This window comes from Pinus tabuliformis, chromosome 9 (genome assembly GCF_031772625.1).
Source record: "Pinus tabuliformis cultivar Carrire ecotype Pingquan chromosome 9, CPIR1, whole genome shotgun sequence".
Classification (NCBI taxonomy): Eukaryota; Viridiplantae; Streptophyta; class Pinopsida; order Pinales; family Pinaceae; genus Pinus; species Pinus tabuliformis.
The window spans coordinates 1,291,850,822-1,291,922,910 of NC_142307.1; positions in this window are offsets into that span (position 1 = coordinate 1,291,850,822).

Genomic DNA, 72,089 nt, shown 5'->3' on the forward strand with positions numbered 1-72,089 from the left:
TGTGCTTTCCTCTTCTTGTACTTGACCATCTTCTGCAATCGTGCCCAAGAGATCAATGTCTAAATGTCTACAATTTTCTTCAGCCAGCAACTTGGAAAGCCCCTGACCTCTTACTAGCTTGGTGGGCCTCAAGTCTATGTTAAACTCAATCATTTTTGCAATCCACTTAGCCCTTCTTCCATCAGCATCAGGTTGCGTTAGGACATCTTTAATTGCAGCCGAAGGCACATATGCAATTATCTTTGAATGCAAGATATAAACTCTGAAAGCTTTTAAGGATTTAATAAGAGCATATGCTTGTTTCTCTATAATTTCATACCTTAGTTCAACATCCCTCAAATTCTTGCTGAAAAATGCCACTAGATGCTATGAACCTTCTTCATCTTGCTGCAACAGAACGGTTACAATGGTATCCTCAGAGGCAAATGAAAACAGGTGAAACTCCTTACTATGGTCAGGACTTATTAATGTGGTAGCTTCCATAATAGCCTTCTTGATGGACTCAAAAGATTTTCTTGTTGTTTCAGTCCATTTTACCTCTGCTCCTTTTCTCAACATGGAGGTAACATGCTTTACTAGCTCAGCAAAATTAGGAATGAACCTCCTTACAAAGTTAATTTTTCCCAGAAAAGATTGAATATCTTTCTTTGATCTCGGTACAGTCAAATCTTGAATTGCCTTGACTCTTTCTGGGTCAATTTGAACACCTGCAGTGGACACAATATGTCCTAACAGCTTGCCTTCATGCAAGGAAAATTGTGATTTCTTCGGATTGACTGAAATCCTAAACTCCCTGCACTTCAAGAACACCTTTTGTAAATGCTGCAAATGACTTTGATGGCTGCTGGAATAAACAGTTATATCATCAAGGTAGATGAGGACAAATTTGTCCTTCTCTCCCACAAACGCTATATCCATAGCCCTCTGAAAAGTGGCTCCAGCATTCATCAATCTGAATGGCATTTTGGCATACATAAAAGTACCTCAAGGAGTGGTAAATGCAGTCTTTTCTTGATCATCTAGGTGCACAGTAATCTGATTAAAGCCTGAAAATCTATCTATGAAATACATGACATAAGCTCCTGAGACCTTTTGCAGCAAATGCTCCATCTTTGGCAAAGGATAATTGTCTTTTTTTGAGCATTTGTTCAAATTTCTAAAATCAACGCACAGTCTGATTTCTCCATTCTTCCTCCTTACCACCACCAAATTAGCTACCCATTTAGAATACCTGAGAGGCACTATGATCTTGGCAACCAGCAATTTTTTAATTTCTTTTTCAATTAATGGAAGAAGCATTGGGTTTATTGGCCTCAGCTTCTATTTAAAAGGAACTGAATCTTTCTCAAGAGGGATTTTGTGCTGGATTGTGTTCTCGTCATATGTTTTCAGATCACTATATTCCCAAGCAAACACATCAGCAAATTGCCTCATTAATTTGCAGTATTTAGAACTCTGGTCAGCTGAAAAAAGAGTGGAGAAATTCACATATTTAGGCTGACCTGGACTTCCTATATCATTTTTACAGACTGCTGATTGGTCTTCTTTTTGGGCAGCCCTGTAAGGCACATCATTCTGGTCAAACAGTCTTTCAAGAGGAACTAGACCCTTAGGAATATAGTTACTAGGGAGCTGGACTATGCTATCTTTTCCAATCTTATTTCTAAGCTGGGACTTGGGGTTTTCTATCAAGCCATCATTATCTTGGTCAATTTGCATTTCAGCAAACTCATCAATGACTTGGAGAAACCTATTCAACTCATCATCATCTTAGAACACTTTCCAATGGTTGACGTATCAGGCAAGGAAGGTCTGTACTTCATTTGCACCTCATAAACTAGTTTGGGAGGCAATGGAGGGATGAACAGACTAGCAGAAACAGCAAGGGAGTCAGCAAGCTGATTTTGGCTTCTAGGAATATATGAAATGCAGAAATAATCAAAGAGATCTTTGACTCTCCATACCTCATCTCTATATGCTTTCAGCCTTGGGTGCTTTGCTTGGAATGTTTTATTTACTTGCTGAATTATCAGATCAGCATCTCCAAATACCTTCAGTTTTTTTATTCCTCTGTCTTTTGCTGCATTAAGGCCCAATAGCAGTGCTTCATATTCTGCTATGTTATTTGTTACTTGAAAAACCAGCTTAAAAGACAATTGAATACTTTCTTGCTGAGGAGATACTACTACTACCCCTGCTCCTGTAGTCTCCTTGGTACATGCTCCATCAAAGAACATCTCCCAAATCTGACTTCCTTGCTCTTTCTCAGCCTGAACTGTTGGTTTTCTGATCTGCATTTCGGCTTTCTCAGATTCTTCTATTTGGAGAATACATGCTCCAAAATCAGTGTCCACTGCATATATGGGATGATTTGTAGGATTCTTTTCATCACTGATAATATATGCTAGCTGTGCTTCTCTATATAACCTCCTGCTTTCTCCTCCAAACAATGGGACAGTAGCATAGGATAGATCATTCTGTAATGTCCCACCTAGTCTCTTAATCCACCCTCTAGACAACAGCATGCCAAATTTAGGAGGGACATTAGCCACCACAATATCCATCATCATACTCTTCATGGGCAGCTGAGTTAAGGTAATGGCTAGATCCTTAATCAATCCAAGTCACTTCACCTTCCTTGAATCAAAAGAAAACAAATCATGATAGGGTCTAGTTATATCAAGGCCTAACTCTTCCATGACAACTTTAGGCATTAGATTGTGGCTGGCCCCTGTGTCTAGCAGACAATTGTGGAGGATTTTATCATGGATAGTTAATGAAACATAGAAAGATGGAGAATTATTATCAGCAGGTTGAATCATGGGGCTAAGCACAACAGCAGGCTTGTCATCTTGCAAATTGACTGAGTCAAGGGAGGTTTGTTTGGTCTCTAGCTCAAGGGCTTCAAGGACAATCTTTCTAAATAATTTACTCTTCACCAACTCAACCAAAGGCACAGATATCTTCAATTTTTGGACCTCTGACTCAAAGCTGAAAGAAGAAAATGATTTATCAGCAATTTTTACCTCTTGAACTGGAGCTTTGAGGGTGACAGGATCAGCTGTTGGTCTTCTTTGCTTGATCTTCTGCGGTTCTGCTTGGACGGCAGCACTTTGTGCAGGATCCTCCTTGGCATTTTTTACATTAGATCTCAGGTTATATCTCTGTTGTTGTTCACCAGATTGCAGAACAGCATCCCTGTCCCACATCTGACTGTTTTTTTCTTGCAGCAATGACTCTTCATATTCAGCCAATGTCAAAAATGCAGCGCTGCCTTTATCTTCCATGCAGTGAATTTCATCTTCATCCTCTTCAAATTGTTCCTCCTCCATGACTACATTCTGGAAAGGAGCCTTAACTTTCTGATCTTCTTTTGACTCTTCACCCCTTTGCATTATTTGTAACTGATCATTTACTCTTCTGAATGGATTTGGATTTCTTGGAGCAAATGTGTTTTGTTGCCTTGTTTTTCCAGAATTCTGCTCAACCTTTAGCTTAGAAATTTTAGTGCCTAATGACTCTATCATCTTAGTCATTTTATCTAATTTAGGCTCTGAAGGGGATGCAGTAGAAGTAGAAGCCTGATTTCTTTGCCTTCTCCTGTCAGCTAGACTCTTTAACTTCTCTGCAGCCATGATATTAGATTCTACTTCTAATGTTGCATCTTGCATGTCTGCCAAGGTAGCACATCTTCTTTCTCTCAATAACAGGCAGAAGTTAGGATCAAAAGCATTGGCATAAGTGAGTTTTGCAGTAGTGGGGTTAGGTTTTACCTCAGCTGGTATCCTACTATACAAACGATTGAATCTTTTATTAAAATCAGGTATTGGCTCCCCATTTTCCCTCTTCAGATTCCCAAACTCAGTATGATAATACAACAAGTATTTTTTATCTCCCCATTGCTTCAAAAATGCATCATCTAATACTTCAATATCTGTTATTGATCTCTAGGGTAATTCTCTAAACCATTTCCTAGCCTCTCCATCAAGGCTTTGGACAAAAACTCTCATCCACACATCATTTTCACTTATATCCAAACTATCAGCATAACTGTAAAAAGCTTATAAGTGTTCTTCTGCTGTTACTCCCTCTATTCCAGTAAATTTAGGCATATATTTCTGATATTCTCCCGCTGGCATAGGATTTAAAGGGACAGGAAAGACTATAGGTCCATATCTAGCAGCTACAATTCTTTCAATCCTTGCAGGTGCTTGCTGTCCTGCCATGATTGAGATATTTGGAAGAATACTAACAGATTGAATGGTAGGGAGTAATGAGATGAATGGTAGAGACAATGGGATGTTATGAATAGAATGGGAAGCTTTCTTTGGACTGAGATTCAAAGGGGAACTAACTGTGCAAGGGGCTGAACTAATCTCTGAAGGAACTTGCTTATTAACAGTGCTGATTTTTAAATCTTGAAATTGTAAATCTTCAGCAACAACTTTATCTTTCAGAGAAGAATTAGACTTCTTAGGCTTACCTGATCCTGATGCCCCTTTTTGTGATGATTTCTTCGATTTAACAGTCCTCTCAGGATCAGGCAATGGTTCAGCTGGAGACTTATGAGGGTTTCTTCGGGTATGTCTCACAAACTGAGCCAAAAATTCAGTGTGGAGTCGCCAAAGGATGGTTTTCCACCAATGGAGTCGCCAGACAGATGATTACAACCAAAATCTATGTTCAAACCTTGTCTGTCATCAAAGCTTGAAGCTATGTCGTTCTCCCAGCGACACTGAGCTTTGATTCTCCTCTCCCCGGCAACGATGCCAATTAATGTTATCACCCCAAGAAACTCACCTAGGTTGTATATCAGTGATACTCGCGAACATTACAAACTCAACAATTTTTTGTTGGATAAAATGATGGATGAATGAAAGAAATGCTGCACATTCAAGCCAGATAACCACTCCTACTATGATTTATCCCTGACATGGGTGGACACCCCCAAATTACAAGGCTTTTAACCACGAATTACTCATAGCTTAAGGATAAGGTGATAATGGAGAAGACTGACCACACCAACAGATGCACAGGACCCTGCGATGGCAGGTTGCAACCAGCTAGGAGGTCTGTAAATCTATTATCTAATACACAGACAGGATGACAGATCTCTGGTATTAAAACAACAGACACCTGCAAGCAATTTCGATGATACAACTAAATTCTAACACAGAGGTGGGATGACAGCCCCTCTGATGTTAAACATTCACAGACCATGAAATACATGCAAAGCAGGCACAACCTAGAACATAAAAGAAGTGAAAAGTGAGCAAGTAACAGCAAAAGAAGCTTGTATTGGTTGGAAATGAAGACCAGATGCTGCAGGTCACATAGCAGTTACAGTCTCTAGAAGTTGAAACTCACAGCAAACTCGCACTCAGCTAACACTCATCAAACTGATTACATTGTTTTTCTTAGTATATATAGTGTTTGTTTACAAAAAATATCTGCTAGGGTATGCGTGGAGGTGTCTTAATGGTTCACCAACCACATTTACAAAATGTTATGGGCCTTTGCTGAATTTCTCAGATTTTTAATGGACAAATCGGCCTTTTTGATCATCTGATGTCCTTCTCTGGCAACTGGAGTAAATTAAGGATGACATTCCATGCCCGATAAATGTTCCTCACTGCTCGAGGTCATCATGCTTCCTTCTCGGCCATGCTGTTGATTAAACGCAGTTGGTGAAGCTTTAACTGTGCAAGTACAGGCAACTTGTCTTCTTCCTTCTCCGGCAGCAGAGATCAGCCAGGAGTAAATATAGGATGGCGGAGGCGTGTATAGGACGAGAACACATAATGCCGTCGGATCCACAGCTAAATGAATGAGCTTACAACGGAAGAAGCTATCTGGAGGAAAAACAAATGTCAGAACGATGGCCATCAGATCCAATTAACGAACGGCGGAGATTTGTTTGAGAGAGAGGTGATATGCGATAGCAATCACATCGCATCGCAATATTGCAGCAGCAGGGGACAAGGAGTGAAAGGAGCAGCAAGGTTATCCTGTGATATGCGATATGCAATATGATCGCATCAAAGGGAAAAACATAGGTATAGGGGTTAAGGTAGTGTAAGGAGGATGGGGGAAAGGGGGAAGAAGGAAGAAGGAGAGGCTTGCTGCAAGCACCTCTTTCAGCACAAACCAACCATTAGACCTGAATTTGACCTTCCAACGCTGAATCTTGTAGCAAAGCTAACACATCTAAGCAAGAAAAATGGAACAAGCTTACCTGCTGGTTATGTGGTAAAACTAGATATACTTCCACCAAATGTCCAGAAGGAGAAGAATCAAAGAAAAACAAAGGCAAAAAGTACCAAGCCCTATTCCAAAGGGGTAAAACTATCAAAACAGAGGGACAAATCCAATGCATGAAGTGTGTTTCCCACACTCATAGATCAGAACGCTGCCCTAATGTGGTGATTAAAGGCCAAATTCAGCAGCAGCAACTAGAAGAGTCATCTCTTGACTCTTATAGTACTTCTTCTGAAGAAGAATTGCAAGCCTACATGTAGCCTTGTTCATGTTCAGAATCAGAAAATTGTGATTGTCATTCTGACTCTGAAAATTGTGCCTGTCATATGTATACTAATTCTGATACAGAATCTTATAGTAATTCTAGTATTGAAGAGCACTATCCTCCTCCACCTAAAGAAAAAGTGTTGATGGCTGCAATAGAAGAAGAAGAGATCAAATTCTCTCCCAAATCCGTGCAATGGAAGAAGGAGAAATGAAGAACAGGCTTATAGAAGCATTCATGGAACAACTTCGTTCCATCTCGTCCAAAGATTTAGCTAATAATCCATTATTTTTTGATGCATCATTTGAACGAAACACCAGATCTTTTCAACGATTGTAATTATTGTTGAGTGTGTATCTCTCTCTCTCTCTCTCTCTCTCTCTCTCTATATATATATATATATATATATACACACACACACTCAACAGTAATTACAATCGCTAAAAAGCTCTGGTGTTTCGTTCAAATGATGCATCAACAAATAATGGCTTATTAGCTGAATTTTTGGAAGAGATGGAATGAAGTTGTTCCATGAATGCTTCTGTAAGCCTGTTCTTCATTTCTCCTTCTTCCATTGCACGGATTTGGGAGAGAATTTTGATCTCTTCTTCTTCTATTGCAGCCATCAACACTTTTTCTTTAGGTGGAGGAGGATAGTGCTCTTCAACATTGGAATCACTATAAGATTCTGAATCAAAATCAGTGTACATATGATAGGCACAATTTTCAGAGTCGGAATGATAATCACAATTTGCTGATTATGAACATGAACAAGGCTGCATGTAGGCTTGCAATTCTTCTTTAGAAGAAGTACTATAAGAGTCAAGAGATGAATCTTCTAGTTGATGCTGCTAAATTTGGTATTTAATCACCACATTAGGGCAGCGTTCTGATCTATGAGTGCGGGAACCACACTTCATACATTGGATTTTTCCCTCTGTTTTGATAGTTTTACCCCTTTGGAATAGGGCCTGGTACCTTTTGCCTTTGTTTTGCTTTGATTCTTCTCCTTCTGGACATTTGGTGGAAGTATGTCTAGTTTTACCACATAACTAGCAGGTAAGCTTCTTCCATTTTTCTTGCTTAGATGTATGAAGATGAATATCAAAGGGCTTGTAGTAGTGTGTCCGCAGGAGATACCTGTAATACCCTTTTCTTGCTTTAGGAAGGCCTCCAGGCTTGTGAGAGGGCTTTCTTGGATGCTTATGGAATTTGGCAGTTTGTTTATACTCCTTTTTGGCCCTTTTCTTAGCTTTCCTTTCCTTGACCAAAGGATCATCAATAGTGAGTCCATATTTGCTGCAAATGGAATTTCTATCTGGAAGCTTAGAAAGTTTTTCCAAAGATTTGTTTACTTTGGAACTTGTACATAGACTGACTAAAGTCTTGGTTATGTGAGAATAAATTTCTCCCCAAGTGTATGACTCAAAAGGCAACTGAAAGATCTCTTGCAAACTAATGTAGTCAACAAATCTAGATGGAAGAGCAGCAAGATATACCTGTTTCCATAATAGATTTTTAGAACCTTTCACTTCATAAATTCTTTGCATCCAATCACGGTGAAAGTCTTAAAACTGTGACATTTTGTGACATTTGAGATTCATTAGAAGAACCTCATGTTTATCTGCAATCTCTGTTTCACAGCCACACCAGTGCTCTAATATCATGGAAGTTAGAGCTCCAATCATATTGCTTGTTGTTGTGCCATCTGAATTATGAATCACATCTCCTACTTCATCTTTGAGAACTTCAGCTTCCATTTTTGCCAATAATGTCGGGGATGATTTTGTTTCCCACCACCTGAGTAGTGTTCTTGTAAAACACTAAATAATGGTTTTGCATGCTTCTATTTCACTTTTACCTCTAAGACACATGAGTTTATATTCAGTAAATATCATATCAAGCAATTTTCTAGTCTGACCAACACTCGGATTATCAATATTCCATTCACGATGTGACTTAGGGAAAAAGTTACGAGATTTTGGAAGCTTGCCTTTTCCTTCTATATCAGGTGCAGGATATTTACTGAATCGACTTTCCAGTGGTTCATAAATTGGAAAGATCTGGGATTCAGATTCTTTTTCTTCTTCTTCCTTAAATAAGGAAGCAATTTTAATCTTCTCTGTAGCCTCTGAAAATGGGGCTACTTCTTCTGGAAATAATGTCAGAAATCTGTCAACTGGTTTGACAGGATCTTGAATCTTAATATTTCTTTAATAAAGAAATGAAGTAGGAACTGGTTTATCAACTTTAGATAAGCTTATTTTTTCAAGTTGTTCAGTTAAACCAGTTATTAAGCTTTTAGGAGTACCAATATGGTCTACTATCTTTTATTCTACTTCTTCTATCTTATTCAAAGATTCTTCTGCATATGATCTGACAACTGATGAGGAGTATTGTACATCATTGAGGCTTCTGTTAACCTCATTTATGGAAACTTGAACAATATCAAACTATTCTTTTATTTCAGCAGTCTTTGCTGTGTTTGTTTCTAGGCCTTTGATTGCAGTATTAGTCCAGTTGATTTGTTCGTTGGCTTTCTAAATTCTACCATCTATTCCCAAGGCATTATCATCTTTTTGAACTAGAGGAATGGCCTTCGCTGCATTATGATTTTCTCCTATGATAATCCCTCTGATGGGGGAAAAGTAGATGGTGTCTCCACTTTCCTGCCATCTAAAGTAGTCCAGGAATGTTTGGTGGATGAGGAGGAAGATGCTCTAGTCATTAATTCAGTTTGAGGATTCACCTCACGTTTCCATTCATAAAAGGAAATCCAGGAATTTGTTACTTCCATGTAATGTTTCCAATCCTGGGATAATTTAATTTTCTCCTCAATAGTATGATTGAGACCAAACCGTTCTGCATCTGGATGAGTAAATAAATCCCAATTTAACATGGCTTTCATCCATTTAGAACTTATTTAGGATTTTAAGCAACCATTCATTAAAATGAAGAACTTATGCATTTCCATTACTGTCGGCTTTTTGCAATCTTCTAGAATGGGGCCAAATCTGGATGGAGGGATTACACCTTTTTCTTGTTCTAAATACCCTAATCCATATTTTGGCTTGGCTGGCCTCATTGTGCTGAATATTTCTGTTAATCTTGGATCTTCATTTTCCAAGGTGATGATGTCATGCATCATCAAAATATGATCAGACTCAGGTTCATGTGGAAAAGGAATGTCTGAACATTTTGGATTTGGATAGGGATTAACTGATGTGGAAGGAGGGGCTTCTCCAGTTCTCGAATGATGATTCTCATGGATAATTCATTTAGCAAGAGTACACAGATTTACAACAGACTGACATTCAGGACACTTTACTTCTAAAGAAGAAAAAATAACAAGTTGGGCAAATTCAAACAATGAAATATGGCGACAAGAAACAGAACTTGAGCAGGCAGTATCTATAGTGGATGGATCGCGATAATATCTTGAACTTTTGTAGGCTTGTTCAATCCTTCTATGATCTATTGTAGATCTTCTTGGGAAAGACAAAACGACAGAGGATTGGTTTTCTTGGATATCTGCAGAAGTTATCTTTTTGAGAGTTGGAGGCTTGGGATTTGAGACTACCCAGTGCTCAGGAAATGTGAGATCTTCCCAATGGATGGTCTGGTGTTCTATTTTCTGATTTTTGGAATTTGTTAAAACAATGACACTTGCTTTTGAATCTCGATTGGGTGTATGGAGGGCAGCAGGATATAAAGTATTAGTATGCCTAAAGCATCCTCTTGTCTGGATAGCTATATTATGTCTTTTCTTATGCATATCAAATCCTATAGTTTGGATCTGCAACTGTAAGATTTGATCTATAATTTCATCAAAGACATAAACTAAAAATTTTGGGTAGCAGTCAAAGTACACTGGGCCATTTGACAGAGGGGCGACAATACCTCCTATTAACCAATCGGTATACTTGTTATGAGTAAGGTCTCTAACTGTGGCTAGGACAAAGGTATTTAAGCCCTAGTGAGTTAGAGGATTTGTTCCGATTCTTATACATCCCAAATGTAAATACTTTGCATTTAGCCTCTTAGCTTTAGCTTGTAAATGCTTTGGATTCAGAAGAGGGATGGACTGAACACTGTCAGAATTTTCTTGGATCTGGCTAATAGATTCTTTTATGCTAATTCTAGTAGCATCTTTCAGATGAAAAATAGACAGATCAGCAGAGACTTCAGATGCAGTGATGCTAGGAATTTGCCATCGAGCAAAAGGTTGAGATTCTTTGTATTCTAGTTCAGCCTGGTTTAGAACACGACTAGAACTTGATGCAAACATATCTCTGAGAGGATTTTCATAGCAGTAGACTCTCTTTCTTCTAATTCTCAGAATGAGACAAATTTTCTGAATGAATCCATTTTTCTTAAAATGAGTGATGATTTCTTGAATACCAACCTCTTGCTAAAGCACCAAATGGTTTGGGAGTTAACCACTAGCGTTAACCCTCTCCCATGTGACCAGCCCGAAACATTAACCGCCAACATTTTATGCTAACAACGCGCTTAGTTCTAACTACGGGTTTAGCATTAATTAATCTAAGGTTATCACTAATTAAGCGAGATTAGTTTGTCGGTGGTTTAGTGGGTTCACTAAATTCGGAAGTTAATCCAAATTTGGCAGAGTTAACTGGAGTTGTTCCAGATTTAGTGGAGATTTCCTAGGAAATACTGAAGAAGCCATAACTTTGGCAGTTTTTGACCAATTTGGCTCAGAAAGAGTCATTCCTAGATGATTTGGATGATTTGAACACAAAGGAATAGGTTTCAGAGGTAGAAAGAAACTTTTGTGTGTGATTTTTCTACGTTGAATTTTAAGGAAGCGTAGGGCCACCAGGAGAGGAGGTCAAGCCTAGATCAGCTGAAGTCCAATTGTAGAGCTTGTAAAGTCATTTTTGGGGTTTTTGGTTCTTTTGAATCTAATGGATCTGGTTGAAAAGCCATTGAAGCACTGCAGGTGCATGTAATCAAAGTTTTTTTATGGGGTCCCCAAGGGTAGAATTAAATTGAACTTAGTCATTTTTGTAAAGAATTTTGTAAAATATGTAAACATTGATATACAACCTGTATTGGTTTAGTTGCTAGTGAATGAACATAGGATACTAGCTCTCTCCTACTGAACTAACCAATCCTCTTAGTGTCTCTCCCGACCTGATGAACATATGCTACTAGCAATAATAAGTACTTTCACATTTCGTCTTTGCATGGGAAAAGAATATGAATGATTATTGTTTTTTCCACGCGTGGTCTACATTGTCCCCACTGCTGGTAGTATAATCTCTCAAGTAACTATTTTCATGAATAGGTCTATTTTTGTGGTGGATCCTGCTAAGCTATGTAACTCGTCGTGGGTGGATCCGTCTTATTAGCAATGTAAGGAATAAGATCTTCATGGTTGATTCATCTCTGGGTTCAAATTCATATCCTCTGGTAGCTAGGTAAGTAGTAGTTCCTGTTACAAGGGGAGTAGTTTCCTATTTCTAAGGATTCTTCTCTTCCAAGTTGTGACTAACTGTACTGTACCAACCAAGATGACTGTAGCAAGCAAGGGATGATAATAAAGATGTAGTTCCTGCTACTTTGCTTTAATGACCAAGGAACAATGAAAACATAAAGGTGGACCAAGGAATGGAAATATGAAGTCTATCTAGGTTGTTGATGTCTTGGTGTTGTTTGCTTCTCTATTCCTATAGTTGTGTTGCCTTGTCGCCACGCAAACATATCATGATTCAAAGTACCATGACACCAAGTCATAAATGTAGGGTAAGCTCAAAAAGGTAGATCATAAATGTACTTTACCTTAAGCCATGCCTAGCAGTAAGGGGCATATTGCAATTAGTATTTGGCGTAGTGGTTGTGACTCTATCTAAATGTAAGCTCCCAATGTAGTAAGCTCAGAAGAGGGTTGTGAGTGAAAATGTGAGCAGTAGTGGGAAGGTTAGCTGGGTTGGGTCTGTTGAAGTAAGTGTTCGAGTGAAAAGAGAAAATTGGGGAACAAAGACGAGCTAACCCCTACTATTTCCTCTAACTAGGGGTTATAAGTACTTCAGTATTCCCAGCTTTAGTGGTGGAAATAAAGCTAGTTATCGTGCCTAATTATTAGAGGTCTTATGACTAAGTATTCCCCAAGGGATATCAACAATATTGTACTAGAAATAGGATCGTTCATGGGGGATATGGCATATTTAGTGACCAACAACCTCCCCTATCCTTGGGGCAATAATTCAAATCTGTGTCGCTCCTGAAATGGATGATGATAGGATGAGGACCACAAGATCTATTTCATTTCGTTAGCTCTCTTGACTTGTCATGATATATCACGTTCATATTATCATATTAGTGCCAAATATTGACTCAACCACCTAATTCATGCTCTTGGGCTACTTGGTATCATCTTCAACCCAAGCAACTTTCACATCTACAACAATGTTTCTCCAGGTGAGTTCCTTCCTATTCTCCTCTCTTTCAGATTCAAGAATTCGGTTAGGCTAGTTGGCTTGCTGGAAGGGGTCTTCAATGATAAAAACCTTACTGACAGAAAACCTATCTATTTCGGTAGGCATTGTCAAATGGGGGTGTTTGAAGAGAAGTAGGCCTAGCGCAAGCGGTAGCAACGGATTCCCCAACAACGAGGGAACGCTAATAAGAATGGTTCATAGGGTCTATGCTGCCGAACACTGGGTAGTCTCCACAAAATGTGGACGCAAAGCATGCAAATAAATAGAGTCAAAGGGGTTTTAGCCCCTTATTTTTGGTCAGTTTTGAAGACTCACCCATGACCTTGGGGTCATGGTATTGTATAAGGAAAGATATAAATAGTCAAGTCTTAGCGAGTCTTAGAAGGAAGTTAAGATAGAAAATTGGGTACATTGAAGAGTTTTGTTGTCGTGGGCAAGAGCTAAGGTAGGAAGGCTCTGCTTCTTGCACTTAGGTAGAAAAGGGAAGGCTCATGCAGCTTAGTGTGCAGGAGGCCTGGGTAGAGTCTGCAGATGAGTGCGCGGACCCCTGCAACTGTGTGTGTAGGGTAGGAGAGTCTGTAATCAATGACTTGAAGATCAATAAAGACAATGTTTCTAAGAATTACTGAGTATTTCCATTGTATCATTTGATGTTATATGCTGCCGATTAATGATATGTTTTATGAAATAATAATTGAATGCTACATGAATTTACTGAATCTGTCTTAATAACGTATAAAACGAATGCTTAGCCACTTCTGTGTGGTTACATTCCATTTCTCTTATGTTTTCTAACAAATTAAGTAGATCTACTCGAACTCCAATCTAGGGGTACTTTTTGATGTGTGAAAGTAGGTAAATTGATTGTTTAAGGTCCAAAAAGACTGATTGCGGATCTTCGCGAAGGTCAGAAGGAAGCTTTCACTGAGTTACAATAACAAGCCCTAGAAGTGTAGCAATCTGCATGAAGGAATATTCAAGGCGCTGGAAGACATCAGACTAGTCTCTAGATGTGGAAACTTGGTTCTTTCATCCTCCAATACTGCTTCGGGTGAGGCTGCAGCCTGTGTTACACGGGTTGTTTCTGAAAGGGCCAGCAGTGTAGGGTTTTGTTGGTTGATATAACTAACTCTGAAATTGGGTTAGGAACCCCTAAGCCAACAAATGGTTCTGTTTCCGGGACCGAGATCTACTTAAAGAGATGTGTGATGTCACACCATTGGAATTCGACTAAGAAAGAGATTGAAAAGTGGTTAGATCAGAAGATTCATGAGTTCGCGGCTCAAGAAAACATGAATCTGCGTCTGTCAAAGGAGGATTAGTTGAATAGATATATGTATACATAGGTACACAAAATCTTCTTATGTACTTTCCCAATTGAACTATACGAGTGGTTAGCTAAACTGACAGACAATCAAGGAAGGTGGAAGATTGATAGTCCTATAGTGTGGACTCCAGAATTAGTGAAATGACTAGAAGCCTCTGAAAACAAGATCGCGTGGGCTTTTGATCATTGGCTTGATCGAATTATGGGAGGATTTGTTACAGAATTTGCAATTGACACTCAGTCAGCTATAGCGAAGCAGAGCACAAATTCTTTAAAGGACCACGAGGTAAGTATTTAAGGTCATTGAATACTTGGATTAAAATGCTATTATGTGAAAAGTGGGTAATGCCATTACCTTAATGTTCGGAGCTACACAAAGTGGAAGATTCTTTAGAAATCGTGAAGAATTAGGACCACAGTATAGCCCATTGGTTGTACCTCCTTCAAGTGACGATGAAGGGGCAGTGCAGACTACACTGTGAAGCTTTGTTCAGCTAATAACTCAGGGTATTCCTAGAACACATCCTCCATCCACTCCACCTCCACCTCCACCTCCACCACATACACCTTCACCCACACCAAGGATAATTTTAGGGGCGAATGTTTGCCCTTTGGCGAAATTAAGGGGTTTTAAATTTTTAGTGGGCGAATATTTTGTATCATAGTACATTTTTACAAATCACCTCAAATAGCCCACCTTATTTTAAGGGAGAGGGTAAAAAAGGTAAATTTAGCCCTTGAAATTAGGACTTACAACCTTCCATTGGCCCATTTTCAAGAATAGGTTTTATTTAAGTGAAACCATTCGCCCATTTTCAAGAATAGGTTTTACTTAAGTGAATCCTATGGGCCAAATACCATATTTATAAAAGAGGTATGGTAAATTAATAAAAATATAAATAAATGAGAGGTATGGTAAATAAATAAAAAAAAATTTATATTTACTCCATAAGTCACCTTATATACATGTAAGGGTGTAAACAAATAAAAATATAAGTAAAGTGGAGGTATGGTAAATAAATAAAACGTCTTTTTATACTTACTCAAAAGGTATGGTAAATAAATAAAAATATAAATAAACTAGACGTATCGTAAATAAATAAAACCTCTTTTTATATTTAGTCCATAACCCTCTTTCTATTTATGAAGGCTCAAGAAAGAGGGTTTATTTAAGTGAATCTTATGGGCCAAATACCATATTTGTAAAAGAGGTATGGTAAATTAATAAAAATATAAATAAACGAGAGGTATGGTAAACAAATAAAACATTTTTTTATATTTACTCCATAAGTCACGTTATATTTACGAACACTCAAAAAATGGGTTATATTTAGGTGAAACCTATGGCCAAAATACTATGGGACAAATACCATGGACTAGATTGTTATTAATACCATGCAAAAAACCATTATTAACCCTAATATTAGACTTAATAAAAATAAAAATGGCACATGGTATTGACCCATGGTATTCACGTGGAATGTAGCCTATTTAAATGGGGGAATTAAACCACCATGTAGCCTATGCTAAGATTCACTAGGACTTTACAAAGTTTTATTATTTAGTGAAAGACTCGCCAAGATCTTACAAGATTTTATAATTGAGTAAAATATTCGCCATGCCTGGTGAGAGATTCGCCAAAAAATTATATATACATATTATATTATTGATAAAATCGCCTTCCATTTTTTCTATATACCATGGAGATTCGCCCATTTATTATATTTATAAATTTAGGGGGGGTTCTTAAAATTTTCCCTGACCCACACCTCCACCTCCACCACCACCATTCAACATGGTGAATGCAATGAAGATGCCAATCTTCAAGGGCATAGGAAGTGAAGATCCAGAGTAGTTTTGGTTTGTTAAAAACGTTGTATGGACAATGCAGTAAATCACCGATGATAATATAAAGAAGATGCAGTTGGCTACCACCTTACAGGATCATGTGCTAACCTAGTACATTAAGTATTATGCTGACAATCCTCGTGCATCACTAGCAGAAATTCAGGCAACTTTGACTAAAGAGTTTAGTAAGCCTAAATCTGCGGCGCAGTCGATAATTGAATTTAAAGAGATCATGATGAAGGTTGAGGAGACACCTTGGGACTTTGATCAGAGGTTGAAGTGCTAGATCAGACAAGCTAACATGCAAATCTCAGATAGCTAGCATCGCAACTGGTTTATCGCGTCGCTTTTTCCCCATTTAAGAATTGCTCTGTTAGAGTAGAAGATAGAAACATAGGCATAATCCTTAGAGATCGTGATGAGGCTACATGCATCACCTATTCAGGATACAAACCTAGGGGTACAATATATCCACTCACAGTTAGCAAGCCTACACCTAGAGTTACAAAGTTTGAAGAAAGAAAAGGAGACTAAGCCAGAAGTGCGTGTAGAGGTTTGGTGCTTGAAGTGCAAGGGCCATGGGCATGATGAAGATCATTGTCAAGTGTACATGAAATATCCTATAAGGGGAGGGCCAGCTCCTCTGAAGCTAGAAGCCCCAGCTAGGCCAAGCACAGGAATTGTGCTATGGTGCGCCATTTTTCAAGTCACTAGGCAACATGCGACGGATAACTACCACTTTCTTTAGAAGTTTGTTCAGAGACCTCAATAGTTGTTCTAAAATTTTTGTAAATCTGTGGGCCACGATGAGTGCCACTGTCAAAGCTATGAGACGATGATGGAAAGAACCCCTACTTACTGTATGCAAGCATAAACTTAGCCTCCAGATCAAGGCTCCGTAGGAGCACGTGGGGGTTTTTAGGGCCGAGGATGAGTGGTGAGTGCCAGTATTGTAGCAATAATGCTGCAACTCCTGGTCTACCTACTTTACTCTTATCAACACAGTAGTTCGTAACAAACTTGGAAGCGTCGGTGTTGTATGCACAAGTACTAGTTCTCACTACAGGTTGTCACTTGGTCAGCCAGTACAAGATCACTAGGAGCTCGAGCCAACTTCTATGGATTCTAGAAGAATCTCTATATGTGATGAAAGGAAAGAAAGATAGATGCTATTCTAACTGTAGAAAGGAGAAAGACTGAAATGTAAAGCAAACCTAGTCAACCCTAATTAACCAACTAATTCTACTTTTGCAGAAAGTGCTACGAAACCCATGAAAGGAATGCCATTACCTATTCAAGAAAGTGAAAAATTTCTAACTATGCTACTCCTGGAAGTAAATAAGCAAACAAACATATTTTTGGATTTTTATGTATTTTTATGTGAATTTGACATGCATGTAATTTATTATGTGTGAGTGTGGCAGAAAATAGGTGGAGTTGAAGGGTGGTTTTGGGATTTGAGAGGATGTAGGATGGCGTGGATGGGTCCTAGGAGGTCTTAGGTGGCCTTCTGGAGGCTTTTCCCACACTTGGCCTTCAAAATAAATCCTACAAGAAAATCTATAGGAGGACACAGGAAATCTACAGGAGGAAAACAGGGAATCTACAGGAGGCCTACAGGAGGAGGCCGAGAGAAATTTTCACTATTTTGAGGGTGTGAGAGTGGGTGGAAAAGGTGGATGAAGGTTGTAATAAGGTGTTAGGGCACATAGGGTCTACCATGAATCACCAGGAGAGAGAAATATGTTTAGGTTTTCTCAAGGAGAGAGGAAGAAGTTCTATGGAAAAATGCAGGAAACTAGGGCAAAATTGAGGTGAAATTTGGGAGACCTATATGGGATGGATCATATGGAGGGTATGATTGCTAATAATCTGGCCTACTGCTAGAAGATATATGTTTCATAGAAACTGACAGTCAACCAAGGAAATCAAGCAACAAGTGAAATGAATGCATTTAGGAAAAACATAGTTTTGCATAAAAATGGTCTAAACTATAACCTATGAGAGGAAATGCTGAGAAATATTGTAGGAAAGGAAAGCATGAAAGAAGACTATTGAAAATCAAGAAGTGAGTGTGATGAAGAAGATCCAAATCAAAGCAAAGCTGGGCTATTAACCTACTAAAACGCTGCAAACGCTAGAAGTCCTATGAAGGAGGAATTTTTGGGGTAGCAAGAGGGTCTTTGCCTCAAATCATGGTCCCAAAGGGAGGAAGAGAGGGCAAGGAAATGTTGCTAGCCTTTTGAGTCTTTGCTGATCACTGTTTAACCTGCTATAGAAAGCACAAATGGAAGCAAACTACTGAATCATCAAAAGCAACCTATTGTTAACCATAAAAGAAATACTTCTATCAACAAACTAATCTACAAACTGAAATAAAAAATTAAAATACAAGTAAAGAGGAGCTTGGCTACTTGGATTGGGCCCTAACCTAAGAGCTTCAACCCTCTGAGGTAACTCAGTGCTAGCTCAAAAAGGATTCCATCTTTATTATCAAAACAATAACAATATTACATGTAGCTGTCACAAAAAATAAGTTCGAAGTTTGAGCAGAGTTTACATAAGCAAAAATCCAACAAAAATCCAACCCCAGTGAGGCTTGAGGCCCCTCTACTTATAAAAATGAAGCTACCAACAACTTCCTTAAAATCAGGGAAGCTTGGCTCCCAAAACTCGAGATAATCATAAGTCATCCTCCACTTTCTCGGCTGCCTTCTAGTGCATGATTCGACTGCTTGTACTCTGAGTTGAATGGAGGGGAATTTGAAGTGAGGAGTAATAAATGAGGGAGATTCCCTCCTAGAAGTTCTCTCCTTTGTCAACTTCGAGTTATTGCTACCATTTTTCCACTGGATCCTTGACTTTGACCTCAAAATCCATCAATAATCTGCATTAAATACATGTTAGACCACATGGCACAATGACTAACTCAACTCACTCTATAAGCATAAATATATCAGAAAATCATACAATAAGCTAAGAGAATGGTTGATTTGACTAGGTTAGGAGGTAAAATGAGCCCATATAATTACCCATTTATGAGGCTCATCAACGAGGGTGAGGAGGAGGACCTAGTAGAGGTCATGGTCAAATTATCTGCTACAACTGTGGACAATCGGGGCACTTTGAACGATATTCCTGAATCCTACACATCCTTCATGTTAATACTGTAGACAGTTCTACCATGCCATAAAATAATTTTCATTGTTAATAGCTTAGTTGCAAGATAAGAAAATTCATCCTCAACAACTTACGCAGAATTTACAAATGATGAGGGTTGAACCCCACGAAGAGGATTAGAGCATTAATATTGTACTAAGAAGCGGTATGCCGACTGGCGCAGATAAGGGTAAGCAGGCTGAAGAAGACGGATGGGTTCACAAAGCTCCAAAGAAAGAAGCCAGCTTTGATCTTAATCATGCTAAGGAAACATTCATGGAAGCCAAAAAGAGCTTCGCTGAGGTGTCCACCTTAGGAAGCCAGGACAAGACACAAGAAACCAGTGTGACACAAGAGGTTGATACTTCCGTACTCACTACCTTTTTGGAGACCTGCATAAATTTACTGCATGATTGGAAGGACGTGGAAGGATTGCAGGACCTAATAGACAAGTGCACTAATAAGGAAAAGACACATTTAGAGCAATGCGCGGTTAGAAAAATCGGTAAGCATAAGGTGCGAACAAGATGCAAAATGCAGTTAACAGCTCAAATAGGTGAGTATGAAATGGACCACATCATTTTGGATTTGGGGTCCGATCCAAATGTCCTACCGAAATAGACATGGGAAAGGATGGGGAAACCTGCACTGCAGTGGTCTCCAATTCAACTCAAGATGGTGAATCAATAGAAAATCATCGCCATGGGAAGCTTATATGGAGTAATGGTTGATATTGATGGTGCGATTGTAGTAGAAGACTTTGAAGTTATAGAAATTGTCGATGACAATAATCCCTACCCTACGCTCTTGGGAATTGACTGGGCTATTGACATGAATGGGATCATTAATCTGAAGAAGAGGAAAAAGTCGTTTGAAATAAAATCGCTTAGATTTATAGTGCCAATGGATCTTATAGAAGGGGTGTGCTATACTGAACCAGTCCGTGATTATGAGGAAAGTGATGATGAGCTGGACCAAATCTACAAGATAACAGTGCGAGAATAGAATTGGATCAATCCAACAACATATGGACGGATTGCATGGGACCGGGAGAGTTCTTGCACTTCTAATTCAAACAAGCAATTAGAGCATTAGCAGAATTGCTTACATGAAGTTTCTACATTGTGATGCAATATGATGATGAAGTCATTGTGCTATGTTTCGTTGGAGGTAAGAAAGTTACCGTGCTAAGATGGTTTGACTGACGTAGATATGTTTTTAGATGAATTTGAGCGTGAAGTCCCTGAGGACCATCGCTTCCAAGCCTTGGAGTTGACGCTGCAGGCTATGCCCGCACGATGGTGGGGTACGCATAAGGATATTTTTGTTGGATGACAAGATTACAGGAGAATGATGAAGCTACAATTTGGGCACGCTAATATCAGAATGACTAAGAAGTATAATGGGAAGGATGATCCGCACGATCACCTGGAAAAGTGGGCTAAGGTATGGGGGATAGAACCATAGCCAGAGTGGGTACATATCTTTTGTCATACCTTGGATACAATCCCCATGAACTAGTACCTTAAAACAGAGCTCCGCGACGACACTACGGAATGGGATGTATTGAAGGAAGGTTTCTTATTGAATTTAAACTTTGAAGATGGCTTTGCAAGCATCAATGAATCACTTCAAGAAATTAAAGCGGTTATCTTCAAGACACTGAAGGAATCAATGGAATGGACCCAATCGGACTGGAGCACCCAGCTGCACCACGTCTTGGAATGCTATAATGTGACAAATAAAGAGGAGGAAGAAGACCCGAGAAATATCAACATTCCAGAGACAAAATGGCATCTCTGCACATTTGAAAACAAAGCAGTAAACATTGGCACAGAAGAAGAACAAAAGTTCATGAAGATTGGAGACTATTGGGACGACGCTACAGTAGACAAAGTTGCTGAATTACTTTGCGAATACTAGGATCTCTTCCTCACTAAGTTTTTAGACTTAAAGGGAATTTTTGGTGATTTGGTTGTTATGAATATTACATTGAAAGCCAGGCGCAAAGCCTATTAAACAAAGGCCTTATCGCCTTAATCCTAAGTATAAGGAGAAGGTTCACCAAGAGCCGGATAAAATACTAGAGGCCGACATCATAGAACCTATTGAGGAGTTTGATTGGGTGAGCCCGATGGTGGTCCAAGAGAAGAAACAAAAGGGTGAAATAAGGATTTTTGTAAACATGTGGAAGCTTAATGATGCATGTGTTCACGACCCATTTCTCACATTATTTACAAATGAAGTGTTAGACAATGTCGGAGGGCAGGAGGCCTATTCCTTTACTGATGGGTTTTTTGGGTATCATCAAATTAAGATTGCCCTAGAGGATAGAAGCAAAACCACCTTCATGACAGAGTGGGGTTGCTTTTAGTACACTGTTATGCCGTTTGGATTGAAGAACACACCTGCAATATTTTCCCGTGTAGTCATAGTAGCATTCAAAGAATTCATTCATAAGTTCCTGGAAGTGTACTTTGATGAGTGGATGGTATTTTTCTTGGTGAAGCACGATGTAGCAAGTTTGCACCTTATGTTGGATACATGTCGAAGATACCAAATAGCACTGAATTTGAAAAAATGTATCTTTTGTGTTCCTTTTGGGATCTTGCTGGGTCATGTTGTGTGCAAACAAGGATTGATGGTTGACCCTACAAAGATTGCGGTGATTGTGAAATTGGAGGCCCCTAGGAACATCAAGTAGCTGCGAACAATGCTGGGACACATGGATACTATAGAAAATTCATCAAATCTTATTCTCAAATTACTGCGCCCATGGAAAAACTGCTTAAGAAGGATGCGACATTATGTTGGGATGAAGAATGCTAGCACAACTTAGATGTGTTGAAAGAAAATATGGTAACTGCACCAATCTTAGTATTTCCCGATTGGAAAAACGAGTTTCATGTACATGTGGATGCTTCTTGCATTGCGTTGGGTGCAGTGCTAACTCAGGCAGCCGAAGGAGAAATGGACTACCCTATAGCCTTCTCTAGTAGGAAGTTATAAAAGGTTGAACAAAATTATTCAACGATTGAGCGCGAAGGGTTGGCCATGGTCTACGCGCTACAAAAATTTAGGCATTATCTATTGGAAGGGAATTTCAAGATGTATACAGATCATTCTGCCTTAAAATACCTAATCAACAAGCCTGTGTTGGGGGGAAATATTTTCAAATGGTTGTTATTATTTCAGGAGTATGATTTTGAAGTCATTGTGAAGATAGGGAGGTTGAATTTTGGACTTGACCATCTATCGCGAATTGAAACAGGTGAAGAACCCAATAATTTGGGGGAAGGGTTTCCCGATGCAAAGCTCTTTGCAATACGTGTAGATGATAACCATTTTTCTGATATTATTCAGTTCTTAACTATGTGGATGTTTCCTGAAGGATATACAAATTAGTAGAAGAAAGAATTAGTAGTGTGTGTAGCCGATTTTTCGGTCATTGCGGGACATCTGTACAAAATGGGTGTAGATGAAATAATGCAACGATATGTGATAGATTTTGAGTGTGATAGTATCCTCGTTGAGGCTCATGGAGGAGCTACAAAAGACCATTATGCAGGAAAAACAACTGCACAGAAGATTTTGCGCATAGGGTTATGGTGGCCAACATTGCACAAGGATTCCAAAGCCTACTATAAGGCATGTGATGCATGTCAAAGGACTCGCAGATTGTCACGAAGGGATGAGCTACCACTATATCCTTAGGTATCTTTATAGGAATTTGAGAAGTGGGCAATTGATTTTATCGAGCCAATTCAGCTACCTGGAAAGAAAACGGTTATGTGCTACATTATAACTATAATAGAATATTTAACTAGATGGGCGGAAGAACAACCAGTAAAGGCTTGTACAACGGTTATGACAGAAAAATTCTTGTTTGAACATGGTTTAACAAGGTTTGGATGCCCAAAATTTTTGATGAGTGACATGGGTACGCACTTTCTAAATGAAATGATTAGTGCGTTGACAGAAGAATTCTAAGTCTACCATCAGGAGAGTACACATATCACCCGTAGGCAAATGGGACGGTCGAAGCCTTTAATTTCTTTTGGAGAACACGCTGACAAAGATCTGTAACATGCAACAGAATGATTTGGATGTTAGCGTACCTGTGGTGATGTGGGGCTATAGGACAACCTGTAAGAAGTTGGCAAGGAAAACGCAGTTCAGATTAGTCTATGGGGTCGAAGCAGTAATGCGTATGGAATACATTGTGCCTAGTCTGCGCATAGCAGCTTTGATGGATATGGCAGATCTCAAGGCCTTGGAGGAATGGCTCGTGCAACTCATGGAGCTAGAGGAGGATCGATTTTTGGTAGGATTCCACTAACAAGTACAGAAGGAATGGAAAACATCATGGCATGATCATGATATCAAGCTTCGCACATTCAAGGTAAATGATTTTGTGTTGTTATATGACAGTAAGTTCACTAAATTTCCTAGCAAATTCCAGATGCATTGCTTAGGACCATATATTGTCAAGGAAATAACGGATGGTGGTGCAGTTCAGCTCACGAAGCTGAATGGGGAGCCCTTCCTAGGAAAGGTGATTGGGAGCAGGTTGAAGTTGTATACAGGGGATTGTGTGTAATGACTATATGGTAGTAGGAAAGTCTTAGTGCTCCACGCTGTTGCAAGGGAGTGCGGGACTATAAACTACACTGCCCTGTTTGGAGGAGAAGGTAGCGAGCAGGATGCGTGAAGATTGACGAGGATGCACTAGATGAAGCTGTGCTCAGGAAGTTGCACCATGGAGGAGGGTGTCGTGCATCCCAATAGGAAAATGACCATTGGAGTTACTATACATGATTTGAAGGCCAGAAAGCGGTTAAGAGGAGCACGAAGGCGGCAATTAGGGAAAAAATATTTGAAGATTTGTCACCAAAGAAGCATTTATTATCAGAATTTGGGGGGAATGGTTGGATTTGAATTCAAATCCCCTTATAAATTGCGCATACCGGTCGAACAGAGAACACTTTGCATTCTAAGAATTGTTGGAGAATTTTGCTGTCTGACGCATATGAGTAGAGCATTCTGTGAAGAATTTATGACACAACCCTCATTTGCGAATTATTCTCTAGCAACCCGAGAGCTATTTATTGAAAGGATGACTTCCACTAACCTCGTTGAAGCCCTCGGTTAAAAGAAGATGTATCTGATGCACCAGGTCCCGAAGAATCTAGTATGGAGACTACACCTGTTGTGCCCATGGTGCCGAGGTCGCCTAGACCGAAAAAATGGTGACAAAATAAAAGTAGCTCACTATGAAACAGAAGCAAACAGCTACAAAAGAAAAACAAAATAAGTCGGTACTAGTGCGAACGTCACAGAGGAAGCATACAAAGCCACAGCCGAAGCAGAAAAAGGACAAGCAACCAGAAAAAGTAGTGTATTTAGAGGAAGAGGAGTACCAAGGCATCAAAGAAGTTGATGCCGAGGGGAGCGAGCCTATCTCTGTGTTTTCCGAGTACATCCCTCAGCGAAAGGGAAAAACTAAAGTGACCAAGGACCTTGATTCAAGAAAATTCGGGGTATCCACTCCCCTGCTACCGGAGTAGGTCACATTTGAAGGCCCTAAGCTTGTGCGTATCCCGCTGTTGAAATTGGAGGACTAGGACATCGCAGATCAGGATAAATTTACACATATGGAGACCCATAAGTATGTGATGAAGATATACTATGATGACATAGGAGTTACACAGTTAGAACCTATGAAGTGGGTCTGCAACATTGAGCAATCGGGGCTACTGAATATGCTATTAGTACCGAACTATCACTGCTCCCCTATCAATATGGTATGTGTGCGCTAGCTCCTCGTGTTGGTGCATGATGGGATTTTGTGGCTAGGGCAACCTATTCTGATAACAAATATGTTGATCCACAGTGTAACGAATTTGCCCCACAAAGGAGTGGACCCTGCCAAGGAATTTGCAGGAAAAATAGGGGAAAAGGAGCTAGCTGATCAAATGAAAAAGGAGTATGGTCTAGTGAAGAAGTTGCAAGGATACTCAATTCTATCAATACAAGACTAGGCAATCTAGTTTTCCGCCCATATCCTTGTAGGAAAGATCATGCGAAACTGTCGTGCGGATGAAGTTCTAGCACCAGTTATATCACTTGCTGCACATTGCGTGAAGGGCATGCAATATAATTGGTCAAGGTATGTCTGTCAGGAGTTCCTCGCAAACTGCAAAGAAGCCCAAGAAGACAACAAGCCATTTCATTATTCTTGGATTCTATTATCTATTTTATTAGTTGCATGGAGGTTAAAGGAGGATAGGCAATTTTGTCCACACAAGGACGAATTGATTGAGGCCGCAAGGTTTACCTCACTATGGGCCACAAAGGATGTAGCCTGCATCAAGGAAACAAATTTTTTTTGGGTCCTCATGGAGATGGACCTTCGGATGGTAATAAATCAATGACCAAGGTTGTCCCCAACCTTGTTCAAGCAATTAAAAACCTAGGCGGAGTTCAAGGTTGATTTTCACAACGTCTCGATCCATGTGCAGAAGGAACCCAAAGGAACGTGGCATGTACTGTCTTATTTAGTGTCTGAGACATATGTGCAGGAAGTTTTAGGGTATTGGTCATTGGAATGGAACGATCCTACTGTTAGAGCCTAGATTTGCCTCACGCTGAAAAGGCAAGGTTCTAGGTCCACATCAAACCACACTTAGCCTCGTAGCTAGCCCTACGAGGACAGGAGAGGGCTCTCTCCAACTCAATCTTAGCGAAAGATAATCGATGGGGCTTGAGATGACTGATTTAACAACTGATCTTAGGCTAGGTATGAAGTGCAAGGATTTAATTTGAGTTTTTGGGGGTTTTGTTGGAAAAAGGGAAAGGCAAATTTTGGGTCCAAGGATGAGGCCAGATTTTTGCAGAGTTCAGGTAGGGGCAAGATAGGCAGTAGTTTTGATGCTTTGGATTGAATGAATGGATGGATTAGACCAGTGAGGGGCTAAGGAGGGAAAGAAAGTCTCAAGAGTCCTCCTCAAATAGATGAAAACATGTAGAATTAAACAAAATATCAAGGCAGAGCATAGCAGTCTAATGAATTCTACCTTAATTACTCATTTGTTTAATTGCAGAAGACAAGAGAAGGGAAGATGATACACATAAACATCAGTGAACTTACAAATACATAGATAAAAACACCATCAAAACACAGAGCCACATGGATCCCAACAAGAGCTACAAAACCCTGGTCTTTCCTTTGCCAAAATTGCAGAAATGAAATGTACAATAGAGTGCCAAGCAATCCCAAGTATCCAACCCTGAAAATGACTGAGAAATTACATGATATAGACAAGCCTAACTCCTTCCCATGCCTCTAGGGGTCGAGCTCATCATTCTAGGAGCTGTTTGAACCAATTCTAAACAAGGAACTGAAATCTATGTAGTCAAACAAGTTACCCCTATATGCTAGGAAACTGATTCATTCATTTACTTTTCACTGTTTAGTGAATGAATCCTCTAGAACAAGTAAAAATGTGCCAATATTACATCATGGTTATCAAATTACATCATGAAAGGTAAATTGTAACATCAAAAATCAAAACTGGTCAAAACTGGGTGAATTTCTGAGCTGAACAGTGAAAAATAGGCAAAAATCCTCTATGCGTCGCGCCTGATTCTCTATGTGTCGCACCACTTTGGAGCTAATTTTGAGGTACTTCCCGAAGTCCAAATTGAGCCCAAGTGTGCTTGTTGGAAAGGTCTACCTGTCTACTTTCCAACCCCAGTAGAATTTCTGAATTTGGATGTCATGTTCCCCTCCAAAACTTCAATCTCCCAAGACTGCTTCCTGTGTGTCAAAATAGGGGCAGTGAGGTCATTTTTTTGAGTGTTTTTGGCCTCTTGAGTACTCAAAACCTGCCCAAATTTCTTGGCCATGCACAAGAAACCATGATTTTTCATGAAAAATCCCGAAATGCAAAGTTTTTGTAATTTGGAGCTCCCTAGCAAAAGCGCGTGCCACGTGGCATGACGCATAGGGAAGCAAAACATGTTTTTTAGTGCAAAAAATTTCAAAATGCCAAAAATTACTCCAAATTTCTTGAAATTTGGGCTGGACCTTCTCTATCAAGCGTGATGATGGGCTAAAGAGGCTTTGGCCAATATCCAAAGACGATCGTGCTCCTTTTGCCTCTTTTGCTTCCTTATTGCCTTCTTTAATTTTGCCTTTAGATTCCTTATTCGTGCCTTGCAAACCTTATTCCATGCCATGTAGTGGAAAGCCATGTGTCTCAGCAATGCTTTGTCTTTGTCGGCCTTGTCCAGTAGTCCCTCTAAGTGGATGTTGACTCTTTCGAGCCAAGACTCCCGATCATCATTAATCTCTTGCTCCAATGAAGAGAGTTCAATCCTCCTCCTTTGAGCAGCTTGACGATTCTCCCTGATGTTTTGTAATTCCATAATCGCCTGCTGATATTCAAGCTGCTTATTACTTTGCTCCAAGTATTTAATATTCCACTTAGCCCTCTCCAAGTTGAGGGATAAGGCTTTGATCTCTGTCTGCTGCTCCTGGATGATATCTCTAAGTTTGGCACTTTCTGGGCCCATATCTGTATCATCATCATGAATGAGAATGATGCCAATCTCTCGTTCACCTGAAGGCCCCTCATCCTGTATTGGCCTCTTGCCTTTGTCCTGTACCTGTGGTGCTGATGTCGGAAGCAAGGCCCCTTCCACATCGGGTGGAGATAACACTCGCTTTGCTGCTGTAAGCAAATGTCTAGTGCCCCTCTGATATGTGATAAATACCGACACACTAATGGTCTCATGGAACTCATACTGATGAGAAGGTCCACCTGTCTCATGCCCAACCTCTGAAAGCCCCTGTGAAGCTCTGAAGAAATCACGGGAGATGAAATCATCCCAAGTGATGCCCTGTAATCCAAGCTGATGAACCACCAAAATCTTGATGAGAGAAAAATGATAAACACTGTTAAGTTGCTGTTGAGGGGTTTTGTGCTGCACAAGGGTGGTCATCCTCTCTATGTTCCGGCATATGAAATAAGGAATGTTCATCATCCGTACCCGGGTGAAATTCATGAGCAACCTGTTGTGATAATCATATAAACGAGAGAACCGTCCCTCACAGCTGAAATACTTCATGATTAATTTCATTAGTGGAGCATATTCATCTTTAAGATATCTGAATGGAAACACTCTCTTGAGCTGCCTCAAGAAACCAGTTTTAATATATGGCTCATAATGCTATTGGTCAATCTTCTTCCTCTTGTTCCATGGTTCTCCAATGTTTGGTATGCCAGTTTCTAGTGAAATGGTTTCTGGTGTAAGTGTGAAGGTGACACCAGCCAAAGTAACCTGATCTCCATGTAAATGCAGCACAAATAGACGAGCCAACTCATGATGAAATTGAACATTAGCCACCTTCTCACAAAAATCATAACATGACTGATGCTAAAAACAGAATATGGCTAGAGGGCAGGCCTATAATTCAGTGAGGGTGATTGGTTCTTCTCTGATATGTCTGCCGCCTCTATGAGGCCTCTGGGGTGCATGTTCCTCCATGGGTGAATCACTTTGGGTTTCCACTTCATAGTTAGATGAATGCTCAGATGCCATGACTACTATACAAAATGCCATGGAGAAATAGACGTTGGTGTATGAAAACTGTGTTGGTCTGCTCTTTAGTAATGTGCCTACCCTTTGAAACAAAGGTACTTGGCGTTTTGGAGGCCGTTTTGGAACTTTTCGAGCCGCTCAGCTGTATGCGCCGTGTAGCTTTCCCAACGTGCCGCGCCTTCCTGGTGCGCCACAACCATGTTATTTTGCATTGAATGGTCGCACCCAATGCGCCGCACCTCCCCAGTGTGCCGCGCCACCTACTCTATGCGTCGCGCCAGCTTTGAACACAGCTTTGGCTTGGAATTTACAGTTTCACCCTCTCACCACTAAACTTCGACCTTCTTTGATCTCTTGGATGTAAATTGATATTTCAAAACAATGAAAACATCTTATATTGATGGATTTGATTTTTGTTTCTCACAAACCCACTTTGTAATGTTTTGACTTGGCACTTTTTCACAATTAATACAACTTTGTCTTTGTTTCCACTGATTTTTGAGCTGATGATGAATCTTGTCAACTTTTGCAGGCGTGGTGGCATCATATTTCGGCAAAAAATGACCAGAGGCTGCATTTGAACATTTTCAACCGAAAAACCTTGAAAATATACATGGCAATTATTTCAAAAGACGAAAAGACGACTTTTTCTTCAAAACAGGGTTTTGAAGAAAAGTCATGATCAATCAGTATGACAATGAAATTTTCGAAATGAAAACATATTTTGAACCTCCCTCTAGCCTACTAGCATTATTTGACATTTTGAAGACCAAACCCTAGACCTAGAAACTGAAAGACTCTTTTTTGACCAAAACACCATCTATGACTGTAAATGACAGAAATCAACTTTGATGATCTTTGAGAAATTTTGACCAACTCAGTAGGTACAACCATGAGGGAAACAAGTGAAGAGACCATTCTATTATACATTGGAATGACCCTAATGGAATGCAAATGGAAGAGCTGAATGAGACACCTAAAATGGGATACAATAAGAAAAATGATCTCTGACGGAGGGATGACCAGATCGACTCTAACACCTACAATGCAGGAGATGTGAAACAGCAAAGGCATAGAGAGATTTGTTGTGCATAAGCGAAAGGAACTCACTAAGAAAGTTGTGTGCACATTGGCCAAGAAAAAGAAGAAGGAGGCTGCTAAGGCAGCTGCAGAGAAGGCAAAAATAGAGGAAGTGCGTGTTGCTAAAGCATAGGAAGAGAAGGAACAAAATGATGTTGAGGAGAGTGAGAATTCTGCTATGCACTGCACTGACGAACAAGAAATTTCAGAGCAGGGAGGAGGTGATGGTGAGGAGCAAAGCACATCATTGGTTCTGAAGAAACATGGATAGGAATATACGAGTGGCCGATGAAAGAAGCATAAGTCTGTAAAGCAGACATATCCGGATCCCATGGTGCTGACAGAAGGCAATCTCGATGAGATCGACCACAAGATATGGGACACAATGACATAGGCATTGTAACAATTTGAGCAGCAATGCATGCAGATGCTAGGAAGCATCCAGGAGGATCTGCATGAGTTGCAGGTAAAGGCGAATAAGATTTAGGTGGACGTCAGAAAGGCAAGTGGCGCGTAAGTAAGCCTGACACAGGGAAGTAGTTCAGTCACAGAGATTGAACAGAATCTGGATCTCATAGTCTTTCCTTTACCAGAGGGGTTAGTATGCGTGGAATCGGACGAGGATCGCGTGGTGCTCCACACAGTGAAATATATGGGACTGAACCTTGTCGCGCTGCCACTTGAGTCTCTTCATGCACTACATCAGGGGGTCTCAAATGAGCTGAAGATCAAAGAACATTGCACGCTCACTATCTTCAGTGAGTTTAAAGTCAACAACAAGTAGTTATTCACAGAAAAAACTCAGGCATTGAAGGAACAGGAGGAGTTGCGGACACAACACTAGAACCTGGTCACAACAATTGAGCAGGCTTGTAAGTTCGTACCTGAGTTGAATATACCCGACGATGCAAAGGCTTTAGATAAAGTAAGGAAATTGGATGTTGCAGTACACACATCAATGGAAAAGGTTGATAAGGTGACTTCCTATCTTCGGATGGAAATAGTTGAGTTGTACTTGAAGTTGCAGCCGACCACACCGCCGGAAGTTTGGGAACAAAGAGGTGTTGTGGTAAAAGAATCCATGACTCAGCTAGAGGTCGTAGGTCAAGGTTGCGACCAACATTTCATTCAGGCAATGGGCCTATAGGATGCACTACAGGAGGATCCTACGCTACAATAGTTAAACACAGAAATCAGGGAAGCGTAGCAATAGTATGATGAGATCAGTATGACGACGCAGACGTTGGTGCATATCCATCACTTCCCGTGCTTGCAGGATGGTAAGCCAAAATTGATGTAGATCCTGGAGTTACAGAAAAAGCAGTCCTTGCTCAGAGCATGGCTTGAGCCATGGATAGAGGAAGCCTGCCAGTTTTTACAGAACATTCCTGAGAAGTTGAAGGCCATGCAGTAGACACAGAGGACAATGCAACTTGTATTAGAGGGGCCAACGATAGAGAAACTGGTCCAAGAGGTACAATAAGCAGTAGAACAGAGTATCGCAGAGCTTCAGGCATTGACCAAGGCATTCAGTTAACTCTGCCAGAAAGTGGAACAACCAACTCAGTGACTCGAGGGTGAGTCACAATCTTTGTGTTGGGGGCCTGTTGGGATGGGGTCCCGAGGGGTAGAATTGAATTAAACTTAGTCATTTTTGTAAATAAATTTGTAAAAGATGTAAAGTCTCCACAAAATGTGGACGTGGAGCATGCAGATAGATAGAGTCAAAGAGGCTTTAGCCCCTTGTTTTTGGTCAGTTTTGAAGACTCACCCATGAGCCGGGGGCCATGGTATTGTATTAGGAAATATATAAATAGTCGGGTCTTGGCGAGTCTTAGAAGGAAGTTAAGATAGAAAATTGGGTACATTGAAGAGTTTTGTTGTCTTGGGAAAGAGCTAAGGTAGAAGGCTCTACTTCATGCGCTTAGGTAGAGAAGGGAAGGCTCCCACAGCTGAGTGCGTAGGAGGCTTGGGTAGAGTTCACAGCTGAGTGTGCAGATCCCTACAGCTATGTGCACAAGATAGGAGAGTCTGTAATCAGTGACTTGAAGATCAATAAAGACAATCTTTCGAAGAATTACTGAGTATTTCAATTGTATCTGTTTATGTTATATGTTGCGGATTAATGATATTTTTTATGAAATAATAATTGAATGGTACTCAAATTTACTGAATCTATCTTAATAATGTATGAAATGAATTCTTAGCCACTTCCGCAAAGTTACAAGCCATTTCTCTTATGTTTTCTAACTAATTAAGTAGATCTACATGAAATCCAATCTAGGGTTACTTTTTGATGTGCGAAAGTAGGTAAATCCACTGTTTAAGGTCCGCAAATACTGACTGAGGACCTTCGCGAAGGTTAGAGGGAAACTTTCACATAGTTACAATAACAAGCCCTAGAAGTGTAGCGATTTGCACGAAGGTAGATCCAAGGTATTGAAAGACATCACACTAGTCTCTCGATGCAGAAACTTGGTTCTTGCATCCCCCTATATTGCTTTGGGTGAGACTGCAGCCTGTGCTACATGGGTTGTTGTCGAAAGGGACAACAGTGTAGGTTTTTTCTGGTTGGCATAAATAACTTTGAACCTAGGCCAGGACCCCCTAAGACAACACAAAGAATTGGGCATTAATCCAAAGAGGGCCTAGACATTGAAGTAGATCCAAGGAGATGTAGAAGAGGAGGGGTGAACTCCTTTATCAGCTGTGTGTTATGAGTTTGTTGTGTTTTAATTCTCTGCAATTTACTTACTGCATATGTGTTTTTAAACAGCTAATTAAACTCATAAATTGCTCATAAAAGACACATAAACTTGACACATAATTCCTCATTGTTGGTTAATTTGAGACGATCCTAAACACATTTTTAATACTGATGAGGGAGCTTGCATAACATTAACAAGTTTTCCCAACATTTCAGATCAAGTTGGTATCAGAGCACTGTTAGCTCATTTTAACCCTGAGATGGTTTGCCAAGGTTAGCTAGAAAATTAGCTATTGTTTGTGTGTGTGTGCAAGGAGAATTTAACTGTGTGCAAGTTTATGTGATGGATGCTTCAACAAGTGATTTTTCTAATCCATCTTCCTTAGAAAGACTCTTTGATGAAGAGATGTTGCAAGAGTTTATCATCATGAGAGATATGGTACAAGAGATGTATGAAGATAGGAAGGAGATCACTACAATTCAAGAGTAGTTGATGTCCATGAAGGAGGAGAAGAAAGAGCTTCTTGAAAAGATGCATGAGATGGAGATTCAACTCCATGATGCCAAGGAAACCCTAGCCAGGTATGTGCATGAAAATGAGGTATGCAATTCAAGTTTATCTTCAATTTCCCGTCAAAATGAATGTTTTGGTGCTTTTGAAAGACACACTAGAGGAACAGGTGTTGGAAAATACTGAGAGAGCGGGGGGGGGAATCAATTTTCCTTAGAAATTAGCACTTTTAAATATTTTCATAGCATTAGTTAATCTTCAATTATTATTAACGTTTATGTAGTAATAAAAATAAATAAAAGAACACAGGAGGCACAAATATTTTAGGTGGAAAACCCCCTCCGGTTCAAAAACCACCGAACACTTTTCTAATAAATTCTTTAATCTTTAGCCCCAACTGAAATGAAAGCAAAAACTTCCTATAATTCTAGAAAAGCATTCTTCTCTAGCTCCCACTGGATGGACACTCCAACGCCCGAGATTGTTCAGTAGTCAACTGAACAAATGCCCCAACACCCAATGAGATACAACTCACCCTAGCACCACTCTACCACCCTGAAGTTTTCACAGGCTTGAACTTGTTGGTGACTTCATGCACCAACCTAGCACCACCCTACAACCCTATAGAAGAATAAAAGAAGAATGGACTTTCGTACTAGGGAAAATGGTCCACTTTACAATGATATAGAATGATGTAAAAGAAGAAGACACACTAGACCATAACCCCAACTATGACACAACCACCTAATGATGATCATAGACCTCTCAACACTGCCTCTTCAACTCTTGGTAGATAGACACTTGTACAACTTTTACAATGATGATTTTACAATGACTCTGTACAATGATACTTTTACGATGATTGTATGTAGTGCTTCCCACTTGAAGACTTCATGTGGTGAACTTCTTGCTGCTTTTTTGCACCTTGATTGTTGCTCTTGTCATGCTACCCTTTCTCACTCTTCAAAACATTAGATTATGCATTGATTCTTCTCTCGATGAATATATAATACCTACAAAAAGTCTTCAAAGAAATACCCATGACATGATAATAGTAAAACTTACCTCATCCTGTAGAACATATGTCAGTGCTAAACAAAAAAAACAAATTAGAATACAAATAAACTAATGCAATTAAGAGATGAACATGCATATACAGAAGATACTTACCTGTAGCTTACCTCTGCTGCATCGTTTTGCTGTACCTTTCTCTTTGTTGCCCTAGAAAGTCTGGTCCTTTGCAGCCCTTGACAACACTTGACCTAGTTTTTCTTTCCTTCTAGGAGCACGATATTTAATCTGATGTATCTCTGTGCTTTCCAATCCCCTATATGTGATATTCAGTTCTATAGTATCCCTCTAATTCTTCTTTCCAATGCCATAGGTTTAACTCAATTTGGATTCTTCAAGGAAAAGTTATGCCCAATCTCTCACAATTTCCTAATTATGGACTAGTTCAAGAGAGAGAACTTGTACGACGTGTCGTGTGTCACTGTTTCCTCCTTCAACTCTTAAATTGATATACAAAAAACAACAGTTTGTGCACTATCCACTACTTTTTACAGAATTCCAATCCTCCTCTCAGATCCCAAGGTCACTTCTTAGAGATGAAATTCGGTAGCCTCCAAAAACCCTAACTTCCACAGATCATATCTCCGAAAATATAGCGAAACAAGATCTGAAATTTGGTCACGACATTCATCAAGATTTCGAATCAAATGGGTTTTAATTTTAGAATCTAAGACTTCACAGAAATGAAGTTATAGCGAAAATTCCACGATCACTACATTTGGAGGATATATGAGATTTCTTTTTATAGAGTTGAGAGGGGCTTCTATAGAGAATGTCAGAGGGATTTTAAGAGCTTAAAATTTTATTAATTAATGACTACTCAATGACCAAAAACAATTATGAGTGCCATGCCACAACCTCATACGGTTTTAGCCCACTAACTAGGGTTACTAACTTCAAACATGAATATCTCTCAAACCATATATCAAAGGAAACATCTCCACGAGTAGAATCTATATAGAAGATCCTTGACTCAAAATAGAGTAAGTTTTCAAGTCAAAATTCCCTTTCAAGATTAGGGTAGCCCCTGGTGTTGCTTGGGTTGACATCAATGAAAACCTCAAATCATCTTTAGATCAATAATAGGGTCCAAATTATTGGTCAATATGGGCTATGAGGGTAAAGGGTTAGGCAACCATGCACAAGGCATAGTTGAGCTAATTGTTGTTGAGGAAAGGCATAGGTATTTGGGTCTTGGTTACGGACAACATGATGGAGAATTCTCCAAATCCAAGGAGGCATATGAGGTGTTCCAAGAAGGAATTTCATTACATGTTCATTACCTCAAACTTGTGAAGTTTGTGTTCATGCGGAATGCAAAAGTTTTATACCCACTTTGCAAGAAGATGCTCATAAGCATGAAACTAGTGGAAATGGAAAACAAGAGGATGTGGAAAGCTCTAAGGTCACTGAAACCATTGTTGGTATTTTGAAGAGAGCCACTACCTCATCAAATTCACCTACTCAAGAAGGTGACAAAGCTGAATGTGCAAGGTATAATTTGCCTTTAATCAAGTTTATTTTGATTATAATAAACATGGTAAATCTTCACATAAGATTTGAAGAAAATTTACATGTTCCTTTTGTGGCTTGAATAACCATATTGTTTTGAGGTGTTAGAAGAGGATATACATACACAAGAAAATTTCAAAACAAAAGAGACAAATCATCAAAGGTCCATTGGATAATGGAAACCATGTTGCAAATAAGATGCAATTATTTTGCACTCATTTCCATAAGCAGGGTCATCTTGTAGAAAAGTGTTGGACTTTGCATCCAACAAGTCATCCACGACATTTGAAGAAGGTGGAGAGAGATTTTGTCAAGAATGGAAAAGAGGATTCCATAATTGATGTGGGTCAGGATGATGCACATGATGAAGTGCAACAGAAAGACACTCCATTAAAATGGTTTGGAAAGAGATGGTTAGATTTCTTAAACAATTAAGGCCTTGCATTTCTTTTGATAATTGATGAAAATCTTGCCTTATGGATGCATTTCCTTGTTATTTGGATGCATTTCGTTTCTCTTGAAAGTATGTTGCATATTGTATGAAGCAAGATGTTGGAATAGAGTTATGTTGACTCACTTAGATGCAACAAAGATGGAAATTTGCAACTACAAATTTGCATGCATTTTTCATTCTTGAACTTGCATGTTTATATCAGGAAGGTGTTCGAAAGTGGAGTATGTTGACTCACTTTATTGCAACAAATTTGGTCATTTCATATCTTTAAGTACTTGTCCATACAAATGGGATTCTTGTACTTGTGATTGTACTTGTGAGAGGTATAGAGTTGAGAATTGTTATACATGCATGAGAGGTTGTGTGTGTGAATGGTGGAATTTCTTATAGTTTCATTGTGCTTGAACATGCATGAGTGATTGACTTGTGTTGGTCAATCGATTGTTACATTTATGTTATATTGACTTGGAAGAGTTGATTTTGTCTCCAAAGATGAAAGGGTGATGTGGCGAGTTGTTCCATGAGAATGTGGAATTCTTGTTGTAAATCATCAAGTTGTTTCACATGTTCAGGCTTGACTTGAAAGTCAGTTGTTTGAAGAAGCAGGTTTTGTCGACTTGTGTTTAGTAAACCATCAACTAAACACCAAGATAATTTATACACCAAGATGTAATATTACATGGTGATGTTCACATGATGTGAAATTTTTTTCTTTGAAGAAGCAAAAGGAAGAGGTCGTCAACTTATATTCTTTCATGTGTGTTTTTCAAGGAAACACCATTAACCTTGAAAGGTGTTTCTTATGAGAAGATGTTACAGGATTTTGGAAGGTCCATTCTTGAGAAAGAGGCTCATGATTAGCTTTCATTCTCAAATCATGACATGAGAAGCATGTTAATACTAGAGGATGATGGAATCAAAAAGCAAAAGTGGACAAAAATGCCAAAAAAAATTGCAGCCCTTGTAAAATATCAAATGGGCTACAATGCAATTTGATGTGTTGATGCCAAGAAGCGAAAGAGATGGCGAATGCATTCTTCCAGATGTGGAATTTGGAAGCATGGAGGTAAAAGAATGGACATTTATTTTCTTGTTATTACTGATATTGGAACTCATTGATGTAGGTCACTCAAATGAGCTTAACTTGGAAAAGTGGTTTCCAAGGAGAAGCTTGCATCAAATGCATGTTTTGCAAAGGAGGAACATGATTCTCAGTGGGAAGGCCATCAATCATCTTTCCAAGCACCGACGGATCGCTTTGGTACATCAGGGTATTTAATCAACAAGCAACCAATAAGCGTTGGATTGGATCTACAGCAAAAGGAGAACATTGGTTGAAGTGCCAAGCCATTTGCAAGGCAAGGCATGTCAGTGAACCCAAGTGGTTGCCATGGAGATTTTTCCAAGTAGAATCAATTGATAGAACTTTGGAAGGAGAAGAGTATTCAACTTTCATCAGATAACCAACTTTTGTGGGTCCGAAATCCTCTCAGTGGGAAGGAGTGATTATAATTTGGATTTGGGGCAAAAATTTGCTCAAAAATAAAAATTCTTAGAATCGATCAAAACCTAAATGACCACGTCTATTTCGGTGATACGATCCTAACGCAACTCATTTTACTCAAAACGAAGTTCGTATGAGAAAGATATCACGTTCTGATCGTTTAGTCAAACATGCGAATTTTGGTACAGTTTGACTGGGATGTTGACTAGGCATCCGTATAGCCTAGTGAGCAAAAAGAATATTCCAGGAAATATTCCCACAAGTGGCCCAATCACATTGCGACAAGTGTCCGCACAATATTCGTCAAGGGTCATTGAGGTGGACCAATGAAAGTGTGACATGTAGAAAGCTTGGAGGCCGCCATGTGCCCTCTCAAAGGTCATGGAAAATTTTGTTTGGAAGGCCAGGGAGTCAAACTCATGACCTGCACTGCACAAGCACCAAGCATTACGCTACACCGCAATCGTGCCACTTAACAATGAATGGTTACATGTTGTATTTAAATTTTATTATATGTTGGTTTAGAGTTAATCGCTAAGTTAACCTCCACATGTGACCACAACCCAAAATTGGTAGCCAACATTTAATGTTAAAGTGCCAAACAGTTTGGGATTTAACGCTAGCATTAACCCTCTCCCATGTGACCAAACCGAAACCTTAACCACCAACATTTTATGCTAACCACATGCTTAGTGCTAACTACAGGTTTAGCATTAATTAATTCGAGGTTATCACTAATTAAGAAAGATTAGTTTCATGGCGGTTTGGCGGGTCTGCTAAATTTGGTAGTTACTCCAAATTTGGTAGAGTTAACTATAGTTTTTCTAGATTTAGTGGAGATTTCCTAGGCAAAATGGAAGAAGCCATAACTTTGGCATTTTTCGACCAATTTTGGCTCAGAAAGAGTCATTCCTAGATGATTTGGATGCTCTGAACAAAATGGAATAGGTTGTAGAGGCAGAAAGGCACTTATGTACATGATTTTACTACGTTGAATTTTAAGGAAGCCTAGGGCCACCAGGAGAGGAGGTCAAGCCTAGATCAGTTGAAGTCCAATTGCAGAGCATGGAAAGTCATTTTTGGGGTTTTTGGGTCTTCTAAATACAATGGGGTAGGTTGCAAAGCCATTGGAGCACTTCAAGTGCATGTAATCAGAGAATTGACCATTAATCCAAAGAGGTCATAGCCATTGAAGCAGGTCCAAGGAGATTTAGCCCAGGAGGGGTGAAATCCTTTATCAACTGTGTGTTATGCGTTTGTTGTGTTTTACTTCTCTGTAGTTTACTTGTTGCATATGTGTTTTTAAACAACTAATTAAACTCATAAATTGCTCATAAAAGATACATAAACTTGACACATAATGCCTCACTGTTGGTTAATTTGAGACGAACCTAAACACATTTTTAATACTAATGAGGAAGCTTGCATAACATTAACAAGTTTGCCCAACATTTTAGATCAATTAGTATGGCGACTTCCTTTGATTTGAGTCGACTGGCAGGATATTATCTTCCTCCTTACATGCCCTTCTAGGTCTTATTACAAGCTTATAATGTGGTCGTACCTAGAACAATCATAGATGAAGGCACATCTGTTAGTATTTTGTCTTTAACTACATGGAAAGCTTTAGGTTCTTCGCAGCTTTTGCCCATTACCTAGAATCTGTTGGATTTTAATAGAGGAGGAAAGACTATCTATATTGATGTGATGGTAGTCCAAGGCCCTTTGGATTTTAATTTACTCCTTGGGAATGACTATGCTTATTTCATGGGATCTCTTGCATCTTCACTCTTTTGTGTGATGTGTTTCCCACATGAAGCAAGAATCATGACCATTGACCAGATTTCATTCATTGGTCCTAAGTTGATTCCCAATCAACCAACATCCTAAATGGTCCTTATGTGCAAGTGGTATGCCCCCCACCATAGGTTAATTATGTGGAAACCTATTCCATTCACGTGTCTACTGATGATCTAGTAGGTGGTATGGTGAATCATTCACTGGGGGCATTGGAACCTAATCTTTCCATTGGATCCTTTGATATGTATCCCTTCTAGAGAATTGTTCTTCCATTTGATGAGAACCTCTTGGAAGACATGGTATCTTAGAGGCCATGATCTGATTTTGGAGCAAAGTTCCTTGTCTTTTGTAAAGCTCGTTCAAAAACAAATCAAGGTTCCTAGAGCAAAGTTATTTTTCTTGTGTCAAGCTCCTTAAAAACTGAAACAAGATCCCTTGAGCAAAGTTCCTTTTCTTATGTAAATCTCATTAAAAAATGAAACAAGGTGTCATGAGCATAGTTCTTTTCCCATGTCAAGCTTGTTAAAAAATGGAACGGATCCCCTTCTAATTCGAGACTTTGATAAGATCTTGTAAATTCCTAGTTGAGTCTTTCACTTGATCTCGTAAATGAACCTTCATTCCATCCACTTGCTAGTAACCAATAGTCTACTTAGGCGAATTATATGAAGCTTGGGGGTCACGTACCTTGAATTTAGTCATTATGTCAAGGGCATGAAAACTTATTTCAAGCATAGTTTCGCATGTTCCAAGCTTGTGTAAAAATGAAACTAATTTCAAGCATAGTTTCCCATGTTTCAAGCTCGTGTAAAAATGAAACCAATTTCAAGCATAGTTTCCCATGTTTCAAGCTTATGTAAAAATGAAACCATTCTCATCTCGTCCTTTGTGATTTCCATTTTTATCAACCTGTTTTTGCCAGATGAGACTTGTTTTTCTCTCTCCATCGTCACTATGTTCTTGGTCAATCAAGCAATTTCACTTGGTTTTTACCCTTTCCTGAGAAAAAAACGCGATGAGTGGTCTTATTAGCCAACCTCTTGACCTTTTCATGTTTTGAGTAGTTCCATCATCACCAAAACTAGTTGCTACCATTTATACCATTCGTTCCTCCAGGAGCATTTATCTTTAAGCTCTTTTCAAACTCTCAAAATATGAAAAGATTGTTGGGTACTTGTCTTTTTGAAATTGTTAATGTAAATGAAAATATTTCTACTCGGTATGGGTTTAACCCTTTTCCAGATTGAGATAGACTAATGAAAAAAAAGAATACCTTAGTCGAACATGGCTAAGAGGTTATATTGGGTATTATTTTCTACCTTTTTAGACCTAAGGAACTATCTACGAAAAGGAACACCTTGAGTTTTCTTTTTCTCTTCTTTTTCAAACTCTCTAAACATGAAAAATATGTCAAGTTATAATTTCGCTAGACTCGTTAAAACATCAAACAACGATGGAATCATTGTTCATGATGGGACCGAGCCACTCCTTCTTTGGGTTCATTAAATATTCTTAGAGGGATTAATCTGAAGGATGAACCTACAAATCAAGCATACATTATCTTCCTCATGCTTGTTAAAAAATAAAGAGGTATTGACCAATATGGTTGGGGAAATTGGGAAAATAGGGTACTCAATTTCTTAATGGTAGTGAGTCACCCTTGAACATGACACTCTTCCACTTCATCTTCATGGCTATTGGGTTGGGAAATATGCTTGTCTTTTGTTTTATCACACTATTTCAAAGCGTCCACTTTTGGTTTTGGGTTAATTTTTCCAGCTCCATTCAATGTCGCCATTGTGTTCAAGATAAGTCATTCAATCAATATCTGCTACAATACTCTTAAGCCTTCATTCCATGTTTTCTTTTCCTGATCTATTCCATATTAGCATCATTCTAATCATTTTGTCTTAAATCATGATACTCATTTCATGTCATTGATGGGGGATACATCAAAGCCCTAATGCAACAAGTCGCTTCCTATAGACATCATCTCATTATCCAAGAAGTTGAATTAGAAACACCCTTTGGTACCTTGGTGCTTGCATACATCAATGGCAAGTTTCCTTGCTCTTGGTGATAAGTTTACATAATTGGCCTTTGACCGAAATATTTTGTGTGGTGTTCTATGTCAATTCATTTATTCACACCATACAGATTGTACTAGAGTACCTTGAGATCCATTAACATTATTAGTGGTTTCTCTTGCATCTATTAACAACTTCCATCATTGGCCAATAATCAAATGGTGTCTTCCACTTTCAAATCTAGCTCATTGATTCACATGGTTAGGCTCATACGTTGGTTGGTCGTATGAACGATATAGAAAACCCTAAATCTAGTTTCATCCATCTGGGCTGTGATTTCAAGAGTAATATAAGATCACAATGTATGATCATACAGACAATTATCCAGTCATGGGTCCACCATCAGTCATCTGTGGACACGTCTTTTGATCATTGTAGATGTAATGTTAGCTTATGTGTTGAGTATAGGTATGCCTCCCTCAACAAATATGTCATGATGTAAATGTATTATAACAGATGATATTGCTAGTTGTTCTTGATCTTGACTTTTCACAAGGTAAAGAACTTCAATCATTAGCTATCATTTCTGATTTTGCGCACATTTTGTCACATTTGTTCAATAAGTCTTCAACTAGATCAATCAACATCCTTTAGACTCATTTTAATCATCCTTACATAAATCCCTAAGCATGAATCATTCTAATCCCTAAGTTTCTTCCTGAAAGCACCTTGTTTCAGCCATTATAAGGACCTATGCACCGTGCATAACTAAGAAAGTGCATTGTAGTGTAGTCTCTCCTTCTCTCAGGGTGCTATGTACTACACCTTGCATAACTGTGGGGGTGCATTGATTCTATAAGTTCAAGAAAATATAAAAATATTTCTGAAGCTTCCTCTTCCAAAAGCTTCCAAAGGTTGTTTCAACCATTTACCTTGGATAAAAATTCGAATCCTATTTGATTCCACCTTAGGGAAATCACCATCTTATCCCTTGATCTCATCCTCCCATCAATTTTTGATCTCAAGCCTAGATTGGTAAATGGATAAGAATTCATGAACTACCTATCTTTCCCATATATTTACCTCATTCCATAAGCACCTAGTTGGTTGTCGTTGGATTTTAGAGAGTGATTGTACCTTTATGTTGTTGATGTGAGAGATAAATTTCCATGCATTAGGGGTGATTAGATGTGCACTTTGTGACAAGAAAAGGAAAACTCAACTAGGAAGAGATCGTCTACAAGATCAACACCTATTTTTTGTTGTAACTCACTCCATTTCTATTAATTAAAATATTTCTTTGTTTTCCTCTATATGATGTTCTGGTTTCATATATTTCAATACCACCTTGTTCTATTGAATAAATTGATTAGATGATGCTGCATAGATTCTATGGAACATTGGCTTTTGTTATCTGACTATGTAGTTTCTAATTATAGCGATCAGAGCTAGGATTGGAGAATTCAAGCCAAAGAACGAGCAAATCATACGACTGATTCTAGGTAGGATTCATCCCATTATCTATTTACTTTAGGGAAAACATTAGTTCCTTTGTCTTTCTGTTGTTCTAGGTCAGTCCACTAAGGAAGATACTTCTGTCCACAGTCGTAGATTCCACATAATAGTCATATTCATTTAGAGAAAATTCACCAAATCAATGTTCCTTGAGAACTGATAACTCTCCTTTAGACCTTCCACTAAATACTAAGGAAAATGCTCTAGGATTGACTGCAAATGAACAACCACAATCTAGGGTATGATGAAATGAGCTACAACTTTGGCCTCTAGTTCATGTTACCAAGATTCCAACATGCAATTTTTTTGCTTCTTCCTAAATGGCTTATGCTTTGCACTATCTCCACAAATAAATGTACATTCCAACTCACAATGCAACCATTTCTTCCTTGTATATTGTGAACTTCGAAGAATAACCATAACACAAGTATGACACTCATTAAATTAAATGATCTCATATCAATGGTTATGTCACTCTTTACTCAAACAAATGGCTCTTTCCATCACACAATCCCATCATGTTTCATAAACAACAACAATAATTGTTGCAACTTGGTTTTCTCCTAGAGGTGTCTCTTTCTCACCTATTTGGAATGGAATCAAAATCCCAATATAATGCTTTGTATCACCAAATATCCCAGTTGATCAATTTCATCCATCTCCATGTGCCGCATCAACCTTAGAAAAAAAAAATGTCAACATCCAGTCAACTATTGCATTACATTGTTGGATGAATGGGTTGGTTCATACTATTAGAAACATTGTAAATGAACAAAAACTTACTTCTAAAAGCTGCAGAATTAAACATTGCCCCAAAAATGAGATCCAAACTATTAATAAGAACAACATAACACTTATTGATATTTAGGGGAAGTTTTAAGGAAAATGTAGTGCAATTGTAGTATATTTGGCTAGAAAATCTCTGAAAGATGCACATTGATGGTTGGACATATAGTCTGATAAAATTTCATTGCACTATTCATTCACAACACCATAGAAAAAACTAGAAATAACTCTTAATTATTTGTGACACACGTAAATTATTGAGGAAATGAAATAAAAATACCCATTTTTATTAAGATCCCTATTAAAACATGGAAATTTGATTCAAGTTGCATGACTATTGCATTGCTTCTTTTTCAAATTCTATCCTCATAGTCCTTTATAAATTGAAAAATCTTTATAGCAACAAATAAAACTTCTATAGCTTCAATGTGAAATCCTCTCGTTGATTAATTAAATATAAAAGTTGTGATGACCTATACATATCTCCTTATTTCCTTGCATCCAGTATTGAGAATGCAAGCTTCCTGTAGGATTGCTCACTTTTCGATTTCAAGAACAAGAGAGTAATCCACACCAAAAATATGAGTAATATGTTTCCCAAGCACGACACCAATGCGAGATGTGAGAGACTGATATAAAATAGAAACCACATTTGAAAACACTAACAACCACACAAGCTCAACTCCAAAAAGTGATTAACCTTAAATTATTGTCACACATTTTGCAGGGTCAATGTATCTCATTGAGACTATAAATTTGTTCTTGAATCTTTTTCTTTTCTTTTTGTGATAACAACCCTAGAATCTATGAAATTGGAAACAAAAATATCTAACATCTGGTGCATATTCCTTGTATAATATATTCCAATTAGAAATCCTCTAATTATAATGTTCCTACTGATACTCCCCTAGCTGAAATTGTAGAAATTTGAATAATATAACACTTATTCACAGAGATTATCCTAATTATACACTATTTGTGGAATGCATGCACAATACATAACCTCCTCTACCATTGATCATCAATTTGCGGAATTAAAAAACAATCGCATGCGCACATTGAAACATCAATCACACATATCAACACAGTATGTAATGGGGAAAGCATACAGTTGAAAACCCCCAACTATCTGTATATTATAATGATAGAGAACATGTAACAATACATAGTACAATACTCCTCACAAGTACTCAGTACTATCTCCACATGCTACACACAAACTAGCTCAGATCTGAACAAGTCACGGGTTCAAATATCCTCCACTGTTTGCCTGCCTCTACTGCGCAATCCAAGTTGAGAATAGATCAGATCCGAGTTAGAATTCCCTTGGCTTGTACTGCTCAATCCACATTAGAAATCTCAATCAATGATTGTGCAAATCTCATGCACAGCTATAGTCACAACTGATAGTAGTCTCACCCTTTCACCCACCTCTAACACTTGTCTCCATTGAACTGTCCATGCACTGAGTTAACTGATGTATTCTTTAGTTGATTTATGAGTTAATAATTAGTGAATTAATTAATAATTAATTCACATCACTCATCACTAGTGTAATTGTCAGTTAGACTAAATACAACTAGTTCAACTACGTCAAACTGAACACAACTCCATCAACTCCTCAATCAACTCCACCAAACGCAATCACTTGAGTTCTAACTGAAGTCCATCATGCAATAGCTCAACTAACCCATAGGAAAAGCATATTTCCTTCTGGCAGTTGCATGTGCCACATCCGTCGCTCGAACTGAAGTGTTGCAAGAGGATAAGATAATGTTTATAGTCCAAATATTATTAAGAGCTAATAATATTCGACTGTTCTATTTTTTGACTGGCAGTCTAAAAATATAAGTCCATCTATTTTTACCAACATGACCAATCATCCATAAATAGCATCCTGCAACTCATAGACCATGATCCATATGTCTAAAAATAGACTTTGCACCAAAAATACCCTGCGGGCCCACTTAGTGAAGGCGACTCCTTTTCACTAAGCTCCATCATCTTGTTGCATTTTCAACACTCCCTCTCAACAAGATATGGATTATCTGCAACCCCTATCCTGCCTCTGTGGTATTCAAATTTTCTCCTGGTGAGCGCCTTCGTCAAGATATCAGCATCCTGATCCTCCGTGGGAATGTATGAAAGTAACATGATTCTCCGCTGCACACAATCTCTGATATGATGGTACCTGATGTCGATGTGCTTGGATCTATCATGAAATACTAGATTAGCCGAGAGTTTAATGCAACTCTGGTTATCACAATAAATCACAGTAGGCTCCAAGTGTGACCCGAACAACCCGACCAGGATCTTCCTCATCCATATAGCCTCGCATGCAGCCAAACTTGCTGCCATATACTCGACCTCTGCTGAACTGAGTGCCATGGATCTCTGCTTCCTGCTGTACCAAGAAACTGTTGTCGACCCGATACTGAAGATCCCTCCAGATGTGCTCTTTCTGTCCGTTGGGTTCCCTGCCCAATCTACATCCGTGAAGCCACATAGCTTCACCTCATCCTCCTGTCTGTACCACAATCCATATCCCGATGTGCCTCTGAGATAACGAAATACATGCTTGCCTACCTTCCAGAAGAGCTTAGTTGGCTTAACCATAGCTTGTGAAAGCTGGTTAACAGCATAACATATATCAGGTCATGTATTGACCAGATACATAAGCGACCCCACCAACTGTCAATAAACAATGGCATCCACTACCTCCGCTGAAGTAGCATCCTCCTTCCTCCAACCTCCAGGAAGAGGAGTATCAACAGGCTTGCAGCCATGCATGTTGAACTTCTCCAGTATCTCTCAGGCATACTTACCCTGAGAAACAAATAGTCCATCATTGCACTGCCAAATTTCCAATCCCAGGAAATAATGAAGGAGGCCCAAGTCCTTCATCTCAAACTCTCTAGCAAGATCCTCCTTGCATGAAAGTATCAACAGCTCATCTCCTGTCAAAATCAAATCATCTACATAAAGTACAATGATCAACAACTTACCCTCCACGACAATCTAGTATAGGTTAGGATCCGCCTCACTCTTGGAGAATCCAAGTCCGGTGAAATAACTGTCTATCCGTGTGTACCAAGCACGAGGTGCTTGTTTCAACCCATACAACACTCTCTTGAGCCTGCACACATGTGAATCGCTGCTAAAGATCTTGAAACCTTCGGGCTGCTCTATGTACACCTCCTCCTCAATGATATCTTGTCGCACAACAGGCTTGCGACTGTCTGGAAAATACACACGATAGTTGTGGGGTGTATCAGTGTACCCCACAAATATCCCAACCTCTGCGGCCAACTCCAGCTTCTTCCTAGCATCCTTCGTCACATGCATGTAAATAGGAGAACCAAAAATCCTCAAATGGGAAATATCAGGCCTCTTACTAGAATAATCCTCCTCGGGTGTACTCATGCCAAGTATCTTGTGAGGACAACGGTTCTGCACATATACTGCAGTATTGCATGCCTCCACCCACAAGTGAAGGGGTAGGCCCTGATCATGCAACATCGCCCGTGCAGCACCCACGATCATTCTGTTCTTCCGCTCAGCAACCCCGTTCTGCTGTGGGTTATGGGGAGCTATGAGCTCTCTTCGAATCCCTTCTGCGCTGCAGAAGTCCTTGAACTCGCCAGAGATGAATTCACCACCATTGTCGCTCCTAAGAGCCTTCACCTTCTTCCCCAATTCCTTCTTGACCAGTGCTTTGAACTCATAGAACTTTGAGTATGTCTCGCTCTTCTTTTGCATGAAGAAGATCCAGCACTTTCGAGAGAAATCATCAACAAATATCACATAGTACTTGTGCTTTGCTGTCGAAGCTACTGAGAAAGGTCCACACACGTCTGTGTGAATTCTCTCAAGGATCGTTGTGGCATGACTATCCTTCTCGTGAAAGGTGGCTTTCACAAATTTTCCCAAAGTACACCCCTTGCACTGATCTGATTGCGCAAGAGTGCCTTTAGGAAGCCCAGTAGAAATCTGCGGCAGTATCTTCAAGGCTCCATGGTGAAGGTGGCCCAATCTCCGGTGCCACAGCTCACCATCATCCCGGCTCACCAATCCTTCTACCTTGCATGCCATTGCTGCGTAGCCATCTACATGCAATTGATAAAGGTTCTTGACTTGAACCCTTGTCTTCCGGGTTTCTCCAGTTGTCTTACTACACAGGAAAGCCTTTCCCTCGCTAAAGACAAAATCATATCCCTTGTCTTCTAACATCGCCACAGAGATAAGATTCTTCTTCAATCCTAGAACATGCATCACTTCCTTCAATACGAAGGGTTTACCAGACTCCCTCTCAATGGAAATGGTACCAATACTGGTCGCATTGTATCTACCATCATCACCCATCTCGATGTGCACTCCAAGATCTTTCTCATCCGGATCAGAAAATAAATCTCGATCTTCTGTCATGTGAAAAGATGCACCACTGTCCAAGAACCATATAGATCCCATCACACTTGATACCGAGCATGCGATCAGAAAAAGGTCCAGCTCAAACTGCGAGGCTAAGGCCTCTCCCGCTGCAGATCCAGCAACTTGCTTATTTTTCTTCTTCTGCAGACAATTTGTGGCATAATGTTTGTGCTAGTGACAGTGAAAGCACTTCACCTTGGACATGTCCTGCTTCTTTCCTTTCACACCAGAATGAGAAGCTTTCTTGTTCTTCCCCTTCTTTGCTTTTGTAACCAAAGCGCAATTTTCTTCATTAGATGCCTTTGATGAAGATCTGTCCCTGGTATTCCGCCTGATCTCCTCTTGCACAAGATCAGACCAAAGTCTCTCCCATCCTGGAAATTTCTCCCGACCATTGATAGAGTCCTGATAAGAATGCCAACTCTTTGGAAGACCAAGGAGAGCCAAGCTCACCAAGTCCTCATCATCGATAGTCACCCCCACACTTCCCAGCTCATCCCGGCATTGGGTGAACTTCGTGAGATACTTGGGCATAGTGTCTCCTTTCTCACACTTAATGTTTCTGAGTTTATCCTTAAGCACCAACTTCCTCTGGTTGCTCTTGCTTTGGAATAAATCTGTCAACACTTTCCACATCAAGTATGGAGAAACCTTTCCATGCAGGCTGGATACAATGTGATCCTTCACGCCCTCTAACAGAATCCTTCGACACTTTGCTGTCTTCTTTTGCCAAGCCTCAACTTGAGCAGCATCATTAGGCTTTGGTACATTAGCCTCTATGAACTCCTTCAACCCATTGTCATCTAACACCACCTCCATCCTATCTTTCCATGCAATATAATTCGAGCTGCCTTCAAGGGCGTACTCCAATCGCAATCCATTGAAAGACATTTCAACTTCGACACCAAGAAAACATTGCTGCAAATTCGAATTCCACCAGCTCAAAACTCAACTGCTTCTGATCTAAAATTCGTGAGAACAAAGTATTTCTCGTACAGAGATTGACTGCATGGGCATTTACCGGATATCTCACCTTCCAAAAGAAGGATGAATCCAGAGGCTACCTGGCCCGATTACAGACGCTGCCTGAAGAAATAAAATGTAATCACTTTCTGAATAATAGATCCGATGATCAACTTCGCTCTGATACCATGTAGAAATTTGAATAACATAACACTTATTCACAGAGATTATCATGATTATACACTATTTGCGGAATGCATGCATAATACATAACCTCCTCTACCATTGATCATCAATTTGCGGAATTAAAAAACAATCGCATGTGCACATTGAAACATCAATCACACATATCAACACAGTATGTAATGGGGAAAGCATACAGTTGAAAACCCCCAACTATCTGTATATTATAATGATAGAGAACATGTAGCAATACATAGTACAATACTCCTCACAAGTACTCAGTACTATCTCCACATGCTACACACAAACTAGCTCAGATCTGAACAAGTCACGGGTTCAAATCTCCTCCACTGTTTTCCTGCCTCTACTGCACAATCCAAGTTGAGAATATATCAGATCCATGTTCATTCCCTTGGCCTGTACTGCTCAATCCTCATTGGCAATCTCAATCAATGATTGTGCAAATCTCATGCACAACTATAGTCACAACTGATAGTAGTCTCACCCTTTCACCCACCTCTAACACTTGTCTCCATTGAACTGTCCATGCACTGAGTTAACTGATGTATTCTTTAGTTGATTTATGAGTTAATAATTAGTGAATTAATTAATAATTAATTCACATCACTCATCACTAGTGTATTTGGCAGTTAGACTAAATACAACTAGTTCAACTACGTCAAACTGAACACAACTCCATCAACTCCTCAATCAACTCCACCAAACTCAATCACTTGAGTTCTAACTAAAGTCCATCATGCAATAGCTCAAATAACCCATAGGAAAAGCGTATTTCCTTCTGGCAGTTGCATGTGCCACATCCGTAGCTCGAACTGAAGTGTTGTAAGAGGATAAGATAATGTTTATAGTCCAAATATTATTAGGAGCTAATAATATTCGATTGTTCTATTTTTTGACTAGCAGTCTAAAAATAGACTCCGCCCATATGTCTAAAAATAGAAGTCCATCTATTTTTACCAACATGACCAGTCATCCATAAATAGCATCTTGCAATTCATAGACCATGATCCATATGTCTAAAAATAGACTTTGGCCGAAAATACCCTGCGGGCCCACTTAGTGAAGACAACTTCTTTTCACTGAGCTCCATCATCTTGTTGCATTTTCAATAGAAATCCCTTATTCAAACTTCTCTGTACAACTATACACATGAATCCATTGCATACTATTCATTGTCATATTCTGAGAGCATGAAATTCTCTTTGTTTTCTATGTTACATCTATCATGGTCAAAATTAGACATTATTAATCTAATTCATCTACTATATATCATTTTTCATATTGTATTAGTAAGTTACACCTCAAATTTCTGTGTGTTACACCTCTATCCTCACTGGGATCTCCACTTGAGTCTTTGTCTACTTAATTGATTTAATCATTATGATTCTCTAACCTAACATGATCTGATCTAATACCTTAGTCACCTGGAATTTCTTTGTCCATCAGGTGCATTACAATTTATATTTTCTACATTAAGATTAATATTGCTCCATTGAGTGTTCACTTGACAATATAAGTAACACTTTCAACCTCTGCATCCCTATCATCTATCACCCTACCAATTATGGCTTCTCTATATGTTTGGGTATGTATGCTATCTTAGTGTCTGTTAATTTCTTTAGTGAGCATTTCGATCAATCATATAACTCTTTGCATCACTTATTAATAAAGACATCACTTAATGTGTTTGTTGTTTTTGGTGCTATTTTTCACTTGTTATGTCTATTTTATTTGGAACACATTTCCTTGAATTCGTGATCACATTTTCATTTCAATCAAATAAATATCCAATATATTTTGTATGTACATTGCAACCTATCCAAGGAAATTTGTAGAGCTGAGAATGGTTGTCCATATTATGGTTTCTCTCAAATATGTAAAAAAATTAATTTCTATTGAATGGATGTGTGTGGATTCAAATCCCACTATTTTCTTGATCCATCAATTTGGCACATAATTACTTTGGTAATGCAAGCAAGAGTGTTCCTTCATTCCTATGGTTTCAGTCTTGTGTGGAATCTCCTTCCAAAATGAATATCACTAAATCGTAAGTAATGTGTGTCACACCACAATATTTGACTTTTGTTTAAAAATATATTTAGGAAATTTCAAGGGAGATCACCTCCATTATCTCTCTTAGGTACATCATCATGTATCAACATTCAATACTATATCATAATATAGATTCATGAGGAAAACTATAAAGTTTGTTTTCCATACATTCTTGCTTCTAGCCTGGACAATACTGCTTTTATAATAGTTTTCAATATCAGACAAGATAAAATGAATCACAGTAGACTCATAATTATCGACTTCTCACTTTCTTGTCATTGTAAATCCATTTCTAGACTCAATTAATAACACACAGTACACATGATTTGACTATTGGATGAGTCCTGATAATATGGTAGTTGGATCTAATAATAACATTTCTCGTTGTTGCAAACATTGTTCTCATTAAATCGAGTCATCTCAAATTTTTTCATGTCACATAGGGATGCTCTTATTTCATTCCCATAATACTATCAACTTTTGGGGTTTCTCTACTCTTGAAATGATCCTACCCTGACATAGGTCAAGTTCTTCATTTCTTCCTTGAGAAGCTCCCCTTGAGGTCATGCTAACTTCATTTTGTCATTAAAGTCACATGCTTCTCCTTTTCCTTCCTCTTGCATCATTTAGTGGGATGCCTTCTATTGTATTCATTTCCTTTTAACTCATTGTTTGTTTGGTCTTCTTGGAGTGGCCTCCATCTTCTGTATAGACTTCTTTAGGGTACATGGCAGCTTTGTGTCCAATATTGTCACATCTATAAAAACTTTTGTGACTCGGAAATGGAGAAAATGGTTTGTATATTTTTTTGATCATGTTATTCTTTGAATACACTTTACATTTAACATATTTATGTCCAAAACCATTGAAAAAATAAAAGTATCCATAGAATTGATTTGTGTTCCTGGTGGATCATTGTCTTCTCTATTTTCTTGCACGAGGAAAATTCATTGTATGTTGCACCTTTTCCCAATTAGTCTTGATTTGGTAGCTCTTAAATTTTGCTACTACATGTTTAGATTCATGACAAGAAAAAAACTTGACATATTTCAAAGGAACAAAGGATCTCCTTTGGGACCTTCCAAATTGAACCAACTCATTTCCGAGAGTGAATGACCTTCTTGCAAAGGGTATTTGATTCACCTCATTCATTGGCTTTTGATACTACTTCTTGTTTTTGTTTTCTTCATCACCAATCATGTTATTTCTAACTTATTCTATGTTGGAATTATGAAAAATGTGTTGTCCTTGATGGCATCCTACTTGATGAAGATTGTCAACATGATGATAACAAGATGATTTTACATGCTAGTACACATGTGACAAAGAGTTTAGACAAATGCATAATAGTCTAGAGACAAAAGAATGATGAAAGTGATGTTTTGAGAAATACATGTAGGTTTTGTAAGGACTCTGAACACCACATATCTCCACAATGGTATGATATTGTTCACTTTGTGCCTAAGCCCTCATGGATTTGCTTTTGGACTTACCCCCAAAAGGCCTCATACCAATGGAGATATTTGTCCATCCTTATATACCCATGATCCTCCCCACTTCTAGTCAATGTGGGACTTTGGTCGTATACCCAACAATCCTCCCCTCGAACAAAGGACCATCGAGCCTCCCCTCAAACGATTATCCATCCATCCACTCTCTACCAACTAGGATTCTCCACTCCAATGCATTGGAAGCACACGCCTTACATGGAGCACCACCTGCCTCGAGAGCTTGCTCTATCCCAGGTCAACTCCTCTTCACCGTGTTGGGACCAGGACACGTCCATGAAGAATCCGGAGCACACCGCCTATCTAACCAAGCTCATCCACGGATCCCATCATGATATTACCGGGGCTCACCACCTTCGTTTGGCATTCTGAGGATTCATCCACTTGGCTAACTTCGGGCCTGGGCCCACCACCTTCGTTCGGCATTCCGAGGATTCATCCATTTGGCTAACTTCGGGGCATGACTCTGATACCACTTGTAAGGACTTTGAACACCACATATCTCCACAATGGTATGATATTGTCCACTTTGGGCCTAAGCCCTCATGGATTTGCTTTTGGACTTACCCCCAAAAGGCCTCATACCAATGGAGATATTTGTCCATCCTTATATACCCATGATCCTCCCCACTTCTAGTCAATGTGGGACTTTGGTCGTATACCCAACAGGTCCTTTGAAGAAAAGCAGTGTACACACATGGGTATGGAGAAGAGAAAGTGCGTATAGCTTCCGCACCAGGGTATCCTAAATACTAGGGATCTTTACCATGGTATTAGCCCATAGTAATGAAAGTGGCAATGTAAATTTGATTATGTCGAGGAATACCATAAGAATTACTAAGGATTTGACCCGTGCTATTGGATAAGGCCTAATCTATATAAGGAGATAAATATAAAAGTGTTTAGTGTGCAATTAATAGGATATTGATGAATTGTTTGTTCTGAAATAAGGTTGCACAAGGAATGTGACGTGGGATCATATTTTGTAGATCTAAAATGACTACATGATTTTTGTATGGGTTGATCTGTGATAATAATGTTCTAACATATGTTTGTTACTGGGTTTTCCAAGATTTTGGTTTGACTAAAGTTCTATTGTGAAATGAAGGAATGAGTCAATAATTAGAGAGATGTACGCAAGTTTTTCTTAGAGAAATCGCTTACATGCGCAGGTCTACTTCTAGGTAGTCGCATGCCGATTCTGCAATATGGATAGATCTGTATGCAGGTATGCCTATTGAAAGGCGTGTACACACATGGAAGTATTTTAAGGGTCGTGTGCATATGATAGGGTTTCTTAATTATTAGTAGTTAATGATGTCTGATCAGCCTTGTTGTGATTTTTGTTGTCTGTTGATGAGGTCTTCTTCATAATAATCTGTATGTGACAATTTTGGTGAAATTGAATGGTTTGTAAATGAAATATTGAACTATATTGATGTTGGTATGTAATGATATGTAAGTAGCTCAAAGATATGTGATGAAGGATATATGTGTCTGTGATTGATTTCAATATTGCAGTTATTTAGTCTGAGGGATTAGTGTTTTTGAGATCCGTATGAAGGTTAGATTAAGGGAAAATGTGTATACACGAGTATTATGCATAAAAGTAGTGTATACATTTTGAAATATTGTTGATCATGGTTTGTAGTGGCAACAACTGGTTTCAATGATAGATAACAGTGTATGGCTTGATGATTGATAATGCATTCACATGATCTATTATAGTTTAGTTTGATTGGTTGCAATGAGATTCAGTGATTGATTTGTTTTAGTTGATTCAGTGATTTGATGATGGTAGTGGGTCCAGTATGAAAATTTGATGAAAGGTGGCCTACAAGTTGTAATGTTTTGATCAGGTGGATCTAGTTTGAAACATTCTGAAAAGTGATCCACAAGGAATTTAAGATAAGGGGGTTGTATCTCCCTTCCAGTAGGCGCTGGAGAATGAGAGAAGGTTGTAGCCTTCTGTAGGTGGGTGCTTGTGTACTAGTATAATTCTGCGTCAGTACAAGATTGTAAATAATAATTTTTTTTAAAGAAGAAGACAAAGATGACAACAGTGGTGGTCCTTTTCCCACATTGGGTTTCCACCTAAAATCTTGGTGTTCATATGTGTTCACTGTGTGTGATGATTTATTTTGTTCTTATTGCACTTGATTACTGTTTAATTAATGACTAATTAAGTACTAATACACTGGTTCTAGTTAAAATGATGAAGAATTAATTGAAAAGATAGTTAACTAGATATACACTAGTTATCTGCATAACAATAGCATACATACACAAGTTTACCTATTTAAAGTCTCGAACAAAAATCTCAATAGAAAATGAGAAGCTCAAGTAAGTTTTTAAAACATTGATTCACTCCCCCCCGCCTCAGTATTTTTCCTAACAATTGGTATCAGAGAAGGTCCTTCAAAAGAAGCTTGATTGCTTGAAGGAAGATTCATCAAGATGAGCAACTAAGAGGGAGAAACATCCATCTAGCCACCATTGTTTAATGGATCCAATCTAGTTTTCTGGAAGGTTAAAACAAGAGCTTACCTACAATCACTTGGAGCTGATGTTTGGGGAATCGTTGAAGGAGGCTATCAATATCCATCTGCCATTCCCATAGTTGAAGCAGAAAAGAAAAAGTATTTTACCAATGCAAAAACTGTAAATTCTATGTTAGGAAGGTTGGAATAATTATAATTTTTCAAAGTAATGCATCTGAATACGACAAAGGCTATATGGGACAAGATAATCAAAAGTTATGAAGGCGGCACTAAGGTAAAGAGTGCCAAACTTTAAACATTTAGAATTAAATATGAAATTCTCAGAATTCATAACGACGAAGACATTGCAAGTTTCTTTCTTAGAGTAGATGAGATCGTTAATTCAATGAGAAATCTTGGTGACGAAGTAAAATAATCATCTCTGGTTGAGAAAATCTTAATATCTTGTTGATGATGTTGAACCTGCCAACATGTCAAGGGGATCTCCCTGGTAAGAAGTCCCAACTAGACCTCAGACCGTTTAGAGTAGGAGCCCCAACAGTGGGTAGTAAAGTAGTGCCTTGACCATGGTAGTGTGCAGAGGTAAGTATGACAACTTTGGTCAGAAGCAAGCATGTGACCTTGCAACAAGTCAAGTGGGATGCATGGGGGTTCTAACACACATAGGGGAAAAGGAAGTGTGCCCCTTAGAAGCATGTAATAGTACATAGCCTGAAAGGAACACACAAGCAGAATGACATCACAAGGTGGAAGTAGAATAGTCCACAAACCACAACGATGAGTTAATCCAACAACAGGTCTTCAACAAGATTCATACAATTTAATACAAAATGGTTCATACTAAAATGTATAAGTCAAATAACATACAATTCTAAAGCAACCAGAATAGTCCAACTATAATAAAAACATGTGCACGAAAAACGTGTTGGCTCAGTTATATTATTAAGTGAAAGTTCCATCCATACATACACCATTGACAACCACTAGCCCCAATAGTGGAACATTACAGTCAACTGCCTGCTCCTCCCAAGATATGTACTCACTCTATTTTGTGGAGAAGCAAAGGTTCATTACAATACTCTCCAAGCCTTCTCTAAGCAATGCCTAGCCAAAAGCTTGGCTTCCCAAAGCCTCTTCTATGAGTTATGAGGTTCTATTTATAACAAAGGGTGGGGTGACACTTGACATTCCCCTTTGTGACTCTTCGACTACCCTCATGACTCTTCAACTTATTTACAAATATCTTTTTACATTACATAATAACTTTTCACATTCCACTAATGACACTTGGAATTTCACATACAACATATTTACAAATAATATACATTTTCCACATGTACCAATGTGAGACAAAATAGCCTAGAGACAGCCTAACAAGACACAACACTATGACTCTAAATTTTGGGGAAATACCAACTCGGCAACCTCCACTTGATGATTCTTGGTCACATACTGATGCCAAGCTTGGTACTATGCTATGATGTCCCCAAACTGCTTGATGGTGTCTTCCTGATAGTGGACACTTGCCTCCGTAGCTTCTAGGTATATGGTCTTGGAACCTCTATCCATCTCATCCTGAAGCATGTGCAACATGGTGTAGACCATTATAGGACCACCAATGTGCTTCTACACGTTTGGTGTGCTCAACTCCAAGTGATCCCTGGTGGCCTCTCACCTTAGTTGTTCCATCATTAGGGGAATTTTGAGGTCTAAAATGGACCTCCTACGAAAAATGTACAACCAAAATAAACTTTATAAGAACCAATATGATTCAATATGATGTTGTCAACCATGGGGGGTGATTCACCATTTTTGGAGTAAAAAAGTAAAACGATTAAAAAATAATAAAATAATAAAACTAATTTTTCAACTTGGATTTTCAACTTATCTCCCTATGTTTTTACTCAAATTACGAGTGAGAGTACTCATTGGATGTAAAATTTAATTCCTCATCAAAGGAGTACCCATGTTTCACACCTTATATGGAGCCCGCTATACGAAAAATGAGAAATACATTGAAAACGTGATTGCAATCACGTTTTTCATGTATTTCTCATTTTTCGTATAGCGGGCTCCATATAAGGTGTGAAACATGGGTACTCCTTCGATTAGGAATTAAATTTTACATCATGTTTTTCATGTATTTGCATTGTTCTTTAGCAAGATCCATCAAAAGTATGAAACATGGGTACTCCTTGGATGAGGAATCAAATTTTGCATCCAACGATTGTTGCTCCTCGAAATTTGAGTAAACCTATAGGGAGATAAGCTGAATATACGAGTTGAAAAATTAGTTTTTTATTTTTTCCCTCTAAAATTTGATGATGTAATCTAATATTATTTTATTATTTTCACTATTATTTTATAATTTCCTTAGGAGGTCCATTTTAGACCTAAAAATTCCCCTAATGTGTACCTGTCAACCTCTAACTAGACTTGGTTCTTGTGCTTAGCTTTGGTGAGGGAACCTGCATCTGTTCACTCTCTTCCTCAACTGCTAGTTTTCCCGGCTCATCAACCTATATTGGTGTTGTTTGTTATGTCATTATGCCTTGCATTTTTTCTTCTTCCCGTTTCTATGTATTTTCCTATTCTTTCCCTCTTGACTCCGTTCTTCCTTCATTTCTTGTTCTACTTTCTACGATCTCAGTTCTGCTACTTGCAAGCTCTGCTCTTCTCTCTTCCTCTACTCTGTTGTCTATGTCCTCTAATTCCTTTTGCTTCTACTGCCAAAGATGTTTGTATGAATATTGAATGCGATTTCAGTCTGCAAATTTTTTCTCCATTTATTATGTCAACAATTTCTTCTTTCCCTGATCTTGTATTGGATTGCTGCCTTCTGCCACTACTGCTGGTATTGCTTCCATGTTAGTGTTGATTCCTTTTTTGTAAACAATTGGTCATCTGCATATATTGGCAAGTGAATTGGTGCTTACTCAATTGCTCCCCCAATACTACTTTTAGTGGTCTCTCTTGAAGCATATCTCTTTAGTGCCATGGTACAATGACTGCTGGAGAAAATTTCTTCATGAGTGTGGTACCTGTGGGACAAAAAGGACACTCAAGGAAAGCAAACATTAGCTCTTACAAATCTAACTTCATAGCATGATCAAGAAAAAACCAGGGCATATGATGGGAGGAGTTGTGCAATTTTAACTGACAAGGGTGACTGAATGATTGTGGGAATTGTGCAGTCCCAACAATTAGTGTGGAAGCTTGATGACTGGAAATGCGCAATGCAGAGTTCAATCTAGACTAGGGCCTGGGAGAGACTAAGCATTATACAATCTCAGTGACCAAGTTAGGAGGTTGGCTCCTAGAACTACGTAGTGCACAGTTGGAGCCAGCCCAGGAAAATATCTTTGCAATTCTAGAAGCCAAGGAAGAGGCCTTGAGCTCACAAATTACGCAGTGCATGTAGTGAAGTGTGAGATCCAAGTAAAGGAGGCCATATCTATCCATGGGGAGTGTGCAAACAAGAATATATGAAGGATGATGTAAGGCAGAGTGCATATCTGACCAAGTGTAGATATATGCTTGTAAAACAAGTGCAACAATGGATCAAATTGAAGGAAGAAGAGGCATGTGAAGGGAGTCACCGCACGATGATTGTTGGTGCAAAAATGGGAAAAATTATATGACGCTTGGGGAAGGCAATACATAACTTGAAACAACACTTCTACAAGCTAAAACAAGTTAAAACATCAGCTCTTGTTCAACAAAACGAGTGAAACAAAACTTATACAAGCTAAAACAAGTTAAAACGTTAGCTCTTGTTCAACAAAACGAGTGAAACAACACTCTCACAAGATAAACAAACAAAAGCGACAGAAAAGCAAACAAAAGGCGATAAAAGAAAAACTCACCTAGAAAAGCAATACAATTCTCTGAAGGCTCCTTGATATCGTATGGAAGCTAGAGCTTGATGATTGTATGTATAAGTGAGCTCTAGAGGCATCCATTACATATATTTGAGAAAAATGTAGTTCATGACTCGTATGCTTGAGATCAAGGAAAAGAATGACACTTGGCGGAAAATTCTAATGATGCCAATGTGTCACCTTTGGGAAAATAATAATAGATACCTACTTCCTATGGAATACTTTCTTCTTAGCTTCTTTCTTTTTGGGAAAATTTCCATGCACTTCCTAAAAATATTTTGTAGTTCTAGGAAGGACCGGGCAACTCTTTAGTTCATGAACTGTGCATTTTTTTAGCACAGTAGGTTTTGCATGATTTCTCAGTTGAGTGGCTCTGACTTCCTCTCATGCTCATCACAATTTCCTAGTTGAAGGTAGGCTTCTAGTTGGGTCTGGGCAATTCTGGAGCCGAATCTCACTATTGGCTTGAACTGCACATTTCCTAAGAGAAAGGTTGGTTTCCCTCTAGGATTGTGCAGTTCATCAAGGCAGTGCTAGAACTGGATTGCAACCAAGTGAAGAGTTCAGCTTGTGGTTAGACAACAAAGAAAGTAAGAAAACACAAGCTATAAGGAACATACAAAACTCAATGAAAGCACAAGTACCTGGGTCAGTGTAAGATAATCTACTGGGATTTTAGGAGGGAGGCTCCAAAATGAAGTGTAGGAAAAATTTTGGAGGGTGGTTGTAGCCACTAAAACATTGGTGACAAACAAGTATAACTCTAGCTCTCTGTATCGACCTTGTCTTGTGTAAAGAAATTCTAACTCTTCTGGAAGTATTGTTCGATTCTTTGATCATCATGGTTCCTTCACTAGGTTGAGTTAAAGATATAGTCCTCGCCATTCTTTTGATCAGTCAGCATACATACCAAGTAAATTCAACTGAGTTGTCTCAATTGGGGATGAGGGGTATATTGTTGCACAAGTGGTATACACCGTCAGAGTTTTAGTTTCATCTCTAGTGTTGTTCTACTGCCAGTAGGCATGGACAGTACCCTGATGGAATCACTTCAAGAACACAAGCATTCCTCCGCTGCCAGCGAGCCTAGACAATACCTCGATGGAGTTACTTGCTTCACCTCTCTGCGTAGAAAACCTTTCTCTTCTTTCCTCTTTATTGCATAGACACTATTTATTTCATGAGGTGGAAGAGGGACCCTGAATTATTGAGAGAAAAAGAGGTTGTCTCTTCAGAGAAGGATTTTATATATACCTCTGAAATACTTGTTAAGTTTCCCCCCCACCTTACTCTACTTGAATGAGTTGACAAGAGTTAAATGAATATAGAAAATCGATTAGAGTAGGTGGTACTAGTTAAGAGTGCAAGCGTTGTGACCTCACCAAGACTCACTCAGAAAGGAACATATTTTCCATCAGGGTATCATCGACTTAAAGAATGCAAGATCTTAATAAGGAGAGGGAATAAACAAACAACCAAATGTTGATAGTTGTACAAGTCCTCTTGTATTTCTCCCTGATTGTCTCAAGAAGCCAAACACGGTTTTGCGGGAAAGATAATCCTATGGGTGCATAAACAAGCAAACAAGAAAGTGACGAAGTAAAAGGAAAGAAAAAGCAAAACATGAAAGCAAACAAAAACAGGAAAGAAAACACTACTCCTACTCCTATGATAAATAGTGCATGGGCCTTCTCACGTGAAGTGATATTTCCAATGAAACCATTGATGCATTAGTTGGCCCATGTAGGTGAAGGCATGGTTAACAAGAAATATATTCAGGTAAACCTACAAGCAAGAAATATAAAACAATGAAAACCAACACGCTCGAAGTTTGAATGCATCCACAGAAAATAAAAGAGTAAAAACACATGGAAGGCACTCCGCAGACATGTCATGGTGTTGTATCACAATACACGCAGATGAAAAATAGGTACACTCTTTTGATCTTGAAAAATGAGAAAACATGTAGAAAGAAGAAAACTTTCATTTTGCAACACAACTTGCTACATATGACTCCTCCAATGCATGAGCGATAAGATTGTGAGATTCTGGTGGGGGGTGTGAAACCTGTAGATAAGATTGACTTGAGAGTGATGAGGAGCCTGGGGTGATTCAACATATTTTCGATCGAAAGTGGAACTGAACCTAGGGTGACGAGAACCTGACATAACCATCAGCTCAGGTTGAAGTGCCTCGACAACTTGAGGGGTTTCCACTTCATCAACAGATAGATCATCAAAGACCAATGATTTAGAAAGATAAACAGTGAGTGAATCAAAATCATGATGAAATGAATGAGTAAAGATATCACAACAACCATAATAAAAAAATTCAAGATGTACATCGTCATCCTCATGATCTGACAAATCATATAGAGGGGTTGGTGAGAAACAAAAAATTTCACCCTCTAAATTTTCAGAAATGAAAGATGACAGATCGGGTGAATTTGGAAAGAAAGATTTGTCCTCTCTGGAATGAAATGATAGGATGAAATTCTATGTGTCTTGTGAATGATTGAATGTAGACACGTCCGAGTATGAATTTTCATAAGGAAAATCAGAAATAACAGACTCACAAAAAGATGTCAGGATAAAGTGGATGGGGTGTGGATGAAAGGAGGTCATCCTTCACTGTGGGTTCTTCTTTGATTCCCACGCATAGCCATAAAAAATGATAGTGAAAGTTGGCTGCTCAACACCAACTCCATCGAAAAATTGATCCTCGTGAACAACAAATGTGGAGTCCAGAATGGATGAACACAACACAATAAAATCTAGAGGATCTAAGGAACTAAAGGAAGGAGTTTGAGAGAACAAAATCATGTTACAACCATCAGGGTTTTAGTCCAAATGCATGCAGATGTCTAGAGCAAGTGGGGTGGGAGGAGGTGATAGCTCAATAGACTGGTTCACAACTTCTCCCACCTTGTCCTATAGAGCTAGAGTTGTTTGATGAGAATAGGACGAAGATGACAATGTCCTTGTCCATCTTAGATTTGGAAGCTATAACACTGAGGTATGATAGGAGGGGTTCAAATTATTCTAACACATGTGGATTTTTAGATACGTGAAGAAGATACTGGAATAATTATTTGAGAAATTTCCAATCAACTTCATCTTCCCAGATTTGAAAATCAAGATTACAAAAGCGATCCCAAAATTGTGCAACAGATTCATCAGGTGCTTTCCGTAATTCTAGAAATGGTTTATTAAGTGCTTTACAGTAATAATGGAAGAAAGAATTACCTAACTCTTTGATCATGTGATTAAAGAGTGAATAGAGGCTGCGGGCAATGTGAGACACCATTTTTGAATGCTCCATCCAAACGTGTGAGTGAATAACCCACAGGCAATGTTGTCCAAGGGTACTTCATTCCTCTAACTGAATCCTAAGAAGGAAACTCCATGTCTTAACAGGGATATTCCACCTTCACCGTTTTATGTGAGTCAAGACAAGTCATCAGTGACACCCTCTGACACTTTGAAATCATGTGCATGAGAAAAACATGCCGAAATTGAGATTTTAATGTAAGTCATTAATGATGTGTAGATATTCAAAATAGACTTTTAGGGCTCATCTTGTCATACAACCCTCCTTCTAGCACCATAAATGTTGACAGTGCTGGACCCACCAAGATGTCAAGGGGATATCCCTAGTAAGAATTCCCAACTAGACCTCAGATTGTTTGGAGAAGGAGTCCTAGCAGTGGGTAGTAAAGTAGTGCCTTGACCACAGTAGCACGCATAGGTATGTATGATAACTTTGGTCGGAAGCAAGTGAGTGACCTTGCAACAAGTCAAGTGAGATGCATGGGGGTTCTAACGCATAGAGGGGAAAAGGAAATGTGCCCCTTATAAGCCTATAATAGTACGCAACCTAAAAGGAACACACAATTGGAATGACATCACAAGCTGGCAGTAGAATAGTCCACAAACCAAAGTGATGGGTTAATCCAACAACAAGTCTTCAACAAGATTCATACAATTGCATACAAAATAGTTCATACACAAATGTGTAAGTTAAATAACATACATTGCTAAAGCAACTAGAATAGTCCAACTACAATAACAACATATGCATGAAAACGTGATGGCTCAGTTATATTATTAAATGAAAGTTTCATCCATACATACACCATTGACAACCACTAGACCCAATAGTGAAAAATTACAGTCAACACTTCCTGCTCTTGTTGGTTTAAGGGGGCTTCACCCAAGTTCAGAGTGTGTTGCACACCAGAAAAACCCTCAACCACTGGTCCTTTTGGCAACGACCTGTAAGAAGATCACAATCTCACCTGAAGTGGTTATGGGAGGTTACAGAACTAGGTTTCTGCAACTAGAGGGATATGTGCTCTATGGCATTCATGTGTTCACTTATGACTTTTATCTACCTACAAATTCATTTACATGACTTACAGATTGGTACTTAGCGCATAGACATAACAGAAAACAATATAACATGTATTCTTTTGCATAATTCAGTAAAAAGAATGCATAACAGTATCAATAAAATTAGAGAATAAACACAGAAAGATACACAATACTTCGCCAAAACTTCTTATTTATTAATAAATATCTTCAATACATGCTCTTGCTTGACCTACGCACCCAGCTACAGGTGGCCTGTGTACTCAACTGCAGACTCTCCAAGCTCTCTGCACACTCAACTGCAGCACCTTCCCCATAAATACAGACTCAAGATAGAGAATATGAACAATCTATGCTTAGTTATTCTTTGTGTCCCACTTCACCAAAAATTCTTCTCTATTAATAAGGATCTTCAATATATGCTCTTCCCTGACCTGCGCACCCAATTGAAGGTGGTCTACGCACTCAGCTATAGACTCTTCAAGGCCTCCGTGCACTCAGTTGCAGAGCCTTCCCCAAAAATACATACTACAGATACAAAGACTTAATTCGCTTATGATCTTGTCATGGCATTATTCATTCATTGATTGATTCTATGCTATTCGACAAAGTATTACATATTCTTTATATAGACTTTCATACTTCAAAATAATGGTCCACATACTATGGATCTGACAAAATAATGACTAAAACCCAATACCCATTACAAGATAAGGGGCTTTGACTTGCCCTAAATCCCCTAAAACATCATGTTATGAATATAAGTCCGTCGGCTCCGCATGATCTCCTCCTCAAAATGCAGAGTATTTGACCCAAAACTTGGACCAATTTAGGCTATGCCCAACAGGCCCAGAACACTCACCAGTGATTTGTCCTGAGTTACTTAGCTTCAGTTCCCTTGATTTTTGTATCAATTTCGTTGTAGACTGCATTATACTGTTGGACTGTCTCTGCCATTTGTTTCTCCTGTTTGTGCACTTACTCCAACAATGCCTTTGTGGTTGGGCCAACAGCTTTCTATAGTATTTCTACCTCCCTTCTCTTCAACTCTTTAAGCCTTTCGTCCACTGCCTGAGATAGTTTAAGGGTGTCATCTTGGCACGGCTAAGTCCTTACTTACAAAAGTTTTTCCTTCCTTCAAAGATCATCTATCTACTTTTGGAGGTTTTTCCCTTCAGTAATACTGACAAGTTTCTATAAGAATGGTAGGGTATTTACAAGAGCCAATATTTCATCGTGTAACTTTTGCTTCACTTGTAATTACTCCTTGATCTTTTGAACGTTTGGATCCTCCTGTAGTGAGGTCCAAATCTGCATCGTGTCATCCAATAATTTCCCATAGTCCACCACTGTGTCGGAGATGCCTTTCAATATCGCCTTTAATTCATTCTACCTCTGCTCTTACACTTCTGGTGGCATGGTTGGATGCAAACTTATTTGCAACTTTTATATATGCACTTCATACTCATATTTTATCTTTGCCAGTGTGTTTTTTGATTCCTTCCTTAATCGCGAGGGTGACTTTCACAACCTTCTATGCTGGTGGATCCTCCTCACCAACCTTCACATCCACGACTATGCTCCAACTTTTCTAGATGGATTTTTCCAACTATTCTTGTCACTGATATGCTCCATCTCTTTTCTTAGCCACCTCCTCCAGCTTCTTCTTCAGAGCACCTTTCTCCTTTTCCACCTGCATCGTCATCATTGAGGTTTGTTGTTCCCGCTCCTACAACTCAATTGTTAAAGTTTGATGAAATTCATGCAGCATCTGAATGGGCAGCATGGAAATATTTATGTTAACATTCTTCCATGATTTGACTCATTCTTTTTCCTTCAGTGAGTTCTAGTCCTTCAGTGAGTTCTTTGTCCTTCAGTGACGTGCCCCAACTAGCACTTGAAAAATTCTAACGCCGAGTTACATTTCTATTCTTTTCTCTACCTGTAGTGGCTGAGCTCTTTGTTCTGATTGTTTTGCTACTTGCGATAGCGCTTTTAGCTCTATGATTCCCTTCTATAATCCATTCATGGTTGTTCTATATCGATCATCAATTTTGTCCCAAGTCTCCATTGTGATCTCCTGTATCTTCTCTTGGATCTTGCCGATGTCCCCATCAATGAGGACAAGTGTATCTATGCCTTTGGACTTATCCACCTTCTATTTTTCCTCTTGCCTACTGCAGTTGTTGTGTCTCTCCTTCTGACAATAAAAGGTGACTCCTCTAATACTCCTGCATCACTCAGGGGTTCCTCATGCCCCTGATTTGTTTCCTTTGTTTCCACCTTTGCATCCTTTCCACTTGTACCTGTATCCTACGGGAACCCTTGACTGTTCCAACCAATCCAACAGGTGGAGTCATCCATTCTTTAGGCTATTGTTGTACTATGATGAGCAGATCATCTTCAGTTGCAAAGTATGGAAGTGGGTGCCATGTCCCAATCAGGTCCTTCATTGCCTTCACATAGGCTCTCTGGAAGTCTACTTTGAAATCTGCAATGTGACAATACTACTTATACAAACTAGGTGACAAACTTGGATTCTCTTTCACCACCATGTGTAGATCCATTGCCATCACCACAAAAAAAATCATATTCTCTGTCGCGCACATCGACTCCTTAGTAAACTAGAGGGAGGGATACCTCGCTGCCTCACAAACATCCACCTCGACAGATGGAAACTGTGAGTCTTCTAGTTATTTCCATGCAACCAACACGATGAGTATTATCAGCCAAGAGTAGTGGAATGACTTGCCCCTCTTCCTATGCTTCCCTGCAGTCTGTCAAAAATTCCTTGCACAGATAGGCAACCCAGTTAAATTGGACCCCTGCACTGCACTATGCAACCAAAGACACTACAACTGAAGACACCTCATTGGCCTTGCACTTCCTCATTATGTCACTTGCCAATATCTACGTGGCGAAACACACCCCTTGGTCATCAATGGAATTGATTCATATCCCCGTGACTTATTCACTCATCCAAACTTTTCCTTCATCATATGTGCGATATCCTTGTCCTTATTCTTTCCCATAAATTATTCTACGAGGTCTTTTCCTTGATGAAGCAATGCAGTGATTTTTCTCATTAACATCTCATCAATCGAGATCCTCGTCCCTAGCCAGATGCATCCATCATGTACCAGTGCGAGGAGCTACTGCATACGTATTGTACTAGATATGCTTCGATTGAATTGTGGTACATTCATAATATTCAAGAGGCCCTCTCTCTATAATCATGCAATCGATTGGAATAGCTCCAGCTTCGTGACTCCACTTTTTGGGTACCGGACCTGCTTCAAATATCTACTAGGTTCAAATTGAGGGTATTTTCTCCGATCGTTAAAGTCGTAGTCTTCCATCTTTAGCTGGGGGATCCTCCCCAACATTTACCCCTCAAACGATACTTCCCTTGGCAACAACGGAGTGAACGTGTCAAAGTTTCCATCCTTTGGCTCCTTAACTGACTTGGAGTTTTCTCTTCTTGGTGGAATGTACGGTGGGAGCACAATAGGAATCTCTTCGTCCTCTGTTTACCTGCGTTGAAATTCGACCTCCTCTTCACTATCATTGATTTACTGAGGTGCCTTCTACTACATCAACTTCTTTCCTTTTTGCACAAGCTTCTTCCCCTTATCTGCTTTATTCTTTGTGCGGATTTCTATCTGTGTTTTCTTCCTCAAGGATGTTCTACATTCCGCGCCAAAGACCTAAAATGGTCTCTTCTCCTGCTTCTTTTGTGGATGTGGTTTTTTGCGTACCGAATTTCTCAACAACCTCTGGTGTCTTGGGGACATGGGTACCTTCGCTCCTTGTGCATCCATAATACCTGCTAATCCTTTCTCTACAAATATTCCAACAAGTTATTCAAAACTCCTCTCAGATATATAATATCTCTCTTTTATGCAATGTTGAAAAATGTGCACCAAGAAATGTTAAATTTAGAATGTGCTAAAAATAGACCTACTAAAAATATCATGTCTAAAAATAGCAGTTTGCCCAGTGAGATCATTGGCCACATTGGGTGAGAGGTGAAACTGCTAAAAAATAGAAAGTTCTAAAAATAGCATTTCTATGTCCCTTCCTATTTATAGTAGTCCCTAGTCTATCTATAGGAAGTAAAATTAATTTTGGTCTTAACAGCGGTTGGAAATATTAATTAATTAATTCAGTTGAGTTAATTAATTATGGAAAATTAAACTTGAAGTCTTTGTGAGATCATGCAATTATTTTCTCCCTTGATTTAGGAATTTATCCCTTGATTAAAGGAGATAAGGTTCAGTTCTATAATGAGAGAATCAGTTGACTTAGTTTAACTTAGTCAAGTCCAGTTAGATTATCTTAACAAGCTGTTAAAATAATAAAATATAGTTTGTTAATGCTTGCATGCATGTGACAACTATTATTTTAGATAACTGAGAATTCACTCACGGATAACTGTTGCATGTCAATTCTATCAGAGACCCAGTTGAGATCAGATGTGGGACAGTGTACTATCAGATGCTTGGATATTTCTAGTAAGTATTCCATGCATGGAGAAGGATCTATTATAGTAGATTGGAGGACGTGTGGCCTATATATTGAGGCCTAGGTAGTACATGATTTTCAGCTTCTGATTGAAGATCAGCAGGATCTTCTGATTACAGAGAGAGTAGGATAGCTATTGAGCTGATTCTTTTTGTATGTGGTTGAGGATCTCCACTTGATTGATAATACATGGTTGGGTTTTTATGCTGGTGCTTTCCCCTGGATATATCTTGTGTTATGTGTGATTATTTCTCTTGATCAGTTATGCATGTTTCTACTTGATGTTGCTCAGGAATTTGATTATGCTTCCACTAAATTGTTTGTAGAAGTAGATCAAGTGTTTTGCTTTAGTACATTGCATTACCAGTTTGATCTACAGGTGAAATTTCTACATGGTGTCAGAGCTAGCTGATTTGTAGAAAAATTATACAAAATTCTACATGGTATCATACCACAGGTGATCAAGGAGAGAACGGTATACTGAGAGGAGATTTCAAAGTTTTGAGTTTTGGGCCGAGAGTTTGTAGAGCAGATCTGAAACTTTTTGTACAAAATTTTCAGAAATAAATAGCATATTTGGATTCCTTGCGGAAAAATACCCAAAAAAAAAATTGGCTAAATCGGAGTTCGCATGAGGGAGATATCACTGATTTAAAATCATCTCTTTTCTAGAAAATTTCGTGATGATGGGAAAGTGGAAATAGATTGGTGTGCTAGCCAAGAACCTATATGCACTTAAGGTACAAGATACATGCAAATCCTTGAGGAGCAAGGCAAAGGTTAGATACTTGGTGGTTGAGAGGGAGAGTAAATTACCTCTCAACATGCAGAGCCAGAAGAAGTCTCAGACGATTGTGGAGGAGCCATGATTGGTGCAGTAGCTTTAGGAGGTTGTGGAGCAGCCACAACAGGGAAAGCTGAGTGGAGATCGAGTAGAGACATCTACTCATGCAGAGACCTCCAGTAGGGGGAAACTTCGAGTCAGGTGGGTTGAGGGATCACATGCAGCCATACCTCCAGGTAGGAGGTGGGGCGATATAGAGTGATCATCCCAAGGAGGAGGGGCAGGTTCCTTGAGGTACCCAACCTCTTAGATGAGACCTTGCTACAGGAGCCCCGATGTGGAGTAGCAGGAACTGACTGATTGGGTAGAGACAGATGTGGATGGAGCAGCAGAGAGAGTGGCAGTGTAGGGAATCCCAGGACAACACATAGCTAGCAAGCTGCAGCAATGCCAGAGGCACAAGCATTTTGCACAGTGCTAGGTGGCACAGAGAGGTGTGCAATGGTGCAAGATGCATGGAGATGTTGCAGTAGTGCAGATGTCAGAGAGGGAGCACTTGCCAGTAGCAAGTAGAGCTTCAGCATCAAAGTATGTTCCTAGCCCAATAGAGTGGCCACTTGGGAGTGTTTTTGTTCCAAATGTTGTTGGAGCAAGTGGACTGGGTAGATGTGTTGCATGCAAAACATTCTAGAGTTATAGGATCGGGTTTGAGAGGAAGCCTTTCTTGTTGAGAGGGAGTGTTGAAAAATGTGCAACAAGAAATGTTAAATTTAGAATGTGCTAAAAATAAACCTGCTAAAAATAGCATGTCTAAAAATAGCAGTTTGGCCAGTGAGATCATTGGCTACATTGGGTGAGAGGTGAAACTGTTAAAAAATAGAAAGTTCTAAATATAGCATTTCTAGGTCCCTTCCTATTTATAGCAGTCCCTAGTCTATCTATAGGAAGTAAAATTAATTTTGGTCTTAACAGCGATTGGAAATATTAATTAATTAATTCAGTTGAGTTAATTAATTATGGAAAATTAAACTTGAAGTCTTTGTGATATCATGCAATTATTTTCTCCCTTGATTTAGGAATTTATCCCTTGATTAAAGGAGATAAGGTTCAATTCTATAATGAAAGAATCAGTTGACTTAGTTTAACTTAGTCAAGTCCAGTTAGATTATTTTAACAAGCTGTTAAAATAATAAAATATAGTTTGTTAATGCTTGCATGCATGTGCCAACTATTATTTTAGATAACTGAGAATTCACTCATGGATAACTGTTGCATGTCAATTCTGTCAGAGACTTAGTTGAGATCAGATGTCGGACAGTGTACTATAAGATGCTTGGATATTTCTAGTAAGTATTCCTTGCATGGATAAGGATCTATTATAGTGGATTGGAGGATGCGTGGCCTATATATTGAGGCCTAGGTAGTACATGATTTTCATCTTCTAATTGAAGATCATCGGGATCTTCTGATTACAGAGAGAGTAGGATAGCTATTGAGCTAATTCTTTTTGTATGTGGTTGAGTATCTCCACTTGATTGATAATACATGGTTGGGTTTTTATGCTGGTGCTTTCCCCTGGATATATCTTGTGTTATGTGTGATTATTTCTCTTGATCAGTTATGCATGTTTCTACTTGATGTTGCTCATGAATTTGATTATGCTTCCGCTAAATTGTTTGTAGAAGTAGATCAAGTGTTTTGCTTTAGTACATTGCATTACCAGTTTGATCTACAGGTGAAATTTCTACGTGCAATTTCTCAACTTCTCCAGACAAAAAAGTGTCAAATGTGGCATGGGATATGGTTTTTTATAGCAAATTTGAATTCTAGCCTCATCATTGCTTCAAGATTTGTTCACTTAATGCAGGTATGGGGCTAGATAAAGCCAATTGTGCTTCATAAATACTCTTTTACCACATCCCTTAATGATAATTTCCTTTTAATGGTAGCATTTTCCTTCTAACGGTCATTTTTCTGACCAACTTCAATGAACCTTTCCTCATGGCACAGTTACATTTTCTTTGTCGCAGTTCCTTTAGACTTCGTCATACTCCTAAGTATCACATTGTAATATTCCTTCGGCGGAGTCCCTTTTCTGAAGAGTAGTTTATAGTCCCATGCCCACTTTCAACTGCAGGTGGCACTAAGACTTCCTTCCCTTCATTTTTCAGTGCGAAGCTCCATGGAAAACATCATCCCTATATATACTCAACTTGCTACCATTCACTCGTCCCGAAATCAACTAACCATTTAACTTTACAATTTGAGCTACACCGCCATCAGAGATTTGCTTAATGATATATGGTCCTAACCAATGTGTTTTAAATTTTCCTGAGAACCTCATGGATTTTTTGTCATATAAGAATACAATATCTCCTTCCCGAAATGTCTTCTTCTTGATATGCTTGTCATGCCAAGATTTCTCCCTTGCTTTCTGCACTTCTTGAAGGAACCTTGTTGTTGGGAAATTCATTTTCTTAAATTGATTTCATTAAATTATCAACCAGGGATACTCGTAAGCTTGTGATGGTTCCAACAAAATATATGTAGTAGTAGGAAACTGACTCTAAGCTAAGAAAACTTGGTTTTTGTAGGCAAGAAAACACTAATCTCCCTTACATGAGGTCTCTTCGTAATGTTTCACAGGACCTATCAACAATCAAGATTATAACCCAACATATAAATCTAACCAATATTCACAACTATTTGTAATGAAATAAAATGCTTCATTGATCCATTTGGAGTGAGCTCAATTCTCCTAAGATCAAAGTGACAAACTATTCCGTAAATCCATGAAAACTTGATCTACATGCATAAATAAGAAAATAATGATTTTAACTGAATCAGAATCAACACAGAAGAGGCTCTATATCTAGAGATCCTGGTTGTCCTTCCTTTGATTTCTTTTTCAACTAAAACCAAACACACCATAAAGCATAACAATTGATTTAATAAAGAAATTGATTTAAGAAAGCAAGAG